Source organism: Spinacia oleracea, chromosome 6, assembly GCF_020520425.1.
Source record: "Spinacia oleracea cultivar Varoflay chromosome 6, BTI_SOV_V1, whole genome shotgun sequence".
NCBI classification, from domain to species: domain Eukaryota; kingdom Viridiplantae; phylum Streptophyta; class Magnoliopsida; order Caryophyllales; family Amaranthaceae; genus Spinacia; species Spinacia oleracea.
The window spans coordinates 69,262,267-69,334,355 of NC_079492.1; the positions used below are offsets into that span (position 1 = coordinate 69,262,267).

Consider the following 72,089-nt stretch of genomic DNA (forward strand, 5'->3'; position numbering starts at 1 on the left):
CACTTTTTAATGCAATTATTGGATATTATAGGTTTTGTTCCAAAAAATAATATAAATACAATAATTTAATTAATTGAATAAAATGACGTGGCAAAAAAATTCTTTTGCAATAATACATTCTGTTGCAGTAAAGAGTTTTGGCAACAATCCTAACCTGTTGCAAATTATAAATTCTTTAGTAACAATTGTTGTTGCAAAAAATAATATTCATGTCCTAGACAATTGTTGTATTTAGCAACGACATAATTTTAGCAACAAGTATTTTGATGCGAAACATTAATTTTTGGCAACGAACCAAAATTGTTGCAGTTGCAGATACCTTTAGTAACGGCATCTCCCATAACGGATCCAAATTGTTACTGTAAATGTGAAATCGTTGCCCAAAATATTTTTGGCAACGACATTTTCCGTTGCCAAAAAGCAGTTTTCTTGTAGTGAATTTCGTGTTTAATGTTGGTCGTATTGATCCCAATGCACCTAGAGATACGTGCATACGCCTGTACCATCAAAGTTGGGCCCAACTCCTAGTATAACGTAACAGTATCCATCACCGGGTGCTTTATTTGGTGCAGTTGAAAAAGAAATGCAGCTGGAGGCAGTGTTGTAAGTTTGCAAGCGAAAGTTCGTGTAACTTGAGTAGCACTAGTAGTGTACCAGTAGTGCAGTAAAGTGAAGGTGGTAGAATGAAGATAAAAAAGAGATGGCTTTTAATTTATAAAGCTGGATACCACACAACTTTGTCTTTGTGTTTCAAGACTTAAAACTTACACTACTTGGGAATAATTTAGGAGTACATTTGATAACGCTTTTAGTGTGAGCCGTGCAAACGGTGTCCTGTTTTTGTCCTTCAAATTTAGCCATTTCCAATTTGTAACATGCCTATTTGCTGGATTTCATATTTTCATACCGACGAATGACGAATGACGAACCCTCTCCAACAAGGCAACAAAGTTACTTTCACACCTTTTTTTTTTTTTAGGGATACTTCCACACTCTTTAGTTTGTCATGAATTCATGATGGAGTTGTAGTTGCATAGTTGCCAACTACGCCAACACATCACTATCATACCTTTTCATTCAATCAAAACTACTCCGTAGTTGTAATTACCAACCTACTTTTAGCCTATCATATTCCTATTCACATTATATACAGTTTCGAAATGGAAACTCTTTACTCTTTCTATGCTTTTAATGAGTCTGATCTGCTAGTCTCAATTGGGTTTAAACATATTACAATTTCGGCTTTAGTAGAGCCGTTGTTTTTATCTATATGAAAAAAACATTCATGAGTCATAACATGTTTATTGTTTAGTCATGTACTCTTCTTGCACTTAGACAATAACCTTAGATTAAGTTCTACTACGTAATCATTAAGAAATTAAGGACCTACACAAAGAAATTAAGTATATAGAATACGGTTTCTAGTACTGTATATTTTTGTATATCATTAATTTAGCTATGAGTGTAGCATGGCGATTTACAATCATCCAAATGGCACACAAGTCAAAAAGAATGTCATCAATAATTGACAATGAACAAATTTAATTAAAAAATGATTAGAACCTTAAAAGTGACACTCCTTTAGTTTGGTAAGGTTAGGGTTTAAGATTCATCTGCACAAGTGTAAGATATCCACATAGTCAAAAATCAACATCCAACGCATACCATTTGTTTGGTTTATAGAAGTACTCTTTTGCATCCTACATTCCTAAGACTGTTCAGCTTAAAGCAAGAGAAAATAGAGATTATCAAATGGGGTGATGATAAAGGTCGCAAGTTGCGACAACATTTAATTGTCGCAATCTTACGTGTCGCAGTTTAATTGGTACATATAGGCGCCACTTAGGCCATGCGTCATCAGAATATTTTTACTATCAATTCAATATTTTTACTATAAAAATATATAAATAAGGTAATCAATGTAAAGAAGGAAACAAATTAGAATATTAAGATTTTCCTACATTTTTTTGAAATGTATATAATAGATTATATAAGTTAAATATTTTAGTTTCCAATTTAAATCATGACACATAAGCATATCATGTCATCATTGTGACACGGCTTAAAGGTCGCATGTTGCGAGCTTTATCATTTTCGTATCAAATGTATAACGTATTCACTCTTTAGGTCTAATATGCGAACAAGTTAATTCTGACATGTAAGTAGTTTAACACTTTTCAATCTACACCTTTTTTTCAGAAATACGGGTTACATTTTCCAATCATCAAACAGTATATATACTACTTCGTATATCGTTTTAATTTTAAGAATTCGCTAATAAGTGAATCTCGTAACAAGAGGGTAAAAGAGATTGGTTACTCCAAACAAATGAATTTAACAACTTGTTTGTTTCCAAGTTAGTTAAGAAAAATAACTCTACATAAACAGTTGTAACAAATTACAGTACTCCCTTCGTTCCGAATACTTGAACCGGTTTGACCGGCACAAAGTTTAATATAACATAATTGACTTATTATTTAATTGAATTTATTTTTTTGATGCTAATGAGGATACAATCCAAGAAAATATAGGGGATATGTGTCAACTTTTTAAAGGGACAAGGCCACAAGGGGTGCATGGGGGGTCGTTTTTTCGGATAGCAGATATATGTGGTAACACACATATAAGCTAAAAGACAAATAGCTAAAAGACAAAAAAGGAAGTATCATTCTGTAAAAAAAAAAGTGCCATTGTGTAAAAAAAAGTACTCCCTCCGTTTCTTTTTGTTTGTTACGTTTGGACTTTTGCACGTTTATTAACGTATAATAAATATTCTTTTGTTTTTTTATTAAAAAAATAAACCCAAGTAAAACTTCAATCCACTAATCATTACAACAACTAAAAGATTGTTTTATTTATCAAAATGAACCAATAATAGAAAAACACAAAGATTGCTAACTTAACATACTTGGGAAATTGTAAAAACAATTAAGTTGAAAAAATTGGACCAATAACAATTAAAAGTTGGCACAAAAAATGATAGTATAATAAGTTTATAAAAGGAAAGATTCTCCCACGTAACAAACATTGTGAAACACCTTAAACAAGATACGTAACAAACAAAAAGAAACGGAGGGATTACCATTTTTGTTTTAAAAAATACCATTCAATTTCTTTTTTGTCTTTTTTTTCCTATTTTGTCTTTTCCTATGATATGTATTTGTAAGCACATACTCCCTCCGTCGCATAATTATAGTCCCGTTTGACCAAAAACACTAATTTTAAGAAAAATGGAATATAGTACATGGAAAAGTGGAATAAAGTACAAATGATGATTGAGTTGAATGGAAAAGTGGAATAAAGTACATGGGAAAGAGAATATAGTACATGAAAAAATGGAATATAGTACATGTGTGGGATTTTCAATGCATTTTTAATTAATATAGTACATGGGAAAGTGGGGACCTTAATAGCCAAAATTAGAAATAGGATTATAATTTTGGGACGCCCGATTTAGAAAGCAGGACAATAATTTTGGGACAGATGGAGTATCAGATAACCGAAAATACTTCCTCGGTGCATGGGGCCACAAAATGACATGTGAAAGGGGTAGTTTACATAATATTAATAAAAGTTTACCATTTATAGAAATGATGCAAGTAATTAGAAATGGCTTTATAAAGAAAGCGGTGCAAGTATTTCGGGACGGATGGAGTATTATACTCCCTCCGTCCCAAAATATAGTGCCTGTTTTCCATTTTTGGTGTCCCAAAATGTTGTGCTCGTTTTCCATTTTGGGTGTCCCAAAATGTGGTCCAATATTTAGTGTTTGTACCTAGAAAATAGTGTGGTCTTATCATTAATGTTTCAATCATGAAAATGTGGTCCCAAAATTTATTATTTTTTGTACTTTTGTTTAAAAAAATAGTTCATCATGTTACTTTTCAAGTTTGTTAATTCCCTTGAAAAAGATCAAACGGACACTATATTATGGGACAGAGGGAGTACTAGTTAGCTTTAAAAAAAAAGTAGAATCAATTTAAAAAAAATGAAGTTGTACCAAACACAGCATGGATCGAAAAGGAAGTGAGTGAGACAAAAACCTGCAACAGAAACAGTTTCATCTGAATCAATATGGGACGTATATTTGGCAACTGAACCACTTCACTTTTCCTTGAAATTATACCTTGCCACGTCTCACAACACGACTCATAAATCATAATCTATCATAACAATGTAGTCATAACAATGTAGACCCCACCTTCATTTGTGTCCCTATAACAAGAAGACGACATTGTTGATTGTACAACTACTCCTATTTAAGCCTTGCGTTTCTATTCCATTACAAACTTTTGTATAAGGCGGTCTTTTCTGTGAGACTACCTTATATTGGGTTCTGTTCGCGGGTCAAATACAGCCCAAATTCTCGCGGGTCGAAAATATCCGGATTCTATTAAAACATTGGTTTCCTGATCTATCTCCTCATTTTCATTTTCGTTTCATTTTCAAATCACACTGTTCTCATTTAAGAGAGAGAAAGTGACGGTTCTTCATCTTTTCGCGCCGATCGTTTTTCTTCCAAATTACGATTCGCTTCTGGTCGTTTTTTGGTTCAATTCTGCTATTTGTTCTTCCGAAATTGGCTCAAGCTCCGTTATTGTTCTTCGTCTCTTCGATTTTGTAAGTGTTTCCTTCAATTTAACTTTCAATTTTTGTTGTTTTTGGATTTTCTTCTCTTTTTCTAGTTTAATTTAGTCTGTATACTCGTTTTATTTTTCTTTTAATCTACATTTTGGTATGCAAGTATATTGTTAGGGTTTGTGTTCATCTTAGGGTTTTACTGTGATTTTTAGGTTTTACTTTAATGTCGTTGCGTTTTTGTGCATTTTTTGTTCTTCATTTTTGCTATTTTCCATCGATTATATGATTCTTCTTGATTTTTCGTTTATGTTAGGGTTTTTGTCGATTTTTTTAGATTTCCCTGTATTTGTTGTGATTTTCTGAGATTTGTGCTTACGTTTTGCGATTCTTCTTCTACAACTGCGCGATTGTTTTCTTTTTTGTGCTATTATTGTTAGAACTTCATTTTTCGTACTTTTTATTTGAATTTCAGGTTGTCAGATTCATTATTTTTATGTGTTTTTCTTTTGGAACTGCTTGAAAATGCTTTTTCCCATTTATTCTTTGCTATGCTTTTGAATTTTTGTTGTTTTAGTTTAGAATTTAGGTTGTTTAGTTAAGATATCAGTAGTTTTAGTTTTTTTTTTATTAATAACCACAACTAAGAATATCTTAACAACATGTATGTTTCAGTTATGTATTTTAACATGTTAGTTACATATTTTAACCTATTAGTTAACTATTCAACTCAAATAGTTATGTGTTTTCATAAATTAGTTATAACCAATTAGTTATCTATACAGACGAATTAGTTTCATATTTTACCATATTAGTTACACATTTACATATATTAGTTAACTATACACACTAAATAGTTACAAACTTTCTAGTTTTTCAGTGATTTAGTTTTTGAATTTTGATTTGTTGACTTACGTTGTGTATTTTTTTCAGTTATCAAAATGGCTAGAACAAAAAATGCAGCGAAGACATCTGAGGATGATCCTCATGTTAAGAATGCAGATCCTGATTTAGGGAAACAGACACAAGAAGTTGCTGCTGATGTAGGGCGTGAGGCTGTTCCGTCCAGAAAAGGGACAAAGAAAACACAAAAAGTGAAGTTGGAGTATGTAGAGCCTGATGGTAACACAATTGAGTTGGATAGGTATAAATTTTACCCTCTTTTTATTCATTGACTGAGACCTACTCCCTCCGTCTCTTTTTGTTTTTTACGTTTGATGTTTTTCACGCGATTTAACGACTATTTAATGTACATTGAGATTCATCTACTTTTTTTATTTAAACAAGAAAAATTACGTTTATTTATAATGTTTTCACTTTTATCAAAAATCTTACATTGGGAAAATGAGAAATATTTAATGTCCAATGGATTTAATTGGTTAAAATAATATTTGGGCACAAATTTTGATAGAATATTAATGCTTTATGTGATAATATAAAAGGAAATGTAAAGAACAAAATGAAACACCCAAAATAGAATACGTAAAAAACAAAAAGAGACGGAGGGAGTGTTAGTTATACATTTAGTTTAATTAGTCATTGATTGAAACCTATTAGTTCAACAGTAAATTCAACTAGCTAAACTTTCATTTGAATTTTTTAAGTTGTGAAACCAATTAGTTAAGATTTGACATCAATTAGTGTCATTGTACAAGTAATTAGTTAAACATCCAATGTATTTAGTTATGGACTGAAACTAATAGTGTAGTTTTCATATTAATTTAGTCATATCTCTTATGTTCCAATTATTACATTATTTATTCTTTGTTTTAAGTTCTTTTGTTCTTTTCTAGGGATTTTACACCCATCTGTAGACCAGAAGCTCTCATTACCTTGCTATCTATCATCAAGGAGAAAGAGAAACAAGTCAAGGCCATAACTGAAATTGGATTTGGTGGCCTGCTGTCTATTCGTCTTCCTGATATTAACAAGAAGCTTATTTGCTGGATTCTTGAGAACTTTAACAGTGTTGGTCATATGCTGCGGTTTGGGGAAGGCCGGAAATATTGTGTGCAGCTATATGATTATGATGTGTATGACGTGTTTATGCTGCCCTTGGTGAAAGGTGTTGATGTTGAAGAAACACCCAGGAAGAGGGTTGAGGGAGATGGAACATTTGAAATGATCCAGAGGTGGTTTAGAAAATATAACAAAAAAGACAATGTGGAATCTGCTGCTTTGTCTGAGGTGGAGGTTTATCTTGCAAATACTAACGAGTACGGAGATGAATTCAAGTGTGCGTTTGTGATTTACGCTTTAGGTAATCCATTTCTGTAATTAATTGTTTATTCTACTTTACCTAATTGGTTAAAATGCTTCACTAATTACACATATATCTGTATGAATCTGCTGGTTGTATTCCTGATAAAGCAAGCCCTTCAATTACTTGTGTCTTATCTTCATCAATTTTTCTTTCTGACCTGTAGAGCAAATAGTTAATGAAAATATATAAATAGTTCACGTTTTAAACAGATTAGTTAGGAAATTAAACGAATTAGTGAAAGTGTTTGGTTTAATTATTTGTACCTATGAAAGTGTTGCAGTGACAATCTTGCTAAATCGTGATTGTGTTCAATAACATGATGCTTAATTTCAAACATTCCATTACAGTTCAACTTCACTCTTATCTGCGCATTGCATCCCGTTCTAGTAATATCTTGTTTTCTTGTTTGTTTTGACTCTTTTTTTGGTTTGCTTTCACATGGTAAAGGTAATTCCTCGTTGTTCTTTGATTTTTCTTCTCTTCTTTTTCCTTGCTTTGAACAACAAAAGTATTGTTCCTTGAGCTCTCCAGTTTTTGGAACTCTCCTTGTTGTAGCTTTCCTCACTGAAAATCCGATCAACACTGAATGTTTTTGATAATGAGAAAATATTTCATCAAGGGTTTGTGCTTCATATCCAGTCAATGATCCTCTTATTTCATCCTCTGTTAAGTTGTCAAATTTAGTTTTTAAACCTGTAAAATAAAAAACAAATTAGTTAAGAATCAATAGAAATTAGTTAAAATCTTAAAGAAATTAGTTAAAAAAATAATGCAAAAAGTTTTAATCAGTTAACTAGTTTAAAATTTCAGTTATTTAGTTAAATAAAAAACATAATTAGTTACAAAATTTAAATGTTTAGTTAAAGTTTTCATTAGAATTAGTTAACAACTGAAATGAGATAGTTAAAATTATTTTAATTTGCGCAACAAGTTAAGGGGTATACTTACTTAAAAAGTTAAACAGTTAATGTAATTAGTTAAAATATTAAAGACGTTAGTTACCAAAAAAATGCAATTAGTTTTAACCGGTTAACTAGTTAAAAATTTCAGTTATTTAGTTAAAGAGAAAACATAATTAGTTACAAAATTCAAATGTTTAGTTAAAGTTTTCATTAGAATTAGTTCTTGAATTTTTTAAATTGTTTAATCAGTTTAGGAGCAATTAGTTACAAAATTCATAAAATTAGTTAAAGAAAACTAAAATTAGTTAACATATGAAAGTATTTAGTTTATTTGCCTATTGTGTTTAGTTTATTACTTGATGTGTTACTTCCAGACGTTGTGTCTGACATCGTTTCTGATGTTTTTCCAGAAGTTGTGTCTGACGTTGTTTCGGTTGTTGCAGTATTTCCTGTTTGATATTCTAGTAACAAATTCATTGATTCCGGAGCTTCAAATCTAGGAGGAGCAGGTGATTGAAAGTTAACAGTGGAATTAAATAAATCCATCAGGAGCAGCAAATCTAGAAGGAGCACCAAATCTAGAAGGAGCAACAAATGTAGGAGGAGGAAAATATCGATTATCAGTAGCAAATTTAGGCGTTGCGGGTGGAGGCGGAAATCGTTGAGATCGAAATCCTTGAACTGTAGAAAATCGAGGTGGAGGAAGAAATCGTGGAGAACGAAGTCGTTGAACTGTACAAAATCGAGGTGGTGGAAGAAATTCTGGAGGAGGATGATATTCATGGAGGTTGTCCCCGCCGTAGAAGGTTGAAGAACTCCCTAAATTGGTGGATGGTGCGGCGGAGTTGTTAAAGTTATCATGCGAAAACGACGGTGAGGACTCCATGGAAATCGACGGAGGAGAAAAACTAGGGTTAGGGTCTGCAGATTCGGTTGCGGAGGAGGAGATGAGATTCGTGATCTGCAGATTAGGGTTTAGGGTTATAGAGAGAGTTTTGAGAGGAGAGAAGGTGAAGAAGCGAGTTTGCAGAATATGAGAGGAGAGAGAAAAAATTTCGATTTATATCGCGCGTGGTTTCAGAGGCGGTCTTTCCTACACGCGCCTGTAAGGCGGTCCTACCGAAAAGTTGCTGCTATTCCATTCCCAAAATATTTCTTGTGCCAACTGTGTGATGAGAGAAACTTTATTAGGGGTTACTCTGTAGTATTTTTTTCATAGATTTTGTTATAACAGATGGGGAATCAAGTACGTAGAAAATATAAGATCACTAACATAATCTAAGTGAGGTTCTATCTTAAAATTAATTAGTAATAGGAGGAGTAGTCTACTTAGATTATAAACTAGAAGCTCTTTACTTAATCTTTCAATGTGGGACACAATACTCACGCTTACTTTCTAACAGATTTTGTACCTCAATTATTTACATTCTCGAAAATGTTACTTTGTTTCGAAGGGTAGATTCAAAATATATACCAAGTGTATTGGATGAACTACGACGTCCTTCCCCAAATATGTATAAAAAGGTTGTTCAAAACTGGAGTAATCAATTTTAGTCGGCCTAATCAATTCAATTAGGTCGTTCAACCTGATTAGATCGACAACACACATCATCTCTACAAGTACGGGTCAATATCCTTTGTATTAGACGCCGTACTATTCGTTCAAGTCGTCAGGGAAAAGGCTAGGGATACACTTGGTGTGCAAAGGTATCTTGCACACCACCAATTATAATTTGCCACCTCACAAATCCCACTAACAAAGAAGAGGGAAATTAAAACTAAATCAGTGATTTTGGGCGGTATTTTTTTTCACCAAATTGCGCTATAAGCTCATTAGGAGCGGGATAACTTTGGTTGAGCGGGAAAAATTGCGCCATGGGGAAGGGTAAATGGCATCATCTCCTTCAAGCTTTCAGGTTCTACAAGTTCCCTTTCTGCCATTGATAACTAGAGAAACCTTCAATTACATATTTAAATTTCTGCCATTATAGATTATTTTTTCATAAAAATCCTCATTTACATATATAAAATTCGTGGAAGGATTTTCGAATTGGGATGAGTTCGTGTGTTTAATGGACTCTTCTCTTTCACTCTGCCTCTATCCCCTCTTCAATCCTTCTTCCACGATCTCTCTTTTCAAAACTCCTCTGTTAGGTCTTTGTTCGTTGGCTCACCTCTCCCTCTCAAAATCCAAATTCATCTAGATTTGTCAGTGTGTTAGGGTTTTGTACAAAATTGGAATCGCGTAATTTGATTGGCCGGAGCTTTAACTGAAAAAAAATTAACCAGCGGTAGTTGTATGTTGATTGAATATTTCGTCGACAGAAGCGGCGCTTTCATCATTCACCATGTCCTCAAAGTCTCTCACTCCTCCGTTGTTGTCGTTTTCGTCTCTTTCTCTCACTACAATCGCATTATCCGCTAACTGGTATGTTCAGCCCCCTTTTTTTTTCTTGCTATAATCGATTTTTAATGGTCATTTCTTGTTCCAATTGCATTCAGACTTGGGAATTCGATTCAAATTATGTTATGATTTTAGAGTTTAATTGTTTTGGTGGTTTGCATTTTTTATTTGCTTGAATTTAGACAATGATGCAGTTTGAGAATTACTTAGGGTTTAGTTGACAGGTTGTTAATTTTATGCTTTTGTTTTGTTGGTTTTCCAAAAAGGGTTTTGGATTTTGTATTAAAGTGAATTGAGATTGGTTATCCAGGTTTTATATAAACTCTGTAAGTTTATGGTTCCATTTAGAATTTTTCTATGGGGATTGGGGTATTTAGCTACTTGTGTATATGACATTGTAATTATAAGGTAGATTAGTCATTTGAATGATATTCCATGGTGTCTTTGTGACTAAAATGTAGAAGAAGTTGAGACTTATATGAGATGAAAATATATTTGATATTGTATTTTTTACTATAGAAGGTAAAAATGTTGTGTTTGTGCTTTTGCTTTAAGTTCAATGTTTGATCGGATAGCTGGCCTTGTCTTGGCATTTTGTGTTGTAGTGGTGTTGTTGGATTGATGTCCCTATTCTAAGAGCACATCTTCAAGTGCGTGTGCCTTGATCCCATGTTCTCAATGACATTGAGATACTTGATATGTTTTTTCTTATTCGTCAAGGAATCCCTCACCCATCTCGGACCTGGTTAAAAGGTTGCTTCTCGAGGACAAAAATGCCCCAGCAAACAACTCCAGAGTCACAGTGCCTCCGTTTTATGAGGTGAGATTCTCAGGATTTCCCATTTGTATAGTCTTACTTTTGATGTGCGCTGATAAAAGGATGATGTCAGTTACAAGAATTGTAGCAGTGTATTATTGATAATTGATTGGTCAACTGGCCAGTGATTAGGTTTTTAGAGGATAGTAAGAAAGAGAGTGGCTTTGTGCAGTGCCACAGAATGTATAGCAATAGGCTTAGATCAGTTAGTGCTTTCTCATTGAGATGTTACTTCTGGTTATAGTTGGATACCTCTTGGCTTGATATTTATTTCTATGAATCATTCTTGACACGGGAGTTTCAACATGGAACGACAACTATATTTATTCATAGCTGTGACATCAAGGTGTGGAAGGGGGATATCTTTAGAACTATACATCTCTGCACATTAGACATGGAGTTTAGTTCGAGTATAGTGGAACTGATAGGTTTGATGATCATGTTCTAAACAAATCCACGCAACCTCCTTGAGTGGTTCAACTATGGGATACTATGGGACTGCAGACACTTGAATTAGTTCCCAAAACATCATAATTATTACCTTCCAGCTCACATCATATTATATGTGAAAGGAAAATATGCCCATATCATGACTGAAAGATTATGAAAATAATCTAACAATAAACGTAGAATGATGTCCGTGTATCTTTTACTTGAAAATCATATGAAGTATGTCACATTATTGAATCCATGTCGGAGTCTGTTTTCTTATGCAGAGTCTGTTTAACTACAAAAAAAGATAAGCTGGAGTGAAGGAATGGATTCCAATCTCTTCCATTCTTTTTCTTTTTTAATGCTGCTTGGTTCATTTTCTCCTGCTCTGATCTTTACACCACTGTTTCAGCCCTTACCATTTTCTCTCTATATTTTTTCCATGTCTTGTTGTGATTGTTTGGTTGCTGTTAGTTTGCAGTCAAGGAGTTAGGAGGGAAGCCCTGAGTTTTTGGTTGTTGGACTATTGTTTTCTACTGTTGGATCTCAGGCATTGGAATATGTTTGTTGATTGTGCCTGATGTGAAGATTTGTCCATGTTGTAAATGGAGCAACTATACTAGATATGTTTAAACCTATTAGCTCAAATGGTAGAGCACTATGCACATGCATATATAGGGGATGTAGGTTCGATTCCTACATAGGTTGTCTGTAAAAGTAATTAAAAAAAATAACTCAAAAATAAATACAAGAAACTCTAACTACGCTCACCCGTGTTCAATTCCTAACAAGAGGCCGAAAATAAAAATTTTAAAGTGTAAAAAAATCATTTTATGGGATCATATTTTAGTCATAAAAATATCAAAATATTGGATGTACATTTTTTTCAACCTTAACATGGATTTTTTGGGAACTCTTTAATCTTATGTAGTTATGGGGACTATCAGATTTTTTTTCCCTCAATATAAAAAGGGTTTTATTGGTGATATAAGATTGGTTTTTTCTTATAATAAATATTACATATTTTTATGGTTACACAAGTGCTTATAATAAAACATAACGATACCAGAAAACAGCTAACGATCTCCAAAGAAGATATTTTTCTTACCGTATGTTTGGACCTGTATAATATTTACGATCTCCAAAAATAATGACCTCGTATGTTGTAGATAAATTGTTTAGGTTGTAACTTTGAAAAGTTAGGTTACATGTTGATTTTTTTTTTTGTTAACCTTGATTATGATTATTCGGGATCATTTTACATTTAAAGAAATAAAATTTAAATAAAATCAAACTCGACTAAAATAGATGTGTAACTCCTAACCTTTTTAAAATAACCTAAATTGTTCATATCCTTTATAATACACAATAGTTTTTCTACCACCAAGATTGAAAAAGTTAGCTGCAAAACATTGTGTTAACTTTGACTACCATTTTATGAGATTATTTTACCTTTAAAGGAATCATAATTAGAAAACATCTCAAACTCAACAAAATTAGATTAAGACAATTTCATTTCTAAAGATTGACGTGCTGATACCCCTTATCACAATGGTCATTGTTACGTTGCTTTAACTTCTACTTTAATTGTGCACCTGTGTTCGATTCCTAACAAGAGCCCACAATTTTTTTTATTTAAGTATTAACAACCGTTTTATGGGATCATTTTAATCACGAAAAGATCAAAATTTGGAAGTTTTTTTCACCTTTAACTATGATTTTTTGGCTACTCGTTGCCTTTATGGGGACTATCAGATAATTATTTGTCCTCATTATCAAAAAGATGTTGGTTGTTGGAAATATAAAACTGGATTTATCGTTTAATTATGTGTTACATATTTTTATGATTAAACAAGGGGTTACAATAAGTTTAATGATACCAGAAAATGTTTACCGATCTCCAAATTAAATTTTTTATTACTGTATGTCTAAACATGTAAAATAGTAACGATATCCAAAAAAATCAACTTCGTACATTGTAAATAAATTCTTTTGATCATAACTTCGAAGAGTTAGTTTTTAATTACTAAGTTTAGCTACGATTACACATGATCATTTAGCTTTTGAAGAAATTGAATTAAAATAAAACTAAATTCAAGTCAAATAGATGCGTAATTTCTAACATTTACATAAACATCTCAGTTGTTTGCTTCTTGTTATAATACAAAATTACGACCCACCACCAAGATTGAAAAAAGTATCTAGAACACAAAGTGTTATAACTTTATCTATGATTAAACGGATCATTTCACCTTTAAAGAAATCATAATCAGAATTCCCAACCTCGATAAAATTAGACAAAATTATTTTGTTTGCAATGACTTACGTGCTGATACCCCTTGCTACAATGGTCACTACTATGCTGCTATAACATATACTCTAATTGCGTGTACCCGTGTTCGATTCTTGTCAAGAGCAAAAAAACCAAAATTTTAATTGTGACAAACCATTTTATGAGATCATTTTAGTCATTAAAATATCAAAATGTTGATGCTTTCCTTCACTTTTAACTATGATTTTTGTAAGGTTAAAGACATACGAAGTATTACATGGAATCATTACCCATATATAGACGAATCATATGAGTACATGCATTTTTTTCCAAGACATAATAATTTTTTTTCGATGAAGCTACACATGATAATTAAACTCAAAGCCTAAACTTTATTGTTTACAACAAAATATATTGTTTGAAACAACATTATATTATTCATAATATCTGAAGATTAAACTACATCTAAGGGTTTCTGATATTCAAAAGATTGTTTGTTGCACGCATCTACCATTATAGTCCACATCATATTATTTTCGAAATAGCAAATCATTACTACCATATAACTGGATGAAAGATAACAATAATTGGATAAAATTTATGGATAAACTTACAAATGATCCCATAAAAAGATTAAATACATAAAGAAAGGAAGTATGATTCTGCATTTCTATTGAGATTAAAGTAGAATCTTTCCAAGTTTATCAAATCAGAATTTTGATTGGAATTAAAGATTCTTATTCTAAAGAATACATTGTTGGTTTATTAGATTTGAATTCAATTTGAATTTCTTAATTACAAACTTATAACATCTTAAATTAATTAATTTGGGATTTACCAATTGCAAATTCATTAATTTTGGATTTCTCAATTACAAAGTAACCACCGTGAATCCGCCCAAAGAATAGTTCCATTGCGCGACGCTTTTAGTGTACTCCAAAAGGTACGGTAGTGGAAAACGTGAATTAGATCTCTGACGGCGCTTAAAAGCGTAGTAAGTCTGTAGCGACGCTAATCATATGTTTTACCGATGCAAAAGAATAGCGTCGTAATAGGGGGTAGCGGCACAGGCAAAGAGAGCGCGTTTAAAAGCGTCGGTAAAAGCACTTGCGGCGATTTTATGCGTCGTAATAGACATTTATAAAGCGTCACTAGAAGCCTTTTCGGTACTAGTGAGCTAGATTTAAATAACTAACTAAGTTTGACTACGTTTACACGAGATCATTTAACTTTTGAAGAAATTAAATTTAAATAAAACCAAACTCAAGTAAAACAGATACGTAATTTCTAACATTTTCATAAACATGTAAGTTGTTTGTTTCTTGTTATAACGCAAAATGACGACCCACCGCCAAAATTGGAAAACACAATGTGTTATAGCTTTATCTATGATGAAAATGATCATTTCACCTTTTAAAAAAATCACATTTAGAATTCTCAACCTCGGTAAAATTAGACAAAAATATGTTTGTTTGCAATGACTTACGTGCTGATACCCCTTGCTACAATGGTCACTACTATACTGATATAACATATACTCTAACTGTGTGTGCTAGTGTTCGATTCTTGTCAAGAGCAAATAAAACAAATTTTTAATTGTGACATACCCTTTTTATGGGATCATTTTGGTCATGAAAAGATCAAAATGTTGATGTTTTTCTTCACCTTTAACTATGATATTTTAAGTTTAAAGATATGAGTATCAGTACATGCATTTTCTTTCATTATCCATAGACGAATCATATGAGTACATGCATTTTTTTTTCAAGACATAAAAAAAAGGTTTTATGATGAAGCTACACATGATAATTAAACTCAAAGTCTAAACTTCATTGTTTACAACAAATACATTTTTTGAAAAACCATTATATTATTCATAATATCTGAAGCTTAAACTACATCTAAGAGTTTCTGATATGCAAAAGATTGTTCGTTGCACGCATATGTCATTACAGTCCACATCATATATTGTCGAAATAACATATCGTTACTGCCATATAACTGGATGAAAAGATAAACAAAATTGGATAAAATTTATGAATAAACTCACAAATGATCCCATAAAAAGATTCAATACATAAAGAAAGGAAGTATTGTTTATTATCATTCCGTAAATACTAAAAAGAAACCATAAAACAATAATAACATAAAACAACGATTTCCCAAAGAAAAAAAAAAGATCCACATATAAAGGATCGAACGCAGGTCTAGGGGCAGTGTAAAGATGATCATATAAACTTTGTTGTAACCAGTTTGGCAAGGGGTATCAGCACATCCATTTGTGCTAGAAAATATATAATATATTTGAGATTTTGAGAATATAGATAAGGTTTTATAAGAAGCGAATGTTTATATTTCATAATACATAAAATGATCCCACGTATTAAAGTACATACTTATAAAATTTAATTTTCATTAAAAAAACATACGGAGTACCTCCTAGTAAAAATATAATAAAAAAGCTTTTTTTTGCCAATAATCCTTTATTGAATCAGGACCGAATATTGTATTATTATCTATGATTAAAAAGGATGATTTCACCTTTAAAGAAATCTTATTCGAAATTCTCAAACTCCGTAAAATTATATTAAAAAATTTCGTTTGAAATGACATATGTGCTGATCCCTCTTGCTAAAGGGGTCACTACTACACTGCTATAACATCTACTCGATCTAACTGTGAGAACCTGTGCTTGATTCTTGACTAGAGAAAAAATAACCAAATTTTTAAATGTGATAAACCAAATTATGGGATCATTTTATTCAATAAAACATCAAACTTAATATTGAATGTTTTTTTCACCTTTAACTATGATTTTTTGGTAAATCGTTATCTTTATGGGGACTATCTGATAAATAATTTACCTCATTATCAAAAAGAGTTGGTTGTTAAAAATATAATTTATTTTTTAAAAATTATATACTACATATTTTTATGATTACACAAAGGCTTACCATAAAACTTAATGATACCAAATTTTCTTTATCAATCTCCAAATGAAATTTTTATTACCGTATGTCTAAACCTGTAAAATAATAACGTTATTAAAAAATAATAACTCTGTATGTTGTAAATGAATTATTTAGATCAAACTTCGAAGAGTTAGCCTTTAATTACTAAGTTTGGCTAAGATTACACAAGATTATATAACTTTTGAAGAAACTAAATTTAAATAAAAATAAACTCAAGTAAAATAGATGTGAAACTCCTAACATTTTCATAAACATCTACTCAGTAAGTTGTTTACTTCTTGTTATAATACAAAATCATGACCCACCACCAAGATTAGAAAAGATAGCTAGAACACATGAATGTGTTATAATATTATCTACGATTATAAAGGATCATTTCACCTTTACATAAATCATATTTAGAATTCTCAAACTCGGTAAAATTAGATTAAAAGATTTATGTTTGCAATGACTTACGTGCTGATACCCCTTGCTACAATGGTCACTACTAAGCTGTTACAACATCTACTCTAACTGCGCAAACCCGTGTTCGATTCTTCTCAAGAGGATAAATAACCAAATTTTTAATTGCGGATCAAAACCATTTTACGGGATCATTTTAGTTATGAAAATATCAAAATATTAGATAATATTTTGGTTACTCGTTTCCTTTATGGGGAATGCACTCATTGCTTTTATGGGGAATTAAAGATAATTAATTGATGATTATTGGGAACTGAAAACAAATTTGAAATTCAAAATTAAAATTTCAAAATACATTTCAAATTTCAGTTTAAAATTTTCAAAAGAGATAGAATCTTTTAAAATTGAGGTGGCATATTATAAGTGGTGGTGTGCAAGATGCTCTTGCACACCTTGTGTACTTCTATCATCATCCAGTCGTCAGCCTATATGGGTCATCATTTATTACCAAAAGTACATATTTCACATTTATCTAGTAAACATTTATTATAGGGCAATCAACATTAACTGACTTGAGCATCGAAGAGGATCCTCATAGTTAACGTATTTCCGTGTGCATGCTACAACCGACACATAAAGCAAAGAAGATCGGATCATCCCCACACCGTTCTTATTACACAACTAGATCACCGAGTGTCGGTAATATTTATCAATGACACGAAGTTTTACCCAAATCAAATATACGGTGGACACAAAGAAAAATCGTACAGATCATTTTTTATGAGAGTTTAGTTTTGTAATCGGATTAGTTTTCAATATAACATGTACGTGTGTAATTTTATACACACATTTATGCTTGAATATACCATAAAAACATAATGTGCACGATTCTATTCCTCCTAGGCTCTATACAATGACTCGAAATAGCTTTATTTAATTTATTCAATCTAACGTTTTAAACATCCAGTATATTTATATTTAATTTGAAAGATATGCACTCTTTAACTCTCGTACCAACCTAGAATCCAAATTGATTGAATTGTGTGTCTCAACTCTCAACCATAAAACGTATGTATTATTTATGCCCAAATCATATCTTCAAGTGTTGGATCATGTAGCTTAGAAAACGAACCATCATACCCAAGTTACGTTACTTCGCTATTAACCTCAATTATTGAAAGACAAACACCCATTTATCATGTCTTGTGTCATACAAAGATGTTGGAGCATAATTCACATATGAGTATTAGATTAATTTTCCCACATTAAACAACTCCATCTATTGTAAATTGGTTTTAGGATTGAACCTCGTTAAGTCTATTCATTTAAGTGATTTATTGTCTATGAGACACCTATTATTCAAATTAGATGATAAATATGCTATTGTTTGTGCATAAGTGGATACCTAATCTTAGCTTATATCAATGTACACCCGAGTGTAAAATAGAACATCTTGTAATAAATTTGGGTACTTGTTCGAATCGTGTGTTTTAAATCAAATAAATTGTTCAGCAAGTCACAGGTCGCAACATATTGTTGTAGATTAGTTGGCAACTCCGCATTTAATTGGCAAACGCAAAGATCATTCTCGAAGTCTCAGCTTTTCCAAAGAAAATGTATCTGCCCACAATTTCTGAAATCATTCCCAGCCTTTCTTCGTGATTGTTTTCACATACATTTTCATCATTTTCAAGCTCCACTCGTATTTTCTACCAATTCAATTTTAAACATTGTTTCTTTCAATTAAATAATCAATGCAATTTCTAAATTCAAACAAAACAAAAGCTTTTTTTCACCTAAAAACTTGGGAAATTCAAACATTTGTATAGTAAATTAAAATTACTGTGCAAACATTTTGTATTACTACTATAGAAAAAAAAAGTACTCCGTAAAAACAGAAGCTTTTTTTTACCTAAAAACTTGTGAAATCCAATGATTTGTACAGTAACTTCAAATTAAGTAAAAGTTTGTTCGAATTCCAAATCGAAGACATTTGGTTTTTGAAAGTAAACTAAAAACGTTTTCTAAATTAACGAGTAATCAGATTTAAAACATTTCTTAAAAATTGAAAGCAGAAATTGTATAAAAGGTTTTCGGAAACAAAAACTTCTTTGAAATCATGACGAGCAAATGAAATCAGAAATTGGGTAGAACTTAAGTATAATGTATATACTCATACTGATTCTTGTAATTGCAACTTCTGGGGAGAAATGGGATCAAATTTTGCAATCAATTGAAAAACAGAGTAAATTAAGAGACTAAAAAACTACTTATGTTATAAATTAATCAATTAACACCTCTACAAATTAGAAAAAAATGTCAGAAAAAGAACAAAAATCTACCTAAAAAAAGAAGGAAAAAAGATTGTGGGAATTTTCATGGTATGGCAGAACTAATTAACACGGATTTTGAGAAGATTCGAAGAACTCCGGGCCAAGTTTGGTACGACAAACTGGGCAAACGGGTTGTTTAGCAAGCCAAGTATCAGCACAAAGAAGATGAAACCCGTGATTACAACCGGGAACCATACGAGCCGGTTGATCTCCTTCAATATCATCCAAACAAACAGCGCATTCATTCCCATGGACAAGCTGGTTACCGGTAACCTTAGGTAGTTTCTCGAGTTCCGCAGCGGACAAGCCCTTTTTAACAACAGGTTTAACCGGCTCCGGCGGCGCGTGGCTGGCGGTGTACCATAACAGGCAAATGTAGACAACGAAAACAACGCTCATACCAGCGCACGGTAAGAACAAAGCTAAGAATATTGACAACAACATGGTACTAGTAGCCAGTTTTCTTTTCCCCGTTTTCCAAGGTGAATTTTGAGGTTGTTTCGATGAATCTTTCTAAAAATAGAAATTATTATGGAGGGTTGTTAGGAGAGAGAAAGAGGAGAAGAGGCGTCAAATACACCATATCGGAGGTTAAGGGTTTTACTTATGAAGGAAGAGTGAGGGGGCATTTCCGTATTTATATGACGGGAAAATATAAATAGAGAGAGAGAGAGAGAGAGAGAGAGAGATTAAGGGTGTGTTTGGGTGGCGGGAAAGTGTGAGCTGGAGTAGGGTTGTTGTGGCTTAACGAAATTAAAGGGGCTTTTCTTTTTTATTTATTTGGGAGGAGTCAAGGGAAAATCGTGATGAGAGATATTTTTATTGAGGTAGAAATGGGAGAAATAACGGCTATATAAGGGAAGACGAGGAGATAACGATGCGTTTTGTATGATACTAATTATAAACGACGCGTTTGTATGATTGAGGAGAAAGAAAAGAATAATTTTTAAATAGTAGTGTGATATATTTTTAATCCCAACTTTTTAGGGGTTTGCTTCTAAGTTTCTTCCCTTAAAATGAAGTATGGACCCAATTTGAGGGGGTGCTATTTATAATGTGATAGAATTTGTTGGGATAAAGTTTCGTGCAATTTGATGAGAATTGAGAAATGGGGAAATTGGGTATGTTTTGTGGGCCGTTTGCGTGATGTGTTTGGGTGGGTTTGGTAATTATGGTTAGTTATCTCATCTCATCTCCTTCATTCAATTTGATAGATTTGTTATTGTTTTGATGTTCTGTTTTGCAAATTCAAACAACACACTAACGGCAAAAAAGACGTATGTACAAAAAATAATTTGTAACACAATGAATACATCCTTCCAATCTTTCATTATATGAATAAACAAATTAATATTGGACCCGGGCGATGCTCCAAATTATTATGTAAATAACAATTAATTATTATATTCCTTCATGAAATTATAATTTTAACCTTTATCACAAAATAATTATTATTATGTATTATATTAATATTAATTTTACAAATATAACATGTAAAAAGTAATAGCTCAATTGGAAAACACTCTCGTGTTAAAATTGAAGGTCGCATGTTTGAATCTTATCCAGGCCCGGTCCTGACATTTTGAGGGCCCTAGGCGAAACAAGGGATTTGAGCCCCTTCCAAAATAATACTCCGTGTGTCTTTAACTGAAATAATATACTCCGTATATTTTTTTTTTGTGAAATCCATTATATTGTTGAATTCAAATCAATTAAAACTTACTATGTCTCCTTTGCAGGATCCTAAAATTTCAAAATCCGGCTCTAGTACGTCGATTTCTTAAAATATTTCAATAAAATAAATACTCACTTAATAACAAGATAATTAATATGCGTAAAGAGATATTTTTTGAAAATAAAGGTTCATTTTGAGCATACAAAAATATCAGTTAATTTTGTCTTCATTAAAATGCTTATCTATTTTAAAACATATAAACCCATAGTCCATCAAATAAGCATTTTTTTGCTCACATATAGTTATATCAATTAGAACTGAGTATTAAAAGTCAAATACTACGTACATACGTAAAACAGAAAACTTTAGACCTCTAGTAGATATCAAAGTTTTAGATCCTACTTTCTACCAATGAACCAAGAAAATAACATGTGTATTTAATGCGTTTTTTTATTACTAGTACTAAATAACTAGATAGACAATTATTTTGGGCCCTTTTCCGCCTTGGGCCCTAGGCGGTCGCACCCTTCGCCTACCCCTTAGGACCGGGCCTGATCTTATCCAAACCACATTTTTAAAAATAAAAAGTGAATGTATGCCATGAACTTATGGATTGGAATAGAGCGCCACGTGACACATAGATGTTTATAACTTTTAATACTTCCTCCATTCCTAAATAGATATTTTAATTATATGAAAAAACACTTTATTTAGGGTCATCTTTACGTTTGTTTACAATAAACTTAAGCTCATCTTTCACTCAATAAAAATAAACAAGAGTATGAAGAATGAAGAAGCTAATTCCAACCATTCAAATTAACTTATCATTAAAGGTCAATTACACCAGCGACTAACCTATAAAAGGAGAAAAAACACTGATATACAGTTGTATAGAGCTTTAATAAAAATGTCAAAATGTCAAAAATGGGGCCTATAATGGAGGGAGCTACACCGTTCTTTTAATCTATGTTGCACTTTCGTCTGTTTTTTCATATTAGTAAATAGTACCCCCATATGCAAGAGTAGTACACTAGTAGTAGTAGTAGTACTCAAGAAGTCACTTTTGTTGGGGATTGGAAGCTAACACTTGTTACTTCTGGCTGTTTTTTTTTGTTTTTTTTTTGGATACCTTTTGCTTTTTTAGGATTGGTTTTGAGTGTTTTGTATTTCAAGGGATGCGATTGGTAATGTGATCAACTTGTACGAACCAACAGTGAATAGTGCAAAATTGACTATTAAAATGATTGGTTTTTAGGTGGTGTTTGATTGGTTGCAAAGTTCACCCCTAATTTGAAATTTTCTCAATTTGGTTTCATGGTGTGTCTATAAATATCTTATTCACATAAAAGCATACTTTGCTTTAATTGGTGAGATACTCGACAACCTCAGCTGGAATATATTTCATTTTTCTAAATAGAGGATCTTGGTATTCAAACTTTTTTTTATCTTTAGACATACCAATAAATAGTTTCTAATACGGTTAAAATTTATTCAGATGTATATGGTCAGTGATAAAAAAAAAAAAAAACTGATTTACAGAGTTTCACATAATCTAGTACTCTCTCTGTCTCTTTTTGTTTTTTACGTATTCCATTTTGGGTGTTTCATTTTGTTCTTTACATTTCCTTTTATATTGTCACATAATGCATTAATATTCTATCAAAATTTGTGCCCAAATATTATTTTAACCAATTAAATCCATTGGACATTAAATATTTCTCATTTTCCCAATGTCATATTTTTGATAAAAGTGAAAACATTATAAATAAACGTAATTTTTCTTGTTTAAATAAAAAAATTAGAGGAATCTCAATGCACATTAAATAGTCGTTAAATCGCGTGAAAAACATCAAACGTAAAAAACAAAAAGAGACGGAGGGAGTAGTATGTTATAGAAATATGTGTACAAGAGCCTTATACAGTTGAAAATATGTTCAGATATATTCATAACAAATTTGTTGTAGTGAAAATAAATTATCAATGATGTTTTGGCATTAATTGGTTACAACTAAGGTGATATGATAGAAAATAAGTTCATCTTCGTACATCTCTATTATATAAGGGAACTTTTAAGGTGGCGTCAAAACTGTGAGTTCCCTTATTTTCCTTCATTAAATAATTTAAAAATAGTAAAGTTGCTTCTATAAATGCTTAGCCTACAGTAAAGAGTATTGTACGAGAAAAAAAAAGAGTATTTTACAAGAAGAGTATGATTTTTTTTTTCAAAGGGACGGAGGGATATAGAATAAATAAACATATTCATATTTTATTTGCTATTTTTTTAAATAATGTTTATGCAATTATTTTATGAATAATTTCTTATGTAATTGACATTTAATTTACTGACGCGCGCAACACTTGTATATAAGACTAGTGTACATAAAAACACATGAATTTTGTATTTTTCATCTACTTAGTTTGTTAATTCATAGAGGTGGTGCACGAGCTCTGTTTGTGTGTGTGTGTGTGTGTATGTGTGTGTAGAGAGAGCCACAAAAGGCAAACCAACAAATAATATATAAGTGATTCGATCTCAAATCTTGACTCTGGGTATCAATACCTTAAGATTTTACCAATAAGTCTACGGAGTAGTTAAAATCATCGGGTACACGAGATATATGATTACCTAGCTCTACTACTATAGTACTCCCTCCGTCGCTTTTTTTTTTTTACGTTTTGTATTTTTCACGCGTTTTAACGAATAATTAAGTTGCATCGAGATTCCTCAATTTTTTTATTTAAACAAGATAAATTACGTTTATTTATAATTTTTTCACTTTTATTAAAATTCTGATATTGGGAAATGAGAAAAATTTAATGTCCCAATGGAAAAGGGTGAGAGATTAAATGACCCAATGGATTTAATTGGTTAAAATAATAATTGGACACAAATTTTGATAGAATATAAGTTATTTATGTGATAATATAAAAAGAAATGTAAAGAACATTTTAAAATACCCAAAAAAGAAAACATAAAAAATAAAAACAGACGGAGGGAGTAATATGTTAGATTGGGTTAGCATTAAAATACAAAATGGGACTAGTCCGTACAACTATACAAGAATAGCTAGAGTAACACTTTGTTGGTGGGATTTTGAAGGCCGGTGTGGCATTCGGAGTATTAAATTGATTACAATAATAATAATAATAAATACCCCAAATTGACAACTCCAATTCAAGAAGGTGTACTTCCAAAAACAAAAAACAACAACAAAAAAACTTAACCAGGTGTGTTTGTTTGGTTCATTACATCTACATCAACTGTGTGATGAATCATAACTAGTAATTGACTTGAGTGAATATTGTTATAGAGGTCCATTTCAATTTGCTTATTTTTTGTGTGATGTGTATTTATTTGGTTCTCTATTTAATCATGATCTATGAGGACTATCAGACTATGACCATTGGTTGAGCTACAAAGTACAAATGGCAAAGCGTACGTGTCAATATTCGCTAGTAGCTACTACCTATACACGCAAAATTTGACTATTTTTTGAATTTTTTTAGCATGAGGTTAATCATGATTTCGTATTGACAAAATTCACACCATAAATCCATAATAATACAAGTTACCCGTTCAGTCGTTCACCCATATATTTTATGGAAAAATAAAACTGTAAAATCCATCATCCGAGTATGATGCCGTTGGAATGAGTCGATAAATCCCCACTTGAACTTTAATTTTACGGAAATTTCATGAAATGTTCTCGAGTTTTGCCATAATTCACCAAACGCCCATCAAGTTTCAATAATTCATAAAATACCCCTCACAATTCGTACAAATACCCAACATACCCTTACTAATAACGGGCCGTATTCACCCAAATGCCCCTATTCTGAAACTTATTTCACCAAATGCCCCTATTGTGAAACTTTTTTCACCAAATGCCCCAAACTTAAATATAGCTATTCTGATGTTCAGACGGCTAGTTTTTGTGTTTGAAAAGTGGTTCTTGGTCATGGTTGGCTATAAAAACCCCTTTGCTGAATGGTTCTTGTATTTTAGATGTTATTTTACTTTACTTTGCTAATTTCATAAGATTTGTATCATGAGTTTTCTTTCAAAATCATCTTCCACACCCAATCATTCCACATATATTAGGGTACCTAACAAATTTTGTTATTGTGGTAGGAATGGAGGTTGAAGTGGTGTTCCACAAGCTCTTCTGGATAGCTGCTAATGCTTTTTGGGGTAGTTTTTTGCACATCTGTTTTGATCTTGCACATATTCGTTGAGTAGAAAATAACATTAAATGTAGTTGGTGCAAAGATGTTTTGTAAGTGAAGCTAAAAACAGAAATGCTTCCCACTTTGGTATTTTGTGCAGATTATGCAACATCAATTATTTATGAAATGTGAATTTGTTTCTCATTACTTGTGTTTACTTCATGATTACAAACAGTAAAATTACAAACATCAATATCCCCATTTGTATTACAACTTTGACTACTTTTGTTGTTGTTTTAGCTTCTTCTTCATTTGCTTCAATTCTTCTTGCATCTTACTGTTTCGCCTGTTTTCAATACTTTCTCATTCGTCTAAGCTTCCCCCGCATTGTCCTTCGTGTTGTTGCCCCTTGTTTTTTTGCTCAACTACTCCCTTTCACCATCTCAGATTGTTTCAAGGATCACACTTGTAGTACAACCTTTGTGGATTGAGTGTTGTATTAGAGCTTCGAATGACAAATTTCCTACCACAATAACAAAATTTGGTAGGTACTCTAATATATATGTGGACTCATTGGGTGTGGATGATGATTTTGAAAGAAAACTCATGACAAAAATCTTATGAAATTAGCAAAGCAAATCAAAATAACATCTAACTTACAAGAACCATTCAGCAAAGGGGCTTTTATAGTCGACTGTGACCAACAACTACCTTTCAAACACAAAAACTAGTCGCTGAAACATCAAAATAGCTATATTTAAGTTTGGGGCATTTGGTGAAAAAAGTTTCACAATAGGGGCATTTGGTGAAATAAGTTTCAGAATAGGGGCATTTGGGTGAATTGAAAACTTGGCTAACGGCAGACTAACGGTTCGTTATTAGTAAGGGTATGTTGGGTATTTGTACGAATTGTGAGGGGTATTTTATGAATTATTGAAACTTGATGGGCGTTTGGTGAATTATGGAAAAACTCGAGGGCATTTCATGAAATATCCGTTAATTTTATATAGAAAACAAACAAGTCCCTCAGGTGGAATACGATTGTGCGAATATATTGCATCCTATTTTAGGGTATGATAGTAAAATAAATCGATGGTTATAAAACAATGATTCGGAGTAGTTGATATGCCAATGCCTCCCAAATGAACGGAAGAGAATTCAAGTTGAGTTTGAAACACAGGCGATTCATCATTCATGCGTGAATATGTAAACTTTATTTGCTTTTAGTTGGAGGCAAAGAAAAATCACACCATAATGACTAATTAAACGAGTGTTGTTGGGTCAAAAAGATATTTTGAAGAATTAAGAGTTTAAGAGTTTAAGACAGACGGGTCAACATATTTGGGAATAACATACTGTACACAAACATAAATTATTTGGGTGAGGCAACTACGCAATTCACAAGCCACTACAAATCCTGGCCTCAAAGTATTTGTCGGGATTTAATAAGTGCATCTACTCTCTACGTGAATCAGACGATACTCCGATTTTAACCAGTCCAACTGCGCAGGTTATAATTTGAGTCATTCTTAAGCATTTCTCAGTTGATAGGACTCGATCTTGTGACCTCCAAGTCACAAGGAGTTCCCACCAACTACACCAACTTATGTTGGTAGACGATACTCCAATTGTTACTTCTCATTTCTCATATATAAGGGTATTTTATACGGATTTTATACTAATAACATAGTCCAAAGTGAGATGTCTTCCTAAAACCAATTAACAATAAAAGAAGTAGTCCACCTAGCTTTTATAAACTATTACTCCGTAGTTCTTTTTATAGATGCCGTGGCATAGTGCTAGTGCTTAAAATTGTGTCATGTGATCCATGGACTCGCTTTATACTGCTTTTTAATACTCCGTGAATCTGTTTAGATTAATTATTTATTTTATGTACATACTCCTTTAATTATTGGATTTGAAATACTCTAGTGTATATGGAGCACTCAGTAGTAAGATGAAACTGGTAAGCTTCCTCTTTCTATTGACATGTTTTTCAAAAGAGTGATTAATTATGAATATAAACAACTCTTCTTTAAATAAGTTATGCTAAGTGGGTAGGCAGGTAGGTACATAATCGTATTGATCGTACGAAGTATTACAAGATTGACTAACACGGCAATACATTACCTTATTATTATGATCATTACGACTATCAAAATTGCTTCTTTGTTTTTAAATAATATTCAACATCCTCATATTTACACATGATGAATTACCAATTATGGGTTGGTATAATGGCTAAAACTGAATTTTGTGTGTAATATGTCAAAGTGTCGCCAAACGCTGAAATAATCACAACATATTCCATTAGTAAATAGACGTGGTTTTGCAATCGTCTGCTTATTGAGAATTGAGATTGTGATTCTTATCTTCCATTTTAGGAATAAAAAGACTTGATAAAACAAAAAGATCCATAGAAAAACACCAATTGCTTGCTACTATCCCTTCATTTTCACCCTTTTTCGTTCAAACTTCGGGGGACATAAAAAGGTTGAGGTTAGACGTATTACAACCGTAGAAGAACATGAAGTGATGAAGATGCCTGGAAAAATTAAAGGAAAAAAAGAATATTTCGTAAATAAAAATCAATAAATTATCATCAGTAATCCATGAATTCTGATAGGCTAAAATTGGTTGGACAACGATTACCCAGTTTTTAAACTTTGTTGTAACAATTCAGATTCCGTTGACTATCAACTCTGTACTTTTGGAACAGACACATAATTTAATTGTGCAGAATGTATCAACAAATCAGAGTGGCGCAGCGGAAGCGTGGTGGGCCCATAACCCACAGGTCCCAGGATCGAAACCTGGCTCTGATACTGAAGAGTAAGCTTCCAAATGCCAACAACTTTTTTGCATTTTTTCGAAGTGGAAGAATAGGATTACAACAGTTGCGCTTATTATACTTTAAATAATTTCATTTTCGCTGAAGTAGACAACCAATCAGAGTGAAGTAATTGGAAATGCTGTGGGTCCATAACCCAAATCTGGCATTGGTATTTTAGAGTTTGATGCCAACGTTTTTTGCACTCACTCTAAGCTCCATATTTTTTATACGGAGTATTAATTAGGAACATTTGAATTAATTAAATTTAATAGGAATAATTTTTTTACTTATGAATAATGATGATAGTAGATAAGTATCATCATTAGGTATGTGGCAGAGACTCAAAGTTATCAACTTTCATCATTTAGTTACTAATAAAAAATAGTCAAAAGTTGGCCTAAGAAATTGTGGAAAGTTCAATAAAGAAGTTTATTTTATGTTTAGAAGCTATACAAATATTTTTCTTTGGTAGAATGTTTGTTGATAATTTCATAAAAACTAAGGGTTAATAAAGTTCAGATTAGAGTGTAACATATAACTAAAATGAGTTCTATAAATTACATTTGAAAAAATTAAAATTAAAATAAGTTGAATAATGAATTTTTTTAAGGTAAAATTAGTTCATTAATAAAATAGTCATACGACATCTATAATAGAAATCAAAACTAACAAATACTCCCTCTGTTCCATAATGTTCCTCATGTTTACTATTCATATGGTCAAAGTTTAAAAACTTTGGCCGTAATTAATAGTATGATTAAGAGTATAAATGTTAACTTGTGGGATATCATTGTATTCGTTTCAATATAATTTTTTTTATAACATTTACTAATACGAAACTATAATTATTAACGGTCAAAGTAGTGCATTGGATACCGCGCATAATGGAAAAGTGAGGAACATTATGGAACCGAGGGAGTACAAAACAACTAGGATCAAACGAAATTCTAATCCGGCAAAACTACGATCGTTATGGATGAGATCCGACAATGAAGAATACCCTCTTACACATCGTTGTTTAGGTGAATAATGTATCTTAAGACTCACTGTATTTTTTTATATAATGTTAAATTATTTGGATTTATGTTGGCAACACTTTCTAGAAGAAAATGTAAGATTGCTTGATACTTATCTAGGATTTGTTTAAAGTTTGAACTGCCCCTCTTATTCTGTTCTCCATACCCTTGATACATTCTTTTCGTTTGATTTATTGCTTGATACTCAACTCCTTTTCGTTTAATGTATTGCTTGATACTCAAGTTCCTTTTTCTCTTGGCAATTGGACTTTGCAAATGTATATCCAATTGGAAAGAAGAAATATATTTTCATGTAATAAGAGCAAGATTTAATGAACCATGTCAACATAGTAGCGCTATGCTTTAGATTTTGCTAGCTAGATGCTTTCTAATCAATATGTCCAATCTTATATAATCCTATATAATAAAAAACCTCTGTGTTGATTAGCCTGATTGTTAGGGCATCAACAAAGTTCTCTAGCCTGAGACGTGAAGACAAAATGTCAGAGAGGAATTATATGGAGAAGGAAGAAGCGCTCATTCTCATTGATTGAGTGGAATTGTGCCACACATCATCATACATATACTAGAGTAAAGACCACTGAACAGAAAAGACAAAATGAGAAAAGGAACAATAACTAATTGTTTTAGGGAAATACTAAGGTGCAACGCAGTGCACTGTAACACTAAGAGAAGAGCAGAAAAATAAATTTAGCTTCCTTATCATTCCCCCTCAAGCTTGGAATGAGAAGAACTTGCAGCTCCTAGTTTGGAGAGTAGGTACTAATGTTGATGGACAAAGTTGCCTTGTTGTCACATTTGAGCAGTGCTGGTCCAAGGGACTTTTAAACCCAAGTCCTTTAACATAGAAGTAAACCAAGTAACCTCACAAGTGGTAAGAGCCATTTCCCTGTATTCATCCTAAACGGAAGATCTGGCTACCACCTATTGTTTTTTCGCTTTCCATGAGATGGGTGAATCTCCCAACAGAATGCAATATCCATTAGTATATCTTCTAGTGACCGGACATCCAACCCAATCACTATTACAGTAAGCAGTTAAGATAGCAGTTGATTGACATGCCAACAAGGTGCCCTGCCCAAGTGAGTTTAGAAGATACCTAAGGAAGATACCTAAGGACTCGCTTTGCAGCTTGTAGGTGAGAAGTTATTGGTCGTTGCATGAATTGAACTAGCACTTGAACTGTGAAGTTGATATCAGGCCTAGTAATGGTTAGGTACAGTAACTTTCCTACCAGCCTTTGGTACACTTCAGCACGAGGTAAGAGATCTCCCAAGGTTGGTCTAAGCTTAATGTGAGTGACCATAGGTTGCTATACTGGTCTAGACTGGGTCATCCCATACTCAGTTAAGAGGTCAAGCACATATTTCTTTTGTGAAATGAAAAATGTTCAATTTCCAGACCAAGGAAGTATCGGTGTGCACCAAAATGTTTCATCTTAAATCTTTGAGATAGAAAGGATTTGAGATTATTGATTTCCTGTTGAAAATTTCCAGCAATTAACAAATCGCCCACATATTATTAATATTGCCACTAATGTAGCTTCAGTTTTCTTTGTGAACAACGAATAGTCTGCCTTGGATTGGATGTAATCAAAGGACTTTAAAGTTTTTGTGAGCTTAGCAAACCACTGTCGTGGAGCTTGTTTCAGTCCATATAAGGACTTTCATAGCTTATACACTTGACAGATGTAGTCTCCAGTCTTGACCGGAAGACCAGACCCAACATAACCCTGAGGCAACTTCATATACATATCCTCAATCAAATCACCATGAAAAATGTGTTCTTCACATCCATATGATACATTATCCATCCATGCATGGCATCAACAACAAGGAGGGATCTCACTGTAGTCATCTTGGCCACGGGTGTAAATGTTTGATCAAAATAAGTCCCTGGTCTTTGTCGGCATCCTAGTATGACTAATCTGACCTTGTTCCTCTCAACTGACCCATCTAGATGATGTTTGGTTTTGTATATCCACTTAGTCCCAATAGCCTTCTTCCCTTTTGGAAGATCTGTGAGGTACCACGTGCCATTTTCTCCAGGGAAGATAACTCTTCATTCATTGCGGTCAACCAACGTAACAAGAACGTTTGGCATCTTCTTTGAAGTTTGTGGGATCGGGAGTAGTTTGTCACAGAAGCCAAAAAAAAACACGAGAATTCAAGGGAAATGGATGTGACGACTAGGTTGGCTATGGGAGTAGGATTTATGGTGTTGGAATAATCCTTCATCCAGATTGGTGGTTGAGTAGGTCTGGTAGACCTTCTCATGGGTGCATGTGGTGTTTGATGAGATTGATTTGTTGGTGTAGGTGAAGGTGAGGATGGTGTTTGAAGTGTTTGGCTGTTTGTGGTTATGATAGGTGTACAATCCTCGTATTGAGTTAGGTTAGGTGTTTGCGAGGTTGTGGTTGGAACCGGTTGCAAAAGAGAGTGCAAAGTGGTATTATTGTACGGAAATATGTTCTCATGGAACTTGACATCTCTCGAGATGAATCTTGTTTGAGTTAGCAGGTTTATGAGATTATATCCCTTGGTGTTATGCGGGTAACCAAGGAATATGCAAGGCACTCCCCGGGGGCTGAGTTTATCAGTTTGTGTTGCTGGATTGTAGGCAAATGCTAGGCAGCCAATTGCTCTCAAATGGTTGTATACAGGTCTATGCAACATTTCAAAAAAAAGTTTTGTTGTGCAAAATAGGTGTTGACACTCTATTGATGAGAAAAAGATGCTGCAAGAACACAATCACCCCAAAACGACAAAGGGAGGCCTGCCTGAAATCTCAAAGCTCTAGTTACTTCTAACAAATGATTGTGCTTTCTTTCCACCTTTCCATTTTGTTGAGGTCTATCAACACACGAAGTTTGGTGCACTATCCCATACCTTACAAAGTGAGGTTGAGCTTTGGAATCATCCAGCTCTAAGGCATTGTCTGATCTAATGATCTTGATTTGTTTCCCAAATTGAGTTTTTGCGTAGTTTATGAAGGTTTCAAGGGTGGTCCAGGCTTGGGACTTCAACTGGATCAAATACACCCAAGTGGTGCTGAAGTCATCAACTATGGTCAAGAAGAACTTGAATTTCCCTTTTGCCGGGACCTTGTATGGACCCCATATGTCTATATGTATCATCTCAAATTGCAACTGACATGCTCAAAGCATATGCATGGTTGTTTTACAAACTTGGCCATAGGACACGTGATGCAAGTGCAATCATAAGAGCCTATGTCTGCCGATATTTCAGGGATTTGCTTAAGTTTCAGCGTGGGAGCGTGCCCAAACCTATTATGCCACATAGTGTAAGACTCAACACTAGTCATATTGCTGCTCCCAACATGATTTCCATCAATAGAAACACCAAAAGCACTAGGTAACGAATTTAGATCAATAGACTCAACGGGCACATCTAGAAAGTAATACAAACCATTATGTTGTCTACTAATACCTTTAACTCTGTAATTGGTGTTGTCTCTTATCACACAAAAATCAGGATGCAAAATTACTTGGCAGTTGTTGTCCTGACTTAACTTAGTTACAGACAAGAGATTATGTTTCAAGGAGGGCACGAACAACACATTTTTGAGCACAAGTGAGTTAGGCAAGATAATATCTCCAATTTTTGATATGCTAGACAATGCACCATTAGGAAAATTTATTCTTGGAAGGTTATGAACAACAACATAATTATGAAACATATTAGCATGGGCAGTCATATGATCTGAAGCTCCCGAATCAATAATCCAACTATTCACATTAGCAGTTACATTACAAAAAGTAACCATGCCTTCAAAAGAAATGTCTAAATCATCATCAATTTCAGAATGAGACTTAGGAGAAGGAGTTGTAGATATACCAGGCAAATTTTTTAACAGGTTATGTAAAAGAGATTAAACCTAATTCAGATTTGGTGTCTGGTTTTCCCTGTGCCATGGATGCTGTTTTAACCTCAAGTTTGGACTTTCCTTTAGACCACTTTTGCTGAGATGAAGAGTCCCTTGGCCTTGATGAGCTCGCTTCATTTCGCTGTTGTTGTCTATATCTTGGATGCCACTATGGATATCCAACAACAGTAAATCATTTTTCTGTATAGTGACCCTTTCCTCTACAAGCATTACATGACATATCAGAGGACTTGCTATACATTGTTGCGGAGTCCAACTCCATTTTTGCCGGCTTCAAAACTTCTCGTTGTGACTCCTCTTGTTGAATGGACGAACATGCTGTTTCTACTGTCGGTATAGGACATATGAGAAGCAACTGGCTGCACAAGGCTCCATATTTTTCATCCAACCCATTTAAGAATCGCAAGAGACGTTGCTCCTCGTTTTGTCTGCCAAGAGCACGGATATATGCAGTCACATCCGTCACCACTGTGGTCATTGCCGGCAATGAGTTCATGGACTCAAGCTCTTGCCAAAACGCCCTCATTAATGTATAATACTCATGGACACCACTTCCATTCTGTTTGAGACCATACAAGTCTCGATTTAGCTTATACTTACGAGATCCATTTTTCAAAGCAAATTGCTTTTCAAGGTGAACCCAAGATTCTCGAGCCGTATTGAGGAAGATAATCGAGCTTTTAATGATGTCTGAAACAGAGGCATGGATCCATCCCAATATTGTGGAATTCCAGGTATCCCAAAGCTCTGCCTTGACCTCGTCAGTGGAACGCAATATGGTTCCATTCATGAATCTCAGTTGTCGTTTGGAACCAAGCGCAATTTCCATAGACCTACGCCATACCCGATAATCATGGGCTCCTAGAAGCTTAGAAATAGCGATAGTATGTGTAGACACCTACTTTTGTCCCCATTCCCGAAAGGGAAAGGTTCGATGATGAAAACGTAAATCTCCACTTGACAACGCATCTCCTATGAAATAAACGAATCTCAATTCCCCTTTTCATTTCACCCGAAACCTGCTATTTATGGAAACCTGCTAAAAATAGTAACTACCGTAAAAGGTAGCTTCTAAAAGTGGCAAATCATAAAAGATAGAAACCTGTCAGAATTAGGTGTTGCATTCCAACATAAATCCTAAATGAGATAGAAAACTGCGAGAATCCTATTCCTAATATGATTCGGAAATAAGAGTTACGTATTAATTAAAATCCTAACGAGCCTAGAGTTTGTAACGGGCCCAGACGCATTCCGTCATAAAATTGATACGCGCTAAAAGACTCGAATTAATCTCAAATTCTACGGATTTCAGGAATCCGAATCTGACTAAAGAAAACAGCCCAGACCCTATTTTCAACGCCTGGCTCTGGGCGCCGAAATCTTCGGCGCCCAGGCCTGGGCGCTGAAAATACCTGGGTACGTGTTTTTTCCTAATTCTTTATGGATTAGAACTCTGCAATTCTATCTTTCCACGAACTCTTCCCTATAAATAGGCCCCTAAATTCGACGTGAAAGACACAACAACAACACACAATTATATTCTGAGTATTGACTCCAACCCTTAGCCTAAGCCTCTCGCTGCGAAACTGTTCACGCGTTCTGTCGCAATCGATCCATAAATCGAACAGAACGTATCCTGTCCCATAATTGAGATTCGTTAAATAAAAAGGAGAAATAGCAAAGTCAAAGTGGTTAGTTTTCTGAGAACCGTGACGCACCTCTCAAGGGTGCGTCGTAATGTGTCCCTTTTCGATGATTTAACTGCTTTCCTCGCCCTTTTTATGAACTGTTAAACTAACCTAATCTGATTGTTCTATCACGCCTAACAAATATGATATTTTTGGGAAATCGGATTATCATGCTAGGTCCCTTAATGCTATTTAAATCAGATAATCACGATCGAATTAATATTATATGTTGCATATTGCTAAAATCAACTCAGATTAGTTTAATAGTCAACGCATGTCCCTTCAATTATTTATGCTGAGCTAGTAAGGATATCCTGCCTCTGGAGTTATCGACGAGCGAAGTACTCCTCTCGGTAGTTACAGTCCCCCGAACCCTCAATCTCTACCTTGCGGGTGTATGTTGAGAGATCCCCACACCAGGGATCACAAGGGAACCTACGTCCGTCGTGGTCAAACATAATTGCACTCCCTTTATGTCACGATAACCGGGTTTTGTCAGTTTTTCTCATTGTCGTTAAAAACTGAATGGCGACTCCTATATTGCTAGTCAATTGGGTGTATACTCACAGGAAATCCGATTACACTTGATTGAATAAAAAGAATCGTCACACCCACGAGGGACGAGGTCACGCATTAGCCTCGCGCTTTTTCGACCCCCTCACAGTGGCGACTCCGCTGGGGATAGTGAAGGAAATACTCGTGCTTGTAGGTAATCAAAATAGCCGAAGGGTGAAACGATCCTACCCCGCGTTTATTTCCCCATCAAGTTGGGACGACTTGAAAATCAGCCTATTAATGTGAACGGGCAGAACCGCATAACGAATCTCGGCTCCCTCGGGAGTTGGGACTAAGGATACCTTTTTTCGCCAATAGAGGGGTGCATACGCCGCGCATGTTTCCCACTCGGTACTTGTGCAGGTAGTACACCTATCCCGAACCCAATCGCTCGCCCATTAGGTCCCTCTCGCCTGCATGCCCCCTTGGCTTGCACTTGCGGGTTGGCCTCTTGAGCGAAATTCGTCTGTTGAAGACACTACCTCGACCGGGGCATGTGTTGGATCTACGATAGAAGCGGTACCAAGCCATGCGCAAATAAACTACCCATAGAAGCCTATCATAAACTACGTGGCATATTTAAAATCCATGTTTGTAATGTAGTTATGTGTAGCGAAATATGTGATTGTGTGTGACAAACTGTCCTAGAAAACCAACGACCTTAAAAATTGCCCAAACATTTATAGACTAATTTGCCAAAGAGTTATACCAAAACACGTGTTCCGCAAACCCGAATGATCGCCACAAAATAAGCGACGCTCGGGATGGCCTGTAACGAATCCCACAAACGCTGTTACGCGTAAAGGACGTTATTAGGAAAGCACGCAAATCGAAGTCGCATAAACAGAAGACAGAAAACGAGAACCAGCCAGGGACGAATTTTCAACGCCCCTGGCTGGGCGCCAGAATTTCTCACGCCCCACGCTGGGCGCTGAAGTTGCTACTTGGCCTTCTGGTCAGGCGCAGCAGCCTCGGTGCCCGCGCGAAAGGAAAATACGTAGCGCAAAAAAATGTTCATAAAAAGAATTGCTACGAGGGCATAAGAAAAGCACTCGATTTCAAAAGCGACTCACAAAAAATTAATAACTCTTTGTGTCGTTGTTAGGCCTCCTACGACGACAATACCCGGCACCAAAACCGAACGTGCTAATAACTATGAATGTCACACGGGCAAGTGTTTCGAAAATCCAAAGAATGACTAAAATAAAAAAAAAACCAAAAAGTGTAGCGACAAAAGAAAGAGTGAAAAACCAATTTAGAGAGTCGAAGTCTAGACTAAGTAATGCTTGAAACTTTGGGAACCTAAACTTTAGCTTATCTTATGCCTAGGACTGGTCCTGCTACTTGGTGCCGATCAGGGAATCAACGGTTAGTACGTCTCGAAGATACATCGCCAACACCAGGTTTAGTAACTCCAAGCTCCGTCCGTCGTCCCTCATTTCAAGGATCTCCGCTTCCCCAACCTCGATTCGCACCTTCAAACATGTCCATCGAAGATTTGCGAGACCAGATGGTCCAAATGACCCAACTTATGGGCCAACTGAAAATGGAAAATGAAGCTTTAGCGGCTGCGCAAGCCAAAAATGACCTCGATAACGAGAAGAGGATTGAAAAAATGGTCCTACAGCAAACCACGGGGAGCAAATACTTCTCTCTCGATCCTGAATCTTTTCCTGGCAAATTACCAGAAAAGTTCAGTTCATCTGACTTACCAAAGTTCAAGGCCACGGACAACCCCCGTGATCATCTACTGAGCTTTGTGAATACCATGAACTTGAAAGGTGTGGACAAGTCCATGTACTTACCTGCCTTTCCTTTGTCCTTGGAACCTGTGCCGCTCAAATGGTACTATCACCAGGACCCTAAGCTCTTCCCCACTTGGGAAGACTTTGTCAATGTCTTCATCAAGCAATACTCGTCAAACATGGATTTTCAAGTCACCATGCGCGAGCTGGAAGTTCTCTTCCAAAAGAAAAATGAGGGTTTCACAACCTACTTTGCTAGATGGAGGGACCAGGCGGCCCAGCTAATCAATAGGCCTCCCGAAACAAAATTGGTCCAAAAATTCATTGATAACCTGGACCCGGCTTACAGACAACATCTTAGCTACCTGGGACTCGACACTTTCAAAAGAGTTTATGATGTGGGAATAAAGATCGAGGACGACCTCGCCAAAACCATACAGAGCAAACCCACATATAAGACCAACACCTATAATCGGGGTAACACATCCCAAGCCCAAGAAGTCCATGCTGTAGAAGAGACTCCCGCCCGAAGAAACCCTGCAAGATGGGTCCGAGACCGAAAGTTTGCCCCACTCGGGTCAACTTTGGTACAAGCCTTTGAAAGACTAACCAATCAAGGAAAGTTGAGACCTATAGGCCCCACCCGTGACCCTCCTGTCAAAAGCAAATATTGGGTCGAAGGTACTTACTGCAAATTCCATCAAGGAAATGGGCATGATACTGAAAATTGCTGGAATCTAAAACATACGATCCAGGACATGATAGAAGATGAAATGATACCTCTCCCTAACGTTGGCAAACCCAACAACAACAAGAGCCCACTCGGCTCTTGTCACATCTCTCTCGACCAACCAGAGAATTTCGACCCCACGGTGTATATTACACCTCAAGGTGCACCACTCGCTGTGGTCCCTACAGATCGAATCGAGAGGGAAGTGTGCGGTGTGTGGAACGATGATGCTGAAGATATTTACCTATCTCAAGTCTCGGGCCAGGACTTCTTCACTGAAACTTGGCCCGGGTATGCTCTCATTGACACCACCCCTCAGGAGCCCGAGGTCGACAACCTCACCCGATCCGGAAGAATATACCAACCGGATATTCACCCACCTCCTATGGACGACATCCCGGTTAGGCAAACTCCTGAGAATGGACGGCACGCCACCGTCGCGGAAGTCATTGAAAATCCTCTCCTGAAACAACTAAAAAGAACCAAGGCCGAGATTACCATCTGGGATCTTATGTGTACTTCAAAGGAACATCGTGAAAAGCTTATTCGCTCACTTGACCTCATCTCAGTACCTACAGATATCACACCTGACTCATTGGTTAGCCATGTCACGAGAGATGCCGGAGAAAAGGCCATAGTTTTCACCGATAAAGACTTACCCAAAGAGGGGGGTGCTCACAATAAAGCCCTTTACCTAGTGGTTGGATGCAAAGGACAAAACATCCCCCTAGCGCTCGTAGATAATGGTTCGGCGGTTAACGTCTGCCCATTGCGAACCGCCCATTGCTTGGGGCTAGGAAACGATGACTTCCAAACCTCCACACAAGGGGTACGAGCTTATGATAACTCCCGAAGGCCTGTATTGGGAAAAATCAACCTTGCCATACAAACCGGGCCTGTGGCACGCACCACGGAGTTTCAAATAATCGACATCAAGCCCAATTTCAACCTCCTCTTAGGGCGACCTTGGCTCCATGACTTAGGAAGTGTGGCTTCTACCTTGCACCAAATGTTTAAACTTAACCATAACGGGGTAATACTAGAAATCCGCGCTCCTCCTCTCGACGTTAGTTGTACTATGGTTGGAACGGTTGAAACTGCAGACGACCTTTATGGGTTTCAAATGGAAGAAACAATCCAGTTCATCGAAGATTATGATCCAGCATTCCTAGACCCGCATGCATCCCGAGTCATCCCTAGAATGCTGTTAGCTCAAGGTTATTTCCCAGGAACCCCATTGGGCATAAGGAAGAAGGAATACACATTCCATCCTTTTCCCGACAAATCTACTCCCTTTGGCTTAGGTTATGAACCAACGGAGGAAGAGATTGCTGACCGCCTATCTAGGCTACGCCTTAACAAAGCCAAACAAACCACCCTCCTTCCCCCATATCAAAGGACCCTTAACAGGATGTTCGTTCGGGAAGGAAAAGAACACCCATGCTGTGATTTCCCTGAACCCTTCGTTCAGGATGGCTTGCGAAAACCCGGATTTGAAATTTTCCATGACTGCCACACCTTGGATGAGGCACCCCACCTCACCAAGACTAAAACAGCTGAAATATTGGACAACCAGGCTCTATGGACATTGTTTAACGAATCGAGGCCTATGGAGAACGAGCCTGTGATGACTACCCTAGCTTTACAAGATGAAGGTTTCGATCCAACCCGGTTAATCTCTCCTGCATCAACGCTAGAAGAGGTCGAGAGCGGATGGGTGAAGACATATCAGTGGGTCAATGCAAAAGGAATGGAATTCAAGATGAGTACCGGTGAAGGACCGAAGTTTTATGAGACTAAACCCCAGGCTTGAGCCAAATAGAGCACCATTAGTAAAAAGCGCCTAGTAGTTCTTTAGATTGATAGAAAAAATAATAGGGACTTTAGAGGGTCCTAAGGCCGCTTAGAATATAGGTCAGTTTTATTTCAGTGTGTTTTCCTTACTTTTCGAATCAATAAAGGCGTAATATTTCTCCTAAATTTTTTATTCTAACACTAAATAAACACCAAATGTACTTGCAAAATACAAAAATAAAGAGGCGGCCCACTATAGGCCCAACAAACAAAGCCCACTCGGTTTTGAAATAGTGCAATGGGAACCAATTCCCGAAACCCACAAAATAAACCACACTATCCCATTCATATCCCCAAAACCTAAAAAGCCAACCAGTGTCATCGTAAGAGCCAATCCATGCAACCCAAAATCAAAGGAAATAAAAAATCCAAAACAATGCAAATGTTACCAAAAAAAACACAGATTCATAAAACATAGATTCCATCATACCCTTCACTAACAACCCACCTCCAAAGCCTACACAAAGATCTTCATAAATTCCGCACCCTAACTCCATTTTCAAAACTGTTTTGAGTCACCAATAGAAAAAAATTAATCTAGACAAAAATGCGTTTCACGCTAACAGTCAAAAAAGCCTCCAAAATAGCCTCAAAATTAACTTTAAATACGAAGCAAAAAATCAAAGCACAAAAAAAAAAGAAATAGAAATAAACGCAAGAACATGTGAAGCAAAGCGTCAAAAATTGACCGCCCAAGTCATTTTCAGCGCCCAGGGCTGGGCGCCGAAATTTCTGACGCCCCAGCCTGGGCGTTGAAACTCTCTGCCTGCCAAAAGTTTTCTTTTCGAAAGTGCTCGTCATTTTATCCGCACACAACGGAAAAATAACGAACACTTGGGGGGTACAGTACGTATCCAAATAGGTTTACCAAGAATATAGCTATACAAATTAGTCGAATTTCGAATTTCATATTTTACACGACTTATGGCAAAAAAAAAAAATGGCAGATGAAAATAATGATAATACTTCACTCATTTGACCGACTAAGTAATATGTTTCCACCTCAGGGCATATCTACCGAAATCCGGCATACTAGAACTAATTCAAAAGCTAGAACTACGCGCGACCTGATTCTGACAAGATACGTTGGCAATCCTTACCAAGGATTCGGTCCAAATAATAAAAAAATATTCTTTGTGCAAAAAGTGTCAGACATATAAAATACATAAAAAAGAGGAGAAACAAAAATAAATGAAAACTAAAAATACGCCTTTATTAAAATGTAATAAGAAGGAAAACAGAGTGCTAAAAATAAAAACAAACACGACTGAAATAAATAGAGGGCACCTACACCCTAGCAAGAACTACACTACTCTAGTTCTTCTGGATCATCAAATAAAGTCTTGTAGAGGGCAATATTCGCAGGATCCACTCCCACAGTCCTCTGCGCTGCCCCAATGTCAATTTCCATAAGAACCGGCTCCTGGACACTAACTTCCAAAGATGCCAGGGCTTCAGAAACGTTCTCAGTTATAGCCCGCTCAGCCTCGAGGGCACAGGCAATGGTGGGAGAAGGATTATTATCATCAACTAGACTAGCCACTGTTTCTACAGGCGGCTGAGCCTTCCTAACCCATACATTGTTCCGGCAACGATCTCCGCGAGAGCTTGCATTTCTTTTAACAACAGCAGGCCCCTTCATGTTAGGCATCTTTTTAGGCCTGAAACTGGAACGGGGAGGAACTTCCTTTCGCTTTCGATCAGGACGAGCTTTCATAGTCTTAACACTATAGGTACGAGGTTTGGCAGAATCAGGACCCTCATACTTAACACGTATACGAGGTATCAAAAGCTCAGCCGGCTCCCCATTACGAGCCTCGGTCCTCACATCTTTGTCATCGGAGCTCATCCACAACTTGTAGTTTTCAGAAAGACCCACAAAGCCATTTGTAGCTACGGCCCAACGCGGGAGACCATCATAATACTTGGCCCACGCTAGGACCCGTGTTTGTGAAAAGGCCGCTACCTTAGGTGGTACCGTATCAGAAAAGGGGATAGTCTGCCTTAAACCATATTGACGCATGACTCGGTAAGGGAAAATATAAATGGGACGAGATAGCCCCAACAAAGAAACATAAACCGATACATCAGACCCCCCTGTCATAGTAGTCAAACCCCACCATGGTACCACCCACTTAATAGAACAAATGCCATAAGTAAAAAAGGAGGTCCATTCGGCCTCGCCCTGGCCTTGGTGCAAGTATTTTCGGTTACCCAAAGCTATAGGGCGATAATGTTTAGGATCGGCAGGAGCTTCCAAAAGTCTAAGCCGTTCCGCAAGCCAAATCTACAAAAACAGGCACGATCGAATCAAAAGAGTGAAAAGAAAGAAAAAATGGTCTCTGGGGCGCAGTTTCAACGCCCAGGACCAGGCGCCAAAAACTCCAGCGCCCAGCCCTGGGCGCTGAAACTCAGCCCCAGGCAAAAAGAAATATATGCAAAAGGGACGTGTATGCGCGCAAAGAAAAAATCGATTACCCGCAGTAATAGGGGGCTTCCCTTAAAATGTTCAGATTTGGCATCCTTCCTCAACTCATCCGCACTCAGCAAAGTCTCGTCAACAACCAACGGCATAATAGAATAGCAACTTTCCATCTGGCTAATCAAGGGGATCAACCTTATGTCACCGAACTCACCATTGTTATTCGATAGCAAATAATGATTCAACAAGCAAAATACAAGGGCTCGAATATTCAATTTCTATTCGGTCATATTCTTACTAGGCCTAAAGTGATGTTTTACAAGTTTTGCCAAGTTAACCTTATCATCTACAACACTTTCAGCAAACATGTTATCATCTAGCCCTAGGAAAGCCCTTATGGTTGTTTTACCCTCTTCAATAGTGCCAGGGGTAACAGGAGTAACATTAGTAGGATAACCAAGGATCGCAGCAAATTCATCGGGTAAAGGACATATTTCGTTGCCCCGAAAGGCAAAAACATGATGATCGGAGTCCCAAAAGCTTAGAGCAGCATGCAGAAAGTTATAATCAATATTAATTTGTTGTAAGCCAAAAGTGCCTCTAAGTGGTATTCTTTTAACAAAGCTTTTTCTGTGGGAGTAAGGGCCCGTAACCAACGCCTAACAGTCCGTTGGAGTGAGAAAATAGGGATCGACATGGCAAAAGCAATGAATAATTAAAGCACAACAAAAAGAAAAGAAAGAATTTGAGAGTAGTAGAAAATAGGGACGTATCTAGCCCCTATATATAGCTGAACGCACCCGATGACATCCTGATCCCATTCGGAAACGTGTTAGGGAAGGACTTAAGACCGTGTTGTTAAACACGAGGCCCTATTGCAAGTAGGATCAAGCCCAAAGCACCTTTAGCTCCCAAATAAGCAAAAAAAATAAAATAATAAAACTTGGTCGAAACTTAGACTCGTCTCAGAAAATGCTTATGTACACTTTCCAAAAAAAGGCAAGTTAAATATCATGGTCATTCTACGAAACACCAAAAATATGTGTCGTCAAGTCATTGGTTTTCCAAATAAAAAATGTTTGTCTGTCAAAGGGTTAATCCGGGCCAAGCTAAAACCGGATGTCGCCTGAAAACTAAAGTCGCACTCCCCGGCTTCGCTAAAGTAGCACACTACTGTAGAAGGTCGCTCGCACATACGAGCATGACCCCAAACATGATTACAAGATGCGAAAAACAAACCGACGAGCCCCAGTGCTTGGGGGCTCGCGAAAAAAAATAGACTCCAACTAGGAGCGCGCGATCAAAATCACATTCCCAGACTGCGCCATACACCATATCATGTTTGGATATCTCAAAAAAGAACAACAACAGGTTCGACCTCATCGAAAGGACGTCACTGACACTTGTGCACGGTCCTCTGATCAAAGACCAAGTCGAGCCGTAAAGACTAGCTCAAAATCACGAAAGCAGACGGTCGCAAGACAAAGATCCGTCTGAACACGTTGTCAGCCCACGTTCAGGTTACAACTAAATTCGAGCATCCCTCGAAAGAATTCGTTCTTGCAAGAATGAATAAAAAGAAATTCTCAAAAGAAATCACAAAGAACCAAAGAAATAGGAACTTGCCCATCTTTAGTCGGCAAGATCGCGTCACCAACCGCGCGAGTTCCCAAATCGAAAAAACGAATTCAGGGACGTCCACCCTTAGCGGACAGGGCTCGCCCACCCTCAGCGGGCGGGGTCTGCGTCACTAGCCGCGCAGGTCCTCAGTTTTCGAAAAAATAAAGTCTTTAAAATTAAAACAGGCTCGCCATCTTCAGCCGGCGGGGTCTACGTCACAAACCGCGTAGGTCCTTATTTTCAAAAAAGCAAAACAAATTTCAAAATAGATTCGTCCACTTCTATCGGACGGGGTGTCCACCCTTAGCGGACAAGGTTCGCCATCTTTAGCCGGCGGGGTCTACGCCACAAACCGCGTAGGTCCTTATTTCAAGACAGATTCGTCCACTTCTATCGGACGGGGTGTCCACCCTTAGCGGACAGGCTCGCCATCTTTAGCCGGCGGGGTCTGCGCCATTAAACCGCGCAGGTCCTTAGTCGCTGCAGCGATAACTTTTGCTGGATTTTCCTTCGTTTTACGTCCTATAAAAACAAGGGTGCTGGATTTTCCTTCGTTTTACGTCCTATAAAAACAAGGGTGCTGGATTTTCCTTCGTTTTACGTCCTATAAAAACAAGGGGGTTTTCTCGTTTAGCTAGCCCTGAAAATGAGAATCTTTAAAAAACATTTTTACCTCGTGATTGGGCTTGGCCAGGCCCAATTACACTTTACAGCTTTGATTTCGAAAAACTCTGTAGCTACTCCCAATGACAAAGTAAGGGAGTTTCTACGCACCTTTAGATCCTTCCAATGACAAAGTGAGGAAGTTTCTATACTATCCGTTGACAAATCCCAATGACACGTGAGGGATATGTCGACACTTCAAGTGATGACCCTTAAGTCAAATGTTATCACTCGGGGGCTCGTGAGACCCTCGCAAAAAACAGGTCACCATGGCTTGTGTGACGCACTCCGTCTAATACTTTGACCATCGTCTCATCCCGAGACTCAGTCAAAGTGGGGGCTAACTGTAGACACCTACTTTTGTCCCCATTCCCGAAAGGGAAAGGTTCAGTGATGAAAACGTAAATCTCCACTTGACAACGCATCTCCTATGAAATAAACGAATCTCAGTTCCCCTTTTCATTTCACCCGAAACCTGCTATTTATGGAAACATGCTAAAAATAGTAACTGCCGTAAAAGGTAGCTTCTAAAAGTGGCAAATCATAAAAGATAGAAACCTGTCAGAATTAGGTGTTGCATTCCAACATAAATCCTAAATGAGATAGAAAACTGCGAGAATCCTATTCCTAATATGATTCGGAAATATGAGTTACGTATTAATTAAAATCCTAACGAGCCTAGAGTTCGTAACGGGCCCAGACGCATTCCGTCATAAAATTGATACGCGCTAAAAGACTCGAATTAATCTCAAACTCTACGGATTTCAGGAATCCGAATCTGACTAAAGAAAACAGCCCAGACCCTATTTTCAACGCCTGGCTCTGGGCGCCGAAATCTTCGGTGTCAGGCCTGGGCGCTGAAAATACTTGGGTACGTGTTTTTTCCTAATTCTTTATGGATTAGAACTCTGCAATTCTATCTTTCCACGAACTCTTCCCTATAAATAGGCCCCTAAATTCGACGTGAAAGACACAACAACAACACACAATTATATTCTGAGTATTGACTCCAACCCTTAGCCTAAGCCTCTCGCTGCAAAACTGTTCACGCGTTCTGTCGCAATCGATCCATAAATCGAACAGAACGTATCCTGTCCCATAATTGAGATTCGTTAAATAAAAAGGAGAAATAGCAAAGTCAAAGTGGTTAGTTTTCTGAGAACCGTGACACACCTCTCAAGGGTGCGTCGTAATGTGTACCTTTTCGATGATTTAACTGCTTTCCTCGCCCTTTTTATGAACTGTTAAACTAACCTAATCTGATTGTTCTATCACGCCTAACAAATATGATATTTTTGGGAAATCGGATTATCATGCTAGGTCCCTTAATGCTATTTAAATCAGATAATCACGATCGAATTAGTATTATATGTTGCATATTGCTAAAATCAACTCAGATTAGTTTAATAGTCAACGCATGTCCCTTCAATTATTTATGCTGAGCTAGTAAGGATATCCTGCCTCTAGAGTTATCGACGAGCGAAGTACTCCTCTCGGTAGTTACAGTCCCCCGAACCCTCAATCTCTACCTTGCGGGTGTATGTTGAGAGATCCCCACACCAGGGATCACAAGGGAATCTACGGCCGTCGTGGTCAAACATAATTGCACTCCTTTTATGTCACGATAACCGGGTTTTGTCAGTTTTTCTCATTGTCGTTAAAAACTGAATGTCGACTCCTATATTACTAGTCAATTGGGTGTATACTCACAGGAAATCCGATTACACTTGATTGAATAAAAAGAATCGTCACACCCACGAGGGACGAGGTCACGCATTAGCCTCGCGCTTTTTCGACCCCCTCAGAGTATGAGAACCATATGAAGGATGAAAATAAAGCAGATTTGTTATGTCTATGGTGGGGGTTTCAGATCCTCCAACCATTGTGAATCACGAAAATCAATTTGGATTTTATGCCAAAAACAATTTTCAAAAAAATTAATGTTTTAGAAGCAAAAATCTATTTGGGGAAAAGTGATTCTGAAAATTTGGAGGAATTGATTTTGAATGAAGCTAGGCTTCTCTCTCTTCCCAGAATTTAGAGCCAAAGCTCTGATACCATGAAGACAAAATGTCAGAAAGCAATTATATGGAGAAGGAAGAAGCGCTCATTCTCATTGATTGAGTGGAATTGTGCCACACATCATCATATATATATACTGGAGTACAGACTAATGAACAGAAAAGACAAAATTAGGAAAGAAACAATGATTAATTGTTTTACGGAAATACTAAGGTGCAATGCAGTGCACTGTAATACTAAGAGAAGAGCAGAAAAATAAATGTAGATTCCTTATCAAGACGACGTAGAAACACTTTGAGATTTATTCATTATAGGGTGATTTGTAACAATCTACCTAATACTGTATTATTTTGTCAACGAGGTTTGCAATTTTGATCTTTTTTGTACTTAGTAATTTGATTGGTAGATACTGATAGATTATGTAAATTATTCAGTAAATATTCCCTTGTAAAAGAAAAATTATTTTCAGTAGTTTATTATTGAGTTGTAACCGGGTATTTATAGGTAATTATTATAAGAAATATACAAGGGAATATTTACTGAATAATTTACATAATAACCTTAGATTATTTACATAATCTATGAGATACATATGGTCCCTCGAGTGATGGGATTTTCACTCTTCTGTTTAAGGAGCTTACCCTTGTGTGATAACTTGTTACGTACTAAGGCGGTAATGCTAACACATAGCTAGTGCTTGGATTGTACGAAACTAAACCCTATTTGCTTAATCTCGGCTCTCAGCGAAGAACCCGTTACGGCATTGATTTTAATAAGCGTATAATCTACTGTTAATAGAGATAATTAATGGATTGAATAAGCAAATGGTGGAGTAGGTGCAAGAAAACAACAAAAGCAATGATACTAATCAATGTTTACTAAAACATATCTAAGAAGATAAAAAAAAGATCCTATAAAGTAGAAACAGATAGAGCATTACTTGAAGCAGATAAGGCACTGAAAAGATGATCAAATACGTACACTACGATTGCCACGAACTCGAACAAAGTAGGCCAAGTTAACATCATTGTGTTCACTATAATAAATATAACTATCACTCTCCATTGCGATTTCAAGCTCAAACTGCGACACAGCTTCACCGGAAGTGCTATTTTAATGGCGGCATGGACCAACGAGGACTATTAATAATACCAACTTTAATTTGATTTTTGCAGTGGTAGGCCACTCTTTAATCTTCATCTTCCTTCAAAGTTTCCTTCAAAGTTTCCTAATGATTAAAAATGTACGAAATATCTTCAATTATACACTTCCGACTTTTGCAACATCCCAAAAGTTGGATTAAGGGAAACCTTCCTACATCATTTTTTATCTGCCCATATTTTCTTGGAGCCAAACAGCCAATTAGAGGCCTTAGCTAATATTACACTATGTATCAACGTGAGAGCAGATTCCACTGCTCACCCGGGTGTAAAATGAAACACTCTTATATTCTTCATATTTGAGGTTGGATAGATAGGATGATTCTAGGGGATCAACGAATCTTGCCGACCTCAGTTACTATAAGCACTTAAAAACATAACTGCTTTTTTTTTGTGGCATCACCATCACAAAATATCCAAAGTAATACCACAAACTAGTTTATCTAAAGCATTCTTCATATTTTTTAGTGCTTAAATTATTGTAATTATCCCATGGAAAAGATGAATATATACAAACAGAATAGGTTAAAGAAAGTAAAGTGAACACAAAGCATGCTGTAGCTCAACCAGAGACCTCCTACAGTCCTACTCCACTTACCAACCTTGATGTAAGTTAAGCTTCAACTCCTAAACTTTGAGTTCGAGTACCTACATAAAGCGAAGAAGAATTAAAAGAAAATAAATATGTTCTAACCTTGAGTTCATAATATTGTTTGATCATACTATGAAGATTCTGCAGAAATTTTGAGATCTTTAATTTTTTACTGCATATTCCTGCATCGACACAATTTCAGGATCATACGTAATCAGATCAACTGAAACCGAGTAACATGGTTACAAGTTACACATTTTTTCACATCTGTAAATTCTATTTAATGTTAAATTGGAAACAAAATAACTGATGTAAATGAGTTTCAAAACCAAATCTAATGCCTCTGCACATTATAGATTATAGCAGCTGATTGACCAAAATTTGTACAATGGAATATGATACAGAGTTGAAGAAGGCTTAACTATTTACATAACAGGGAATATCTTAACTATTTACTCATTTGGTTACAAAGGACCTGCTCGGCAGAGGGGGAAATAAGGACGATGGAAGCCCAAAATAAGTACAGGAGTCTGGGTGTATTTTCTAGTGATAGGCGAGAAGTCATATGTGTAGCTGCACTGGCCAAACATGAAAAAGATTTAAGTATTCTACCTTGTATTGAATAAGGCTAGTGATATCAATTTAGGAATACATGACAAAATCAAGCGCCAATTAGTTTAATTAATTAATGTTCGATTTAGCAAAACATTCCCAGTTTTAGCTCTTTAAATGCAATTCTATAAGGAGTATCATTTCCTTTGAATAATTACAGAACGTGTACAAGATAAGGTGGAATTTCTGTCATTTCGAGTTACTGATTGGATAATATAGTCAATGCTTTGCCACTTGATACTAAAGACAATTTTGCAACTATAAAAGGAAAAAAAAAATAACAAACATTTTACCCAGAAATATTCAGATCAAGTGCACATCAATCAAAAGTGTGAATATAATGATACTTACAAGTATTAAAAGGCCGTCCACCAAGAGTAATTTAACCAGGTGATACGGATAAACATGAGAATTTCACATCACATTCTTACCTGAAAGTCCTGAAGTGAACATATCTTTTGATGGGATGTCAAAGCATTATGCATATTCAGATAAGAAGATTCCTTAAAAATAATGATAATGAGAGGATATGCATCATGGCAAGTTGGCAACAATGTCAACAATGAATACAATTAGTCACCATCTTGTTACCTGATAACGGCGAAACATTTTTGTAAAGAAGGTTCTTCTCCACTCGAAACAGCAGTTGTATCTGTGATATAGCAATAAGTATAAATTAGATCTGTATTAAGGAACAGTAAACTCTTATCACATATAGGAACTATGAGACTAACTGGTTATATATAATGCAGTAAGACTTTGATATAAATTGTTTCGTAATAAGCTACTTTAATTGCTGAATTGCCACTGATAAGGCTACAACAGTTCCAGCTGCAGAAATCTGTATTAACGAAGATAAGTTCTTATACAGATTAGATAAACGTAACTTGCATTGCAGCTAGTTATATGTAGTACTGCTCTTTCTACTTCGTTAATCAAAGTTGCTCTGAATTGAAAGATGTAACCACAATCTGCAAAGTGAAAATGTTAAGAGATCTAGCACATGAAACATAAATGTGCTTATAAAACAAGATTTATGTTCTGCCACTGATCTCTGAAGTAAGACATATTTTCCAAGGCAGTAGTACCAGAATTTGTGTCCATCTTCTGATATGAAGATTTAAATGGAGACCTTTACCTGACATTTCAAACATGTTTGTTGCATAGAAGAAAATCCCTTAAATTCCTCGGAACTGTTGGAAAAACATTAATCTGACAACTATCTGGCAACTGTGCGCGCATTGGCACCGGAGGACTCTAAGTTTGACTTAATAAAGAGTAATAAAAAACATTAATCTGACAACTATCTGGCAACTGTGCGCGCATTGGCACCGGAGGACTCTAAGTTTGACTTAATAAAGAGTAATAACGCAAAGGATAACAGAAGTTTCAACTTAAGAGCAAGTTTACTTATAAGGAACCTTTATATACTTGTATACATCCCAAGGGCTGTGTATATATCCCACAAAGTCCCGTAAGCATAAGTAGTTCAGCCCAAATGAACATTCATGCAGGGAAAATGATAATAAATTTGACCACTCAGAAGTTCAGAATATATGACCTTTCCTTTCGCTTCTATGTTTCTATCCAAACACACCGATAATGTGAAACCTGAAGCCAGATCAAAATACAATAATGAACAAGCTAACAACAATAGAAAAAACCAATGCATGAAATATTCAATAAATTAGAACCTAGCTAAGTAGCCAACTATCTAACCTCTAACTGAAACTAAAAACACCATGATTTCCTTGAATTCACATTGTTTGGAAAAGAGGAAATGGAGAGAAAGGAAGGCAAGTTCCCTTGTTTTGATAGAAGGTTGGGGGAAGGAAGGGGAGGGAGAGGGATCCATTCTCTTTCCCTCTTTAATAAACACCATCCTGCCTAAATTGCAGAGATTTGGAGGGAAAATGAAGCTTACCTCCCTCTCCCTCTCCCCCTCCCCTCCCCTCCCTTTCTTTCCCCTTCCCTCTCATTCCTTCTCCTTCCCTTCCCTTCCCTTTCTTTCCCTTATACCTTCCTATCCAAACACTGAAAAGATCTTGCTTGCATAGAAACAAATCCCCTTTATACCTCGGAAGAGTCGGAATTGTTGGAAGACCATTAATCAGACTCTTATAGTTCTATCTGGGACCTCTACAACGCACTGGCACTGGAGTCTTGTAGGTTTGATTTAATAAGGAGCAGAGAGAAGTTTCTATTAAGTTTAAGTTTGTTCGCAATGGCCTCTTAATACTTGTATACATCCTAATGACCCTGTATATCCAAGAAGTCCCCGTAAGCATAAGAAGTTCAGCCTAAATAAACATTCATGTAGAGAATATGATAATACATTTTGGACCGCTCTAGTTCAGAATATATAGTGCCAGTATATCATTCAAAATTGGCAAACACTAATCTTCCTAAGGGTGAGTTTATCCCCAGACTCACCTCCAATCTTCAGACTCTGCCACATCAGTATTCCACTAACTTTTTCATTATCCAGACTCACACAAAACTCACCCTATTTTTACACATTATCCCCAGACTCACCTAAGACTCATCTAACTCTTAAAATAATATTTTAGTTATATATATTTTTTTTGGGTACATTTTCTAAATAATATTGAAATTATGTTTTCTTATATACAAACAAAGTAATTTATAGTTCGAGAAAAAAATGAAAAATAAAACAGAAAATGTTAATTTCGAAATTGACATATATTCCGTACAAATTAGAAACAATAATACAACATATTAAATTCAAAAGATCTAGAACATAAATTTAAAGGCAAATGAAACAAAATAATACATAAACAATCAATAATTTAGTTGGGTGAAATAAGATAAATTAAGTTTGATGATGTGGCATGATTTGATTGGAGGAAGAAAAAAGTGGAGTCTTAAATGAGTCTTGAGTGAGTCTTGGATTTTCAAACTCACTTCAAGACTTGGTGTAGTCTCTTACCACATTATCCCAAGACTTACTCTTGAGACTCACCTCAAGACTCCCTTCAAGACTAGGGATAAACTCACCCTAAAGGCATTGCAGAGCTCGTGACAAAGAGTATTGTTTATCACACAACTATTACAACATCATATATTAGGATGAGAAAGGGTGCAAACAGGAAAAAGAGTGAGGAACAAAAGCATCGACAATGGACAACCAACAAATAAACAACAAACCAGAGATAAATAAAGAAGAGAGAAAGAGCTATACCAAAGGAGTAGTCTCAGATACGAAGACTGAACAACAGCAATTCCAGGGAAGAGTCAATTCTAATCAATTTATGGCTGAAAACTAGATCCTGCTGGAATTTCTCCATCATACAAAAAGAAAAAACGATGATCTTTTAAATAACTTATAATGAAGTATGAAATTTGAATCTAAATCTTACAAAAATAATGAACAAGCTCTCTACCATTTTCTTATTCTAAAACTGGTTCCTTGTACCATTTGTCTTGTGGTAGCAACAATATCTACAATCAATGAATGAAATATTCAACAAATTACGGAGTAGCACCTAGTCAAGTATCCAACTAAGCTAACCCCTAACTGAAACTGATAACTCCCCTAATTTCCTTGAATTGATGCTAAATGCTAACATATCCCTAATTGATGTCTGAATTAAAAGCAGAACTGCAAAGAAGTATGTATAAAGACAATTTGCCAGTTATATTTGTATACATTCGGATCACCCTGCAGATATACAAAGGCACAGAAAAGCTTGCCTTCCTTGAATCAAGCAAGTTGCCCTCCTTCACAACATTTCTTGTAGTATATGTAGAACACAGTTGTGTGAAATATAATACTAAAGACAACGAAAGGTACCACTGAATAACCTGATTTAAGTGTAACCTTTCCCAATTATGAAAATGTGATTTACCATAATCACCAATAATCGCCACAAGAACATTCTCCGTCTTTAAAATGATGAAATCGATTAGTGTCCCTGACAAAAATTTCTCGCCCTTCAATGCCGGAAATAAATTTTATAACTGCATGGCAATCACCGCATATTCTAAGGTTCTTAATTACATGTAGAGGAAACCCTGCAGGCGTATTTAAGAGCCCAAAAGCTACAGCCAACTTCTCACTATGTCCACATAACATCTGCTCCTTGTCCTGCTCCTCTACATCTTGTAGCACATAATCAATTTTAGGATCCAAACCTGCCTTCTTCATCTCTTTGCCGAGAGTTTCCAACTTTCTATTGATTTGGGCCATCTGGGGATGTGTTCTATCCCCTGCTAGAAGCATGTGAACTTTGTTCTTGATCTCAATCCAACTGCATCCAGGGTTTTTCTTCAAGCCTGTCTCCTTCATCAAATTCCTCACCCTATTAACATCAACCCACATGCTTTTTGAAGCATAAATGTTCGATAAAAGGACATAGTTACCAGGATTTCTAGGTTCCAACTTAAAAAGCCTCTCAGAAGCTATTTCACCTAGCTGTAAATTTTTGTAGGTTCTACAAGAACTTAGCAGAGCTCCCCAAACACAAGCATCTGGCTCCATGGGCATTTCTTTAATCAATGAATAAGCTTCTTCAAGCTTTCCAACACGACTTAGGAGGCTCACCATACAAGCATAATGCTCCGTTCTAGCTTCAACACCATACTCCTTATACATACTATTGAAATAACGCCAGCCCTCATCAACAAGGCCTTTCTGGTTACATGCAGATAGCAAACAAGTAAAGGTTACAGAGTTTGGCTTTTGCCCACTCTTGAGCATCAAATCAAACATCTCCAAGGCTTCTTTGTCCTGTCCATGCATAGCATATCCACCAATAATTGCATTCCAACTTACTGGGTTTCTGGTAGGCATTGCATCAAAACAAAGCTTAGAATGACTGATTTTACCACACTTTGCATACATGTCTGTGAGAGCACTTCCAACAAAAACATCATTCACAATTTGCCTCCGTATAGAGTAGCAATGTGCTGCTTTCCCATGCATTAATGCTGCAGTATTGCCACAGGCTGGTAACAAGCAAGGGATGGTAACAGCATTGGGCACCACACCAGCAAGCTGCATCTCTGCGAAAAGCTCTAAAGCCTCAACATCTTTTCCATTTTGGGAACAACAGGCAATCATTGATGTCCAAGAAACAACATTTAAGTCCATCCCTTGTTCTCTCATTTGGCTAAACATTACAAGTCCATCATTGACAAGACCATTGCGAGAAAGCGCAGAAACTAAGGCATTGCATGCGCCTATTTCCATACAGCCCATCTCATGAAACACTTGTTTCATCTCTGAGACGCAAGCATACTTACCATACATATCAATAAGGGAACTAACAACCCATTTGTCACACGCAAAACCCCTCTTGATCACATAACCATGAACTTGAACTCCTGCATGTAAAACATCCAAGTCTGCTATTGCAGCTAAAACACTGGAAAAACTACTTCCATCCGGTTGACAACCTCGTAAATGCATATCAAGAAACACATAAATAGCCTCCAAATACCTTCCACTTTGATTAAACCCTGCTATCAAACCATTCCAAGACACCAAATTGGGCTCCAACCCCAACTTTCCCATATCATTAGTAAGCCTTTTCGCCATACCCACGTCACCGTTTCGAGCATAACCAGCAATAATAGCACTGTAAGTGACAACATCTGGTTCAGGAATTCCGTCGAGCACCTTGTGTGCAATACCTAACCGACGACATTTTACATACATATGAACTAACGAAGACTGCACCACAACATCCGATGAACACCCGGATACTTGTGCAAGTCCATGAACCTGCCTGCCAAGCCGGAAAGCCGAAAGCCCGGCACATGCTTTCGCTACAGCAGGCAGAAGATAACTGTCAAGAACTACACCTTCAGATAACATCTTCCTAAACAAATCTACAACATTGCCAAAAAGGTTGAATTTTGAAAAGGCATTGATAATAATAGAGAAAGATGACGAACTGGGTTCGTCGAGTGAGTTGAGAAAGATCGAAGCTTCGGAGAAACATCGATGATTTGCGTACAAAGATAGTAGCTTGGAAGAGAGAGAATGGTCGATGAGAAGGCCAGTTTTGACGATGTGGGCATGAAGTTGACGAGTACGAGCAGGCGAGAAGGATGCTAAGTTGATAATGGAGGGGGTTTCCAAGGTTGCTCTGCTCATCTGGAAAACTGATTTGCTTGCCATGGCAATATTACTTACAATTTTTTTTGCTGATCATTTGAAAAATATTAAGAACTAGCAGTAGATTTAAACTCGTGTGATGCATGTATATTTTCATAACATGAATTAACTAGATTTTGTATGACCAAGTGTTTCGAGTATGGAACCAATTGTGCAGTTTTTTGAGTTTGTGTTTGGATTATGGAGTTGTATTTAGAAATTGAATTTTGTACCAAGTTATTGGATGAAACGGTCTTGGGATTGGATTTTGGATATTTGGTCAACTCGGACTTTCGCTCGGAGTTGCACCAACCTTAAAACTAGGTTAATGGTTTCGTCATCGGTCTTAAGGGGAGACACAAATTTGGTGTCTACACACATGCATGAAGCATATGCTCAAGTGTGTGAAGGGTACTCTCAGTTTGTCCATATGTGGCTGGATGTGTAACGTCACGACCTCTAATTCAAGTAATTAAGCAGTGAAATTAACCTAATTTTGCCGGGACATTACTGTCGTAACTCCCTCTTGGGGATTATAAGGCGGACATCATAATAACAACTTTAAACTTTCACATTATAATAATTATCTGAACAAAGTACCTTAGAGCATCAATTAGGGGGCGAGACTCTTATTTTGGTGACTCTTAGTCTCTCTCCTATTCCACATAAGCTTTAACTTCAAATAAGAGTCCCTCCCAAAAATTGTGGAAATACACTAACTCTTACCACTAACTCTTATTCTCTCTTACCTTCTTATTTTATTTTATTTTCAAGCAAAAAAAGTTGACATGACACTAGCTCTTCTTTGTTGGAGCTAGCTCTTATTTCAGAATTTTCTCTTACACACTCTAATTAAGAGTCCCCCATTTCTTATCTAAGAGCTAGCTCTTAATTTCTCTCTCTCCTTAAGAGACACCTAAGAGTCTCCCTATTGTTGCTCTTACATTACTTACTAGAGAGTCTTTACTTGATGCCTGCTTTAATCCATAAATGGATTTCTTAAGCTTGCATACCTTTCCTTGGTTCTTTTGATCGACAAAACCCTCCGGCTGTGTCATAAACACAGTCTCTTCAAGAACACCATTCAAGAAGGCATTTTTGACATCCATTTGCCATATTTCATAGTCATGAAACGCGACAATCGCAAGGATTATCCGAATAGACTTAAGCATTGCTACTGGAGAAAAGGTTTCATCGTGGTCAACGCCGTGAACTTACCTGTAACCTTTTGCTAACAATCTAGCATTGTATATGTATACAATTCCATCTTTGTCTTTCTTCAATTTGAAGACCCATTTGCATCCGATAGGTGTGAACCCATCCGACAAATCTACCAAATCCCAGACTTGATTTTCAGACATGGAGTCTATCTCGGATTTCATGGCCTCTAACCCATTTAGTGGAGTTTGGGCTCGTCATAACTTGCTTGTAAGTCATAGGTTCATCACTATCTAATATGAGAACGTCTAAGTTTTCAGTCAAGAGGACGCCTGCCCATCTGTCCGGTTGAACCTCAGTTTTATTTGACTTACGAGGGGCAACACCGTTTTGAGGAACTACTGCCACTGGCTCTTCTAAAGGCCTTGGAGGTTCTTCACCTTGAACTTCTTCTAAAGAGTTCTTGGTTCGTTGTTCGTCTCGAATATCTTCGAGGTCTATTATTCTCCCACTTGTCAATTTGGAAATATGATTTCTTTCCAAAAAGACACCGTCACGAGCAACAAATACTTTGTTGTCTTACTTGTTGTAGAAGTAATACCCCTTTGTTTCTTTTGGATACCCAACGAAGAAATATTATCAGATTTTGGTCCGAGCTTGTCCGAAATTAATCGCTTGACATATGCTTCGCAACCCCAAATCTTTAGAAAAGACAACTTTGGAAGTTTCCCAGTCCATAATTCGTATGGAGTCTTTTCAACAGCTTTTGACGGAGCACGATTCAGTGTGAGTGTTGTTGTTTGCAACGCATGTCCCCAAAATTGTAAAGGAAGTTCGGCTTGACCCATCATTGACCTGACCATATTGAGTAAGGTCCTGTTTCTCCGTTTTGACACTCCATTCCATTGAGGTGTCTCCGGAGCAGTCAATTCAGAAAGAATACCACATTCTTTTAGATGGTCATCAAACTCGTGGCTAAGATATTCACCTCCTCGATATGATCTTAGAGCTTTGATTTTCTTGCCATGTTGATTCTCTACTTCATTTTGAAATTCTCGGAATTTCTCAAACGATTCAGACTTGTGTTTCATTAAGTAAATATAGCCATATCTACTGAAATCGTCTGTAAACGTTATGAAATAGCTGAAATCACCTCTAGCTTTCGTACTCATAGGCCCACATATGTCCGTATGTATTAGCCCTAGTAGTTCGCTTGCTCTTTCTCCCACCTTTGAGAAAGGTCGCTTTGTGATTTTGCCAAGTAAACAAGATTCGCATTGATCAATCTTCTCTAAGTCGAATGATTCTAGAATTCCCTTCCGTTGAAGTAATTCCATGCGCTTTGTGTTTATATGGCCTAATCGACAATGCCACAAATATGTGAGATCAGAATCACCAGTTTTAGCCTTTTTAGTATTTATGTTATAAATGTGTTTGCTCGTATCTAGCACATATAGACCATTTTCTTGTTGTGCTGAACCATAAAACATTCCATTCAAAGCAAAAGAACAACTATTGTCTTTAAATTGAAAAGTAAAACCTTTAGAATCCAAACTTGAAACGGAAATGATGTTTCTGGTAATACTAGGAACATAGTAACAGTTTCCTAGTACCAAAACAAAACCACTAGGCAAAGAAATAAAATAAGATCCTACGGCTAATGCAGCAATCCGTGCTCCATTTCCCACGCGTAGATCCATCTCGCCTTTATCAAGCCTTCTAGTTCTCCTCAGTCCCTGTGAATTGGAACATAAGTGTGAGCCACAACCAGTATCTAATACCCAAGAAGTAGAATTAGCAAGATTACAATGTATAACATACATACCTGAAGTAGAAGGAACGTTCCCGTTCCTCTCATCTTTCTGAAGGAAATAATGCCCTTGGTCCAAGTATGCATTCTATGTTAAGTCTAATAAATGCGGTTCAGTATTAATTAACAAGTTAATAATTCAGTGAGATCAAGTGAGCTGAATGCCTAGCTAGAGGCCGCTTCAGTTCAAGTGGAATTAATGATATTAATCCACAGCTTACTCTTGACTGAACCCGTAGGGTCACACAAATAGTACGTAAACGGATCAAGTATTTAATGGCATTAAATACTCCATCTATGAATATTCGGAACCGACGGATCTTGGTTTCAGTGGGAGCTAAGATCGTCACAAGCAAGAAATGAATACTCCGGAAACGATGATATTGCCGGAAACGGAAATATGGATCGTATCGGAAATATAAATATTATCCAAGTCGTAGATGTTGCCGGAAACGGAAACATGGTACGTATCGGAAAATATTATCGGAAATGGAAATATTGCCAGAATCGGAAATATTGCCGGAAACGGAAATATTGTCAGAATCGGAAATATTACCGGAATCGGAAAATAATTCCGGAAACGGAAATATTAAATATTTGTTCGAAACGGAAATTAATTCCGGAATCGGAAATATTAAATATTGTTCGTATCGGAAATGAATTCCGGAATCGGAAAATTTAATCGGAAGCGCATCGTACGAATAAGCATCGGACGAGGCCTGCCGGACGAGGCCCAGCACGAAGCCAGGCCATCGCCCAGCAAGCCAAGCGCGCCGCACAAACAGCCACGCCAGGCCCAGCGCAAGGCCAGGCCCAGCAGGCTGCGCGCGCGCGGGCGCTGCGTGGGCTGCTGCTCGCGCGCACGCATGGGGGCCCATCGTGGCTGCCGTGCGTGTGTGTGCAAGTGTTTGTGTTCGTGCACGTTTCCTAAAACATGCAGAGTTCGGTTAATGATTAAATTCCTAATTCTATTTGATAAATTAATTAAATTAGAGTTCTTGTAGGATTCTAGGTTTAATTAATTTGTATCTGAATAGGATTTCGATTCCCTTTCCATACCCCTATAAATATGAGGCTAGGGCTCACAATTTATAACGAGTTTCAAAGTATTCAAAGTGAGTTTTTGAGAGAAAAATTCAGCCACACATCTTGCTCAAGAGTGCCGAAAATTCTAGTACCTTAAGGGCGATTCTAGTTGGTCAATCTTAAGGCGGATCCGGACGTGCTGTGGACTATCTACGGAGGGACGACACTTGGAGTCCTAAAGACTTGTTCTTGTTCGGTTCGGGCGCAGCTAGGGAGGGCACGCAACAAAGAGTATGCATCTAAATTATGCTATATGATTATGTGTAAATAATATGTTGTCCTGGGTTAATGGTTGTTTCCGCATGATCTATGTAATGTCATATGTATCATAACCTAACAGTGGTATCACGAGCCCCTTATTATTTTCATAATCTAAATTGCATGAACATGGTTAAATATTACAAATTTGCAAGAATTAAAAGGGGTGATTAATTTTCGTAATTGTTAATTAATTGCAAATTGCGTTTATTTAATTATACGTACGCAGTTTTTCGGCAGTTTCTTCGTTACTCATCCGAATTGAGTGATTTTTGTGTCAATTCCGCATGTAAAAGGCATTCTAAAATTTTGACAAAAATAGTAATTTTCTGCCGAACCCAGAATTCTCAAATTCGAAGCCTAACTATGACTTTTCGAAGGTTTTAGTTTTTCGAATGCAAAATTTCGTAAATTTAAGATGTTAAATTAAATATTTGCGATTCTTGTTGATAAATCTTGAATTTTTGATTGACCTACTGCATATGTTTAACAAGTTTGAATGCCTAGTCTTGTTAATTATGCAATCTAATTTGTAATTATGATTAATTTGTTGAAAATTAGAATAATTTAGAATTAATTTGATTTTCATAATTAATTGTAATTTAATTAGAAACCTATGATTAAAAACCACCATAAAAATTGTAAATTTATGATAAATTTTAAATTTTATGACCTAGACTTGAATCCATAACAATCGGAAATCAATTGGATAATAAATTTTCGATTTTTCGCCCTAAAATTATGAAATTAATATTATTTAATTTGTCATTAATTTTAAATATAAATTTTAAATTTTTATGCGATTCGTTCATAAAACTTGCACGCACGAAGCAATGGACGCTTCGTGTTACCCTTAAGGGGTGTTGTATAATGCGGGCATGCGACGACGAGCAAGGGAGCTCGTCGCCCGTGCGGCACGAATGCAATGAGCAAGGGCGTAGTGCACGAGCACAAGGCAGCAGCCCTGCCTTGTGTCGTGTGCCACGAGCAATGGACGAATGGGCATGGGCGAAGAGCGAGCCAAGGCAGTCGCGTGTGGGCAGCAAGCGAGCTGCGCCACAACGCGCGCTGCCTCGCACAAGAGCGCGCAGCCTCGCGCGCAGCGAGCGCAAGCTCGCGTGCCACGAGCGCTGCGCCCAGCATTGCTCGCGCGCACAACGAGCGAGGACTCGCGCGCACAGCCAGCATTGCTCGCGCGCACATCGAGCGATGTCGCGCGCCCAGCGAGCGATGTCGCGCGCCCAGCGAGCGATGTCGCGCGCCCAGCGAGCGATGTCGCGCGCGCACTGCGAGCGATAGCTCGCGTGCGATGAGCGCTGGCGCGCGCAGCGAGCACCAATGCTTGCGGAGGCTTGCGATGGGGATACAGCAGCTATGCGACGAGCGCATGGGCTGCGCGCACATAGCCAGCAATGGCTGTGTGCGTGCGGCCCATGGGCGTGCAACGCGTAGGGTGTTTGTGTTACGATTAAAGATCGTTTTGAATGTTTAATTTGAAAATTCCAGTTCACGTAATTTTAATTAATTTTAAAATTAATAATTTAAATTATTTTCTTGGATTTTAATTTTGAATATTGTAATTATAATAAATGTTATTTATTCTAATTATTTTACTAAAATTAAAATCATGAATTAATTTAAATAACGACTGAAATTAAATTAAACTTTTTGGATTCAATTATAAATTTATATGAGCTTTAAATTTTAATTAAATTTGTATGTTTCCGGTTAGACTAGAAATACATTTTTATGTTTAAAATTAGTAAAGCATATGAATTTATTGGTTTAAGTGGGAGCGCTTTTTAGTCATAAACTCTTGATTAGGTCTACAAATCCTTAAGGTTAAAACAACTTGATTAGAATTAATAAGGACTGAATAATTGGTAGATTATTGGTGCCCTTGATTAATTGCTGCAAATGTTTACGTGATGCATAATGTGTTTTACTAACCAGCTATGTGGGGCCATTCATGATAATGAATGGGTGAATGGTATATATTGTATATGTACTGTTTTGCAGGTTATGAAGTGACTAGTATGGCCCAAATAGGATAGAAAATATGGTCTGCGTACCATTAATTTGAATGTAATTGGTCTAAAGTACCAAAGTTATTTTTCAATTCAAATATGGTCTGCGAACCATCAAATAGTTGTAATTCGTTATAGCTTATCCTATTTGAAGAAAATGGTGCCTCCCACGGAGATTTTCAAGACGGACTTTGAAGTCAAAGCTTCAAGATGAAGTCGGGCCATACTAGATCACATTTATCTTATGCATGCTTTAAGTTATTTATTGTTTTAAATATGTCTTAAAATGCATGAGATCAAAAGCTTGATTATGTTGCATGATTAAGGATTTTAGTTCACTTAAAATCTAACCAACATAGTAAGAGCCTTAAGTTCCAAACTTAAAAATTGAGTTAAAAGGTGCCATGCCAAAATATACACTTGCTTGGATATCCTTTACATCAATCTAGTAATAGTTTTCGCTCAGCGAGGTGTTACTTATTGGTCCTAAAGGGGCAAGGTACACAAATAATTGTGAGTACATGTTAGTTTTGGTGAAACTCAACGATATAAGTAAGGAGTCCTTTTATGTCGTGGCAAATTCGATAGGTTTACCTAATAAGTTCTTAGACGTACCTATCAACCAAGAATAGTTTCTAGACTATTAGCAAAAGGCTTTTGCTTACCTAAGATGTTCTAGGATTAAGTCGACAAACTGTGCTTAGTTCTTCAATGATTTTAGGATCTTGGAATCATTTTATTCACACCTGCCGGAACACATAATTTGAATAAAATGCTTAATAAACATTGAATTATGCATGTATGCTAGAATTTAAGTTTATTAAGAGAAACTGTGAATGGTTATTTATTTGTTTATTCTTTTCAATTGTAGTTTTAATATGGCAAACAACAATCAAAACATCATCATGGGTTCTGAGCTTATGGTCAAGCTGAACCTGACAAATTTTCTTGAATGGGAAGCTAAGCTAGTTGAAATAGTCAAACTCAATGGACTTGAGTATGTACTGTCACATCCCATGCCAAGCTACTATGCCAGAGACATGACCCCTGAGAGATTTTACGCCTGGGATGCGGATCTCAAAAGGGTTATGAGTCTCATGCTGAACAATATCCCTGATGATTGGGCTAAAAGGTTTGTAGCCTATGAACCTTTTACGCTCATCAAGAATCTGAGGGATATCTGTCGTGGAAGTACGGAGGACAGGGACCTGAACGTCCATGAGTTGATTGAATCAATGTCTGGTCTAAAGGTTAGTTCTCCCAACATGTGTTATAGGATGGAGGTCCAAGAAACACATGTTCAGCTCCTTCGCACTAAACAGAGGGTAGGCGTCCCACTGAGGTTCCATGTGGATCTTATGTGTTCATATTTTGATCGCCTAAGTCTACTAGGAACACCAATAAGCGAAAGGATGGCAGTCTCTGTCTTGCTCAATTCACTACACAGTGGGTTTGGTCGCTTCAAGCAACTATACCTAAGTGAACCAAGAGAAGAAACAGTTGCAGAATTTATTCACCTTGTCAGAAAGGCTGAAATAGTACTGGACTGTGAAGCCAAAGATTTACTCAAGGCTAGAAAGAGACCATTCAAGAAAGGTGGAAAGTCCAAGGGCAATGCTAAATCAAAGCAGGACAAGTCCACATCAAGCTGTCTTTATTGTGATGGAATAGGCCATTACAAAAGAGAATGTCCAAAGCTAAAGGAAGATCAGAAGAACGGAACAGTCGTTCCATCTTCAGGTATTTTCGTTATAGACTGTATACTTGCTAATTCAACTTCTTGGGTATTAGATACAGGTTGTGGCTCACACTTATGTTCCAATCCACAGGGACTAAGAAGAAGTAGAAAGTTAAGCAAGGGTGAAGTCGACCTACGAGTGGGAAATGGAGCACGGATTGCTGCATTAGCCGTAGGAACTTACTATTTGTCGTTGCCCTCCGGGCTAGTTTTGGAACTGGAAGAATGTTTCCATGTTCCAAGTCTTACTAAAAACATCATTTCAGTTTCTTGCTTAGATGCTAAGGGATTTTCCTTTATAATAAAAGACAATAGTTGTTCGTTTTATTTTAAAGAGATGTTTTATGGATCTGCTAGATTAGTCAATGGACTTTATTTATTAGATCACGACAAACAAGTATATAACATAAATACCAAAAAGGCCAAAAAGGATGATTCAGATCTCACCTATCTGTGGCATTGTCGATTAGGCCATATAAACTTGAAACGCTTAGAAAGACTTCAAAGGGAAGGAATTCTAGAGCCATTTGACTTAGAGGATTATGGTAAATGCGAATCATGTTTACTTGGCAAAATGACAAAGCAACCTTTCTCTAAAGTTGGAGAAAGAGCAAATGAACTATTGGGTTTAATCCATACAGATGTATGTGGACCAATGAGTACAAATGCTAGAGGTGGTTTCAGCTACTTTATCACTTTCACTGATGACTTCAGTAGGTATGGTTATGTCTACCTAATGAAGCATAAGTCTGAATCCTTTGACAAATTCAAGGAATTTCAGAGTGAAGTAGAGAATCAATTAGGCAAGAAGATTAAGGCACTGCGGTCTGATAGAGGCGGTGAATATCTGAGCTATGAATTTGATGACCATCTGAAAGAATGTGGAATTCTATCAGAGTTGACTCCTCCTGGAACACCACAATGGAACGGTGTGTCAGAACGGAGGAACAGAACCTTGCTAGACATGGTCAGGTCAATGATGGGTCAGGCCGAACTTCCATTAGAATTTTGGGGACATGCACTAAATATAGCTGCACTCACTATAAATAGAGCTCCGTCTAAAGCTGTCGAAAAGACTCCATACGAATTATGGTTTGGAAAGCCTCCAAATGTGTCTTTTCTTAAGATTTGGGGATGTGAAGTATACGTCAAACGATTAATTTCAGACAAACTTCATCCAAAATCTGACAAATGTATCCTTGTGGGCTATCCAAAGGAAACAAAGGGGTATTACTTCTACAATACATCTGAGAACAAAGTGTTTGTTGCTCGAGATGGTGTCTTTTTGGAGAAGGATCACATTTCCAAAATGACAAGTGGGAGAAAAGTAGACCTCGAAGAAATTCGAGTCGAACAACAAACTCTAGAGAATGCTCAAGATGACATTCAGGATGAAACTCAGAGATCTTTAGAAGAATCTGGTGAGAATCATGGTCAATCTAGAAATGTTACCCCGCGTAGATCGCAAAGATATAGATCTCAACCGGAAAGGTACTTAGGTATTTTGACGAACGAGAGCTATGACGTTCTATTACTTGAAAGTGATGAACCTGCGACTTACAAGCAAGCTATGACGAGCCCTAGCTCCAAGCAGTGGCAAGAAGCCATGCAATCTGAATTAGACTCCATGTCTGAAAACCAAGTATGGGATTTGGTCGATTTGCCAGATGGCTACCAAGCCATTGGAAGCAAATGGGTTTTCAAACTGAAAAAGGACAAGGATGGGAAACTTGAAGTTTTCAAAGCTAGATTGGTCGCAAAAGGTTACAGGCAAGTCCACGGTGTGGATTACGATGAAACCTTTTCACCAGTTGTAATGCTAAAGTCTATTCGGATAATGTTAGCAATCGCTGCATATTACGATTACGAAATATGGCAGATGGATGTCAAAACTGCTTTCTTAAACGGCGTTTTAACAGAAACTGTGTTTATGACACAGCCTGAAGGTTTTGAGGATCCAAAGAATGCTAAAAAGGTATGCAAGCTAAAGAAGTCAATCTACGGATTGAAGCAGGCATCCAGGAGCTGGAATATACGTTTTGATGAAGCAGTCAGTGACTTTGGTTTCATCAAGAACGCAGACGAATCTTGTGTATACAAGAAGGTCAGTGGGAGCAAAATTGCTTTCCTAGTATTATATGTCGACGACATATTGCTTATCGGAAATGACATTCCTATGTTGAACTCTGTCAAGATTTGGCTTGGGAAATGTTTTTCGATGAAGGATCTAGGAGAAGCACAGTACATATTGGGCATCAAGATTTACAGAGATAGATCTAAAAAGATGATTGGACTTAGTCAAAGCACTTATATCAATAAGGTGCTTGATAGGTTCAAGATGGCGGACTCCAAGCGAGGCTACCTACCCATGTCTCATGGAATGACTCTAAGCAAGACTCAGTGCCCAAAAACACTTGATGAGCGTAGACGAATGAATGGGATTCCATATGCATCATTGATTGGTTCAATAATGTATGCTATGATATGTACACGCCCGGATGTTGCGTACGCACTCAGTGCTACGAGCAGATACCAGTCAGACCCAGGAGAGGCGCATTGGACTGCTGCCAAGAATATTCTGAAGTACCTGAAAAGGCACAAAGATGACTTCCTGGTCTATGGTGGAGATGATGAATTAATTGTTAAAGGCTATACGGACGCAAGTTTCCAAACCGACAAAGATGATTTTAGATCACAGTCTGGGTTTGTCTTCTGCCTCAACGGAGGAGCAGTAAGCTGGAAAAGTGCTAAGCAAAGCACCATTGCGGATTCTACAACTGAAGCGGAGTACATTGCTGCACATGAAGCAGCAAAGGAAGCTATATGGCTAAGGAAGTTCATAGGAGAACTTGGTGTAGTCCCCTCCATTAAAGGACCAATAGCCCTGTATTGTGATAATAACGGAGCTATTGCACAGGCAAAAGAGCCTAGACACCACTAGAGAGTCAAGCATGTACTTCGTAGATTTCGCCTTCTACGAGAGTTCGTTGAAAGAAAAGAAGTCGAGATAAGCAAAATTGGAACTGATGACAACATATCAGATCCATTAACTAAACCTCTGCCGCAGGCGAAGCACAACTCGCACACTGCAGCTATGGGAATCAAGCATATTGGAGAATGGCTTTGATGTCTCTGTTTAATGTTTTAAAGTTTTAGAGTTTAAATCTTTGTAAAACATTATTGGTTAATCATTCACAATAAATGAAAAGAATTCATTTTTTCATTTAATTTGTGGTTTATTAAATGATGAGTCCATTCAATTTGACGATATATTCAAGATAGACTGTCAGGACCAGTCCTGTGACTAAGAAATGTCTATCAAGTGAACTTGAATGTCAAAGGTTGAAAATGGTCCCTAATCGGAGTTTTCTATAAAATTGGACGCATAGAAAACGTTAGACGATTAGAATGCAAGATGACTAGTAGTTCTGTTTCTTGAACTATGTGGACATGGCAATGTCATAATCATTTGCATAGATACTTACTTTGGGAAGACTAGTATCAGACAAGACCTATGAAACTTTACTGTAAGAGATGAAAATCTGTCATAAGTAAATTTCATTAAATTATTAGACACTAAATCCTCAATACCTGAGTGATTTGAGATTACTTGTTTGAGAACTGGTTGCTTTGACGTTGACCAACCGTCGCACCGTAAAAGGAGGCTATAAAGGCAACGCTCAGGTAATCACCTATCAAACGAAGTCTAATCTCAAGATCGCAAGATTGGGATTGTCCTCCCATAAATCGGGATGAGATGCTTAAAAGTTGTACAAGGCCACTCGGAGAGCTAGAAACTGTGAAATGCATGGCCGTGCTCGGATGAATCATAGGCTATGATTATCTGTTTATTTGATCAGTTGAACTCTGAAACCGAGGAACACCTCTGGACATAATAAGGATGACAACTCTTACCTTATGTTCAAGAGCAAGCATCGAGCGACAAAGGAATTAGGAAATGCACACTTGTCCCTAAGGACAAGTGGGAGACTGAAGGAAATAATGCCCTTGGTCCAAGTATGCATTCTATGTTAAGTCTAATAAATGCGGTTCAGTATTAATTAACAAGTTAATAATTCAGTGAGATCAAGTGAGCTGAATGCCTAGCTAGAGGCCGCTTCAGTTCAAGTGGAATTAATGATATTAATCCACAGCTTACTCTTGACTGAACCCGTAGGGTCACACAAATAGTACGTAAACGGATCAAGTATTTAATGGCATTAAATACTCCATCTATGAATATTCGGAACCGACGGATCTTGGTTTCAGTGGGAGCTAAGATCGTCACAAGCAAGAAATGAATACTCCGGAAACGATGATATTGCCGGAAACGGAAATATGGATCGTATCGGAAATATAAATATTATCCAAGTCGTAGATGTTGCCGGAAACGGAAACATGGTACGTATCGGAAAATATTATCGGAAATGGAAATATTGCCAGAATCGGAAATATTGCCGGAAACGGAAATATTGTCAGAATCGGAAATATTACCGGAATCGGAAAATAATTCCGGAAACGGAAATATTAAATATTTGTTCGAAACGGAAATTAATTCCGGAATCGGAAATATTAAATATTGTTCGTATCGGAAATGAATTCCGGAATCGGAAAATTTAATCGGAAGCGCATCGTACGAATAAGCATCGGACGAGGCCTGCCGGACGAGGCCCAGCACGAAGCCAGGCCATCGCCCAGCAAGCCAAGCGCGCCGCACAAACAGCCACGCCAGGCCCAGCGCAAGGCCAGGCCCAGCAGGCTGCGCAGCGCGCAGCGCGCGCGGGCGCTGCGTGGGCTGCTGCTCGCGCGCACGCATGGGGGCCCATCGTGGCTGCCGTGCGTGTGTGTGCAAGTGTTTGTGTTCGTGCACGTTTCCTAAAACATGCAGAGTTCGGTTAATGATTAAATTCCTAATTCTATTTGATAAATTAATTAAATTAGAGTTCTTGTAGGATTCTAGGTTTAATTAATTTGTATCTGAATAGGATTTCGATTCCCTTTCCATACCCCTATAAATATGAGGCTAGGGCTCACAATTTATAACGAGTTTCAAAGTATTCAAAGTGAGTTTTTGAGAGAAAAATTCAGCCACACATCTTGCTCAAGAGTGCCGAAAATTCTAGTACCTTAAGGGCGATTCTAGTTGGTCAATCTTAAGGCGGATCCGGACGTGCTGTGGACTATCTACGGAGGGACGACACTTGGAGTCCTAAAGACTTGTTCTTGTTCGGTTCGGGCGCAGCTAGGGAGGGCACGCAACAAAGAGTATGCATCTAAATTATGCTATATGATTATGTGTAAATAATATGTTGTCCTGGGTTAATGGTTGTTTCCGCATGATCTATGTAATGTCATATGTATCATAACCTAACACTTTCTTTCTCTTCAAGCAATCCCTCTTCCAATTCCCCTTCTTCTTGTAGTAGAAGCATTCAGAGTCGACAGGAGAACGAGTCACCCTCTCTGTTTACCAGAACTGGTGCCGTTGGACTTAGGTGAGGGCGTAGCCTTTGCCTTACCCTTCTTGCCCTTTCCCTTGCCAGATTTCTTGAAGCCCTTGCCCTTACGCACCATAAGCACGTCGTGCTTATTCTCTTGCTTGAGCGTCTTTTTAGCGGTTTTTAGCATACCGTGAAGCTCAGTAAGAGTTTTCTCCATGCTGTTCATGTTGTAATTCAACTTGAACTGATCGTATCCGCTATGAAGCGAATGGAGAATGATGCAATAGCCATCTCATTTGAGACGTCAGAATCTAGATCTCTCATGTTCTCAAAGAGTCCAATCATTTTAAGAACATGTGGGCTCACTTGTTCTCCTTTCTTGAGCTTAGTCTCAAGGATCAACCTCTGAGTCTCGAATCTTTCGATTCTGGCTTGGTCCTGAAACATGTTCTTCATCTCCGAGATGATTTGGTAAGCATCCAAGTTAATGAACGTTTTCTGAAGTTCAGGACTCATGGATGCAAGCGTCACACATTTGACATCCCTGTTGGCCTGGATCCAACGGTTAAGGGCGGCTTGAGTCACCTCCGGCCCGACGTCCTCCGGTAACTCTTCCTCGAGGACATATTCCTTTTCCTCATGCATTAGAACTATTTTCACGTTCCTTTGCCAGTCGAGGAAATTGTTGCAGTTCAACTTCTCTTTGCTGAGAATTGAACGCAGGTTGAACGAGTTGTTATTGTTTGCGGCCATTTGATTACTACATTTGAAAATAATTTGCAATAAATAACCATTCATAACTTAATAACTTTAAAATAAATGCTAGCATGCAATCATTAAAGCTATTAAACATTTCATTCATGCAAAAGCAAAAACATGGTCCATAAATGAATGAAACGATTCCAAGATCCTAAAAGTCCTAAATCCTTAAGCAGCTTTGGCATGTCTAGGTATTTTAAGATTCTAGGTAAGCAAAACCTATTGCTAGTAATCTCCAAATTACTCTTGGTTAATAAATTAATACCATAATTTATCCCATTGCCACAACATAATACCATTGTTGTTTGAGTTGAAACCAAAATCAACATGCTCCTTTGGGACGCCTTACCATCCAAGTCAACTAATATAGCACCTCGCTTTGGCGTAAACCTACTACGTTAGATCCTTAGATTTTTGTAAGTGCTTGATTTGGAAGGCAACTTTTGAACTCAATATTACTTTGGACCTAGTTGTTCCTATGTTGGTTAGATTATTTAGTGAACTAAATCTAATCGAGCATACAAACAACGCATTCATGCATAATATACATTCATTCAATATATAAAAGCATAAATAAAATTGGTGAACTAGTATGGCCCAAAACTGTTGTCTTGAAGCATCCAATCTTCCTCACCATCTTGTTAGCTTGGCATTGTCTTGAATCTTTATTCAATGCTAACTTAAAGTTCTAAACTAGAAATACTTGAAATAATAAAAATTACATCAAAATTTCAATGGTTAGCAGACCATATTTTAAAACTTTACGTTCAAAGACAAAACGGTTCGCAGACCGTACTTAACTATCCTAGATTGGCCATACTAGTCACTTGGAGTACCTGCATTACATAAAATATACATTCTATGCATTCACCCATTCGTATCATAAAACGAATGGCCCATTTAAATATGCAAGTATTTACGTGAATTATTTAAAATTCACGTTCACATAAACGCGTCCTAAAAGATTAATCAATTTCCAAATTATTAATCCTTAGAATTTATTCTAATTAAAATTTAATTTAATTAAAATAAAGCGACTATGTAGACACCTAATTTGTGTCTCCCTTCTGGGATGATGACGATACCATTATCCTTACTAGGCGGTTGGAGCAACTCCGTGCGAAAATCCCAATTGCTAAGAACATCTCCAAAATACAAGATCCAAAATCCAATCCCCGAGACCGTTCCCCTCCCGGAATTCGGTACAAAATACAACTCTCAAAAACCAATTTCAAAATCCAAGTACAATCTCATCTAGTAAACCATTCCATTGGTTTTACTAGGCCTTTTCCACTCAAAATCATATAAGGCAAGTCGAATTCGGGCGCCGACCCACAAAACCGAGCAAGCCAGGCCCCGTCCCGCACAACCGGAATTCAAAACCAGAAACGGCTTGTTTTTTTACGCAAAATCAAGTCTTAACCTCCAAGAAAGCACTACGTGCCAAGCATCGTACTATTCGTACGAAGGTACATCAATACAAGACAAATCAAGGAAGGAGCCCGCATCCTTGATTTTGGCAGCACGCATGCCACGTCACCAGCGCCCATCGCTGGTTTGGTGTGCTGCGCTGGCACTAGCTGACGGTTTCCAGCCATTTTTCCTATAAATACCCCCTAATTTTCAGCATTTAGGGAGGGAACTTCAATATACAACGTCGTAATACAAAAATTACGCCTCAAATTCAAGTCCAAAAATCCTTCAAAAACACATACAAACTTCAAGTTCTAAGCAATTGGGAGCTCTAAAAGGAACTCTTGCCTAAACCTAAATAGGTAATTCCGAATCCCACAATATTCAATCATGTTTCTTTTATTTTCCTATTTCAAAAATGATTAGCAAGTTGGCATTTTTACTACTAAAAATGTCACTTGCAACAATCATACATCTTTTCAAAATCCAAACTTTTCAAAATACAAAAATGCAAACTTTCAAGATTCAAGGATGTTCAAAGTTGTTTGCAATCACTTATTTGAACTAGAATCACTTTCAAGTATGGAGTAATCAAAGATGACACCTTTTTAGCTTCTAAAGGTTTAATCTTTTGAGATTCAAGACTCCCTTTTTCAATATATACAAGTTAAAGTTTTCAAATTTCAAGATCCCACAATGTTCAGGGTTGCTCATGACTACTTCCCTAAACTAGGATCCTTTCAAAGTAAGAGAACATCAAAGATCTAACCTTTTCAACATTAAAAGGCCCGATCTTTGAGATTCAAGTCTCTTAAGTTTCAATATTTCAAGTACAAGTTCAATATTTCAAGTTCAAGTTCAATTATTTCAAGTTCAATATTTCAAGATTCAAACTTTCAATTTCAAGTTCTATATGCAAAATCTAGGATACTTTGGGATGAGCAACTTCTCCCAAGTTGAGATTTTTGGCTTTGAATTTGTGTCGGGCGCACTTATTTTTAAGGAGCCGCTTGGCGTTCGAATCTCATGTGCCCAAGTACAAATTTCAATATCGCAATTTCGATTATGCACCTTTCAATATTGCAATTTCAATTATGCACCTTTCAATACCGCAATTTCAATATCGCACTTTCAATTCCGCAATTTCAATATCGCACTTTCAATTCCGCAATTTCAATATCGCACTTTCAATTCCGCATTTCAATTCCGCACCTTTACTTGCCAAGTCCTTCTAGGCAATGTGGACCTACTCCCTAGTCCGTTTCTATGGGGTCTTGTATTTACTAATTCCGCACTTATTTACAATTGTGATGTTGCTTTATTTGCTTTATTGCTTTCATCACCATACATGCTAAATACAACAAAATCCAAGGTTACATCACGCTTAACAAAGATAATTTCTTGGACAAACCGATCTTAGGTTCCCTTAAATTACCTTTAAAGCAAAGTGACCACCATACAATTAGAGATTCTATTTGCTCTAAATTTCAAACCCACATAGTCTAATCTAGGGTATATTTTCGAAAATGCTATGTCACGTACTCGAATAATTTCTAAAGCTCGCGGAATAAGCATCTCGTTCCCTTCCCCGGATCTCACCCATCCGTTTCGAGGATTCAAAG

The 72,089-nt window shown here is 36.8% G+C and overlaps 3 protein-coding genes and 1 non-coding gene across 9 annotated transcripts; 1 reads left to right on the forward strand and 3 right to left on the reverse strand.

Annotated features, from left to right (window-relative positions):
• The first annotated feature begins 27,970 nt into the window (after window positions 1-27,970).
• TRNAM-CAU (transfer RNA methionine (anticodon CAU)) lies at window positions 27,971-28,042 on the forward strand. The gene has a single exon. It is a non-coding gene; the product is annotated as a tRNA-Met (tRNA).
• Window positions 28,043-32,219: 4,177 nt separating this feature from the next.
• Window positions 32,220-33,822, reverse strand: LOC130463246 (uncharacterized). Its single transcript, XM_056832320.1, has 3 exons — window positions 33,262-33,822; window positions 32,985-33,141; window positions 32,220-32,875 (listed from the first exon to the last, which is right to left on the reverse strand). Exons 1-3 carry the CDS (start codon window positions 33,820-33,822, stop codon window positions 32,220-32,222), a joined length of 1,374 nt encoding a protein of 457 aa, XP_056688298.1.
• A 12,967-nt stretch (window positions 33,823-46,789) lies between these two features.
• LOC130463886 (uncharacterized) lies at window positions 46,790-51,852 on the reverse strand. 6 transcript variants are annotated; one of them, XM_056833171.1, is made up of 5 exons: window positions 50,376-51,852; window positions 50,218-50,267; window positions 49,248-49,308; window positions 48,176-48,226; window positions 46,790-48,100 (listed from the first exon to the last, which is right to left on the reverse strand). In XM_056833171.1, exons 1-5 carry the CDS (start codon window positions 50,536-50,538, stop codon window positions 48,066-48,068), a joined length of 360 nt encoding a protein of 119 aa, XP_056689149.1. In that variant the 5' UTR covers window positions 50,539-51,852; the 3' UTR covers window positions 46,790-48,065. The 6 variants fall into 6 exon arrangements, 3 of the variants coding, with proteins under 3 accessions (XP_056689149.1, XP_056689148.1, XP_056689147.1); XM_056833170.1 differs by having other exon boundaries at window positions 46,790-47,520; window positions 48,147-48,226; XR_008924085.1 differs by lacking the exon at window positions 48,176-48,226 and having other exon boundaries at window positions 50,733-51,852.
• A 114-nt stretch (window positions 51,853-51,966) lies between these two features.
• On the reverse strand, window positions 51,967-55,074 carry LOC110777508 (pentatricopeptide repeat-containing protein At1g20230). The gene has a single exon (XM_021982118.2). The coding sequence runs from the start codon at window positions 54,799-54,801 to the stop codon at window positions 52,531-52,533; it is 2,271 nt and encodes a 756-aa protein (XP_021837810.1). The 5' UTR covers window positions 54,802-55,074; the 3' UTR covers window positions 51,967-52,530.
• Between the last annotated feature and the right edge of the window lie 17,015 nt (window positions 55,075-72,089).

Coding starts and splice junctions, on each gene's coding strand:
- LOC130463246 (XM_056832320.1), bottom strand. CDS start 33,822: ATGGAAATTGCGCTTGGTTCCAAACGACAACTGAGATTCATGAATGGA. Junction 33,142..33,261: donor AACGAGAAGTTTTGAAGCCG/GCAAAAATGGAG, acceptor GGATATCCATAG/TGGCATCCAAGATATAGACA. Junction 32,876..32,984: donor AGACACCAAATCTGAATTAG/GTTTAATCTCTT, acceptor TTTCTTTTGAAG/GCATGGTTACTTTTTGTAAT.
- LOC130463886 (XM_056833169.1), bottom strand. CDS start 50,538: ATGGTGTTTATTAAAGAGGGAAAGAGAATGGATCCCTCTCCCTCCCCT. Junction 50,268..50,375: donor GTTTTTAGTTTCAGTTAGAG/GTTAGATAGTTG, acceptor ATCTGGCTTCAG/GTTTCACATTATCGGTGTGT. Junction 48,227..49,247: donor AAATGTTTCGCCGTTATCAG/GTAACAAGATGG, acceptor GTGTCGATGCAG/GAATATGCAGTAAAAAATTA.
- LOC110777508 (XM_021982118.2), bottom strand. CDS start 54,801: ATGGCAAGCAAATCAGTTTTCCAGATGAGCAGAGCAACCTTGGAAACC.